Source organism: Neoarius graeffei, chromosome 4, assembly GCF_027579695.1.
Source record: "Neoarius graeffei isolate fNeoGra1 chromosome 4, fNeoGra1.pri, whole genome shotgun sequence".
NCBI lineage: Eukaryota > Metazoa > Chordata > Actinopteri > Siluriformes > Ariidae > Neoarius > Neoarius graeffei.
This window is the reverse complement of record NC_083572.1, coordinates 59,634,616-59,706,704: the sequence shown is the minus strand read 5'-3', so window position 1 is coordinate 59,706,704 and position 72,089 is coordinate 59,634,616. Positions and strand designations below refer to the sequence as shown.

Below are 72,089 nucleotides of genomic sequence, written 5' to 3'. Positions count from 1 at the left end.
TTGTCAGTTAGAATTAAAAGAATTGTTACCAACTGAAACATATTAATCCCTGCAGTAATTATCCAATCAAATGCCCTGAAATATTTGCTTATTTATGTCCAAATAGTGACTTTTTTTTTTGGCCAGGCAGTGTATATAGTATAAATTAGTCAAGTACGTGTCAAAGTAACGAAAATGACACAAACATAAAATGTGTGTATGTGTAGAGATATTACACAGTTGTGCTAAGATATGAAGATTATCTTTGAATGGTGAATATATTATTTTCAGCATAAGAAGATAAACTTCATATCTTCCTGCCACTGTATACTGTTCTTTATAGTATATAGACATAATTATCCACAAAAAAATGCAAGGTAAACAAAAGAATTTTAATTTTGAACCGGTTCGCCATTTTGACAACGGGTGTCTGGTCAGTGGGAAAACATTGGGAGTGACATCATTGGCGTGAAATATCACAAAATATGTCACTCAGATCCGCGATGTATTTCATATAAAAAATGTGAGTTTTTCAACAGGAGAAGATAAACTTCATATTTTCAAGCCAACGTGTCAAGTTCTTTTTATTATACAGACAATTTCACAAACAAAAAGTATCCAAACTTATCAAAACAATTCATCGATTTCCTTGCGAGAGACATATAGAAATTTATGTCATGGTTTTGGATCTCCATGTCCCGGATGTAGCTTGTATGAAAAATATGACTGGCATATTTCCCAGTAAAACACTCATGTCCATATTGTTTTTACTAACTATATTTCATTCACACACAGTCATAATACAGTATATCTTTTCACAACATGTGATAAGGACTTCTTTATAATATGTAGCATTTTGTGTGAATAGTGATTGTGTCTAAGTCAGCTGTAACAGAGTCAAGGAAATGCTGAGTAAATGGGTAAAGGGAAGAAGACACATCCTGGTTCAGCAAAAAATTTAGGTTATCCAGCAAAAAATAAACTGGACATGACCTATTAATATCTCCAGATTAGCTCTGAAATGGATCTTGGTATGGGACAGATGAATATGTTCAAATGCAAAAGTATTCAATATTTCACTGGTGTGTGGATGGCCAGTAGTACACATACTGAGACAATAGCTAGTGGTAATTCCTGACTCTGTCGAGAATTAAATTGTAATCTGTATTTTTACTACACTAGCCCTGAGCTTTATTATCAGGTCTTTAATGATTATACAAGTATCTGTCCATATGAATAGCTTTTCTTATAGTACAAGTCAGTGAAGTCCAGACCAATACAGAGCCTCTGTGAATCAACCATTTGTAGTTGTTTTTCTGCATTTGCACCCATGGTTCGGAGAGATTTTGTCCTCATGTCTCTTGTTTTCCTTGCAGTCTGGTGTGTTACATAGTTGAAGTTTGGGTGATACTCCTCTGGCTGCCAGTGTCCTTCATCACTGTTTCTGCTGATTTGCTATTAGGACTCTGCTGCCCCATACGGTTACAGCATAATGTCGTCAGACAGTCATGCATCAGGTCATGGAACAGGTGGCCAGCAAAGAACATGTAGATCCAGGGGTTACAGCAACTGTTCAGGCTAGCCAGCAGCATGGCAATAATGAATGCCATTTCTAGAAGACATAAAATTTTATTTTAGTATACACAGTATTTGCTACTGCTGACTGAGATCCAAATTAACACAAACTGCCATCTGAGATCCATAATCACATATTCATGAATAAAATTTATTGCCATGACCATTGCCACTGATCATTTTATAATGTATAAAATGAGATACCCGATATGATTTTATGATGTACCTGTTTCGAAAAATATAATCATTAAGATGGCAATCACTATACTGCAATGCAAATGTGTGGATGCGATCCCAACACTGCAATTATTTTAATAAAAGTTTCAACATTTGATAAATTGTCTTTGTACTATTTTCAGTGAAATATAAGGTGTCCATGATTTGCAAGTAAATGCATTCTATTTTTAGCTACATTTTACACAGCATCCTAACATTTTTGGACTTGGGGTAGTAAAATTATATTTTACTTGTTAGTGCCTTTAAGATGTAGTTTCAGTGTTCTTTTTCATGTCTCCAAAGGACTCTGGATGGATCAAACCAGTGTCCACTGGCCTGTGACTGACAAGGGAAAATACTGTTATCTATCTATCTATCTATCTATCTATCTATCTATCTATCTATCTATCTATCTATCTATCTATCGTGGCAGCGGGGGCGTGGCCAAGCATCGGTCTGTGAATGGAGGGCGGAATCAGGGAAGGTAAGTGGTGGAATCATTGCACCTGACGGGAATTAACCTGTGTTTGTGTGTCTTCCCCAGTGACTGCGCCCTTTAAAAGGAGAGGAGAGCAGAGAAAGGGAGCTCTCTCCCCAACCAGAACACTTTTGTTTGTGTGTGTGTGTGTGTGTGTGTGTGTGTGTGTGTGTCCCTTTCAACCAAGAAATACAATACAATCCTCACATTAGTCATGCATAGTTCTAGTTTTAGACAGCTCTAGTTTCCAGTCAGTCTGGAGGTAAAGGAAGTAAATCTACAAGCAATCTACAAGTTTGTTGGTGCAATGTTGTAATGAAACACTAGATGTCAGGAGAATACCATTTGAAAGTGACAGAACATCTGCCATCTGTACTCCAGCTACATCGGATCTGAGCAGCAGTGGATTCGACTCATCATTTTCCAACATGGAATCTAGTATATAGTGTCCTCCATGGTTATTGACACCCCTTGTAAATATTAGTAAAAAGGATAAGAAAAAAGTCTACCTTTTGATGAAGTATCTTCACTTCACACAACAAACAAACAAACAAACAAACAAACAAACAATCTTTAATTGAAATATGTATATATAAAAGTTTGTGAACCCTTTAGAATTTTCTATATTTCTGCATAAATATGAACCAAAACATCATCAGATTTTCACACAAGTCCTAAAAGTAGATAAAGAGAACCCAGTTAAACAAATGAGACAAAAATATGAAACTTGGTCATTTATTTATTGAAGAAAATGATCCAATATTACATATCTGTGAGTGGCAAAAGTATGTGAACCTTTGCTTTCAATAAATGGTGTGACCCCCTTGTTCAACAATAACTGCAACTAAATGTTTGCGGTAACTGTTGATCAGTCCTGCACACCGGCTTGGAGGCATTTTAGCCCATTCCTCCATACAGAACAGCTTCAACTCTGGGATGTTGGTGGGTTTCCTCACATGAACTGCTCGCTTCAGGTCCTTCCACAACATTTCAGTTGGATTAAGGTCAGGACTTTGACTTGGCCATTCCAAAACATTAACTTTATTCTTCTTTAACCGTTCTTTGGTAGAACGACTTGTGTGCTGAGGGTCGTTGTCTTGCTGCATGACCCACCTTCTCTTGAGATTTAGTTCATGGACAGATGTCCTGACATTTTCCTTTAGAATTCGCTGGTATAATTCAGAATTCATTGTTCCATCAATGATGGCAAGCCATCCTGGCCCAGATATAGCAAAAGAGGCCCAAACCATGATACTACCGCCTCCATGTTTCACAGATGGGATAAGGTTCTTATGCTGGAATGCAGTGTTTTCCTTTCTCCAAACATAACACTTCTCATTAAAACCAAAAAGTTCTATTTTGGTCTCATCTCTCCACAAAACATTTTTCCAATAGCCTTCTGGCTTGTGCATGTGATCTTTAGCAAACTGCAGACGAGCAGCAATGTTCTTTTTGGAGAGCAGTGGCTTTCTCCTTGCAACCCTGCCATACACACCATTGTTGTTCAGTGTTCTCCTGATGGTGGCCTCATGAACATTAACATTAGCCAATGTGAGAGAGGCCTTCAGTTGCTTAGAAGTTACCCTGGGGTCCTTTGTGACCTCGCCGACTATTACATGCCTTGCTCTTGGAGTGATCTTTGTTGGTCGACCACTCCTGGGGAGGGTAACAATGGTCTTGAATTTCCTCCATTTGTACACAATCTGTCTGACTGTGGATTGGTGGAGTCCAAACTCTTTACAGATGGTTTTGTAACCTTTTCCAGCCTGATGAGCATCAACAACACTTTTTCTGAGGTCCTCAGAAATCTCCTTTGTTCATGCCATGATACACTTCCACAAACATGTGTTGTGAAGATCAGACTTTGATAGATCCCTGTTCTTTAAATAAAACAGGGTGCCCACTCACACCTGATTGCCATCCCATTGATTGAAAACAGCTGACTCTAATTTCACCTTCAAATTAACTGCTAATCCCAGAGGTTCACATACTTTTGCCACTCACAGATATGCAACAGTGGATCATTTTCCTCAATAAACAAATGACCAAGGATAATATTTTTGTCTCATTTGTTTAACTGGGTTCTCTTTATCTACTTTTAGGACTTATGTGAAAATCTGATGATGTTTTAGGTCATATTTATGCAGAAATATAGAAAATTCTAAAGGGTTCACAAACTTTCAAGCACCACTGTGTTTATATATATATATATATATATATATATATATATATATATATATACACACACACACACACACACACACACACACACACGTGTTCAGAAGTTTACATACAGTGACATGAATGTCATCTTGGATATGAATGTCATGGCAATAGTTGGGCTTTCAGTAATTTCTTTGAACTGTTCTTTTTCTGTGGCAGAATGTAGAGCATACATCTTTAATTAAAAAAACACTAGAATTTGGTGCACAAGTTTTAATTTTCTTTGGGTTTTCTAAAATCAACACAGAGTCAAAATTATACATACATAGTTAAAAATATACACACAGCACACCTAATATTTGGGTAAAATGTCTCTTTGCAAGATTCACCTTGACCAAACATTTTTGTTTACCCTGAACAAGCTTCTGGCAGAATACTGGTTGGATATTTCACAACTCTTCTTGGTAGAATTGGTTGAGCTCAATTATATTTGGGGATTTTTCTCGGCATAGACTTGACTTTTAAGCACGGTCCATATATTTTCAATAGGGCTGATGTCAGGACTTGTTTTAAGTTAAATGCTAGCCTGCTTTACCCTCCACAACCAGCTCTGATGTGTGTTTGGGTGTCCTGTTGTAACTCCCAAGTCCAAAGTCATGTTTAAGTTTCTGATGGTTTATGCTGAAGTATTCTGAAGTAGTCCTCCTTCTTCATTATTCCATCCACTTTATGCAATGAACCAATTCCACTGGCAGCAAAACAGCCCCAGAGCATGATGATCCTACCACCACCAGCAGCTGGTATAGTGTTCTTCTGTACATGATAGTCATTGTGGTCAAACAACTCAATCTTTGTCTCATTTGACCATACAGCCATCCTCCAGAAGGCTTTTTTCTTTGTCCGTGTGATCAGCTTTAAACTGTAGTTAAGCTTGAAGGTGACAATTTTGGAGCAGGGGGTTATTTCTTGGATAGCAGCTTCTTAGTCCATGGTGAACTGAACTGTAGACAGTGATCCATCAGCTTCCAGTTCATGGCAGGGCTGTACCATGGTGGTTCCCAGGTTGTTCCTGACCATCCAAACCAATTTCCTTTCAGCTGAGGGTGACAGTTTGGGTTTTCTTGAAGCAAAGTGGCTTGGCAAAGTGACTACACTTCACAATAACTTGGATACAATAGTTTGAACCAATCTTGGAATTTCCACTTGTTTCAAAATGGCTCCAAGAGACATTGTGGAGTTGTGTATATCTACGATCCTCTTTCTCAGATCCGCACCGAGCATCTTGGACTTTCCCATTTTACTGTGTGTTGGTCAATCCAATGAGTGCTGTAAGCAAATCCTTTTTATGAAGGCACAGAAAAGCTATCAGCTGTAGTCATTCATGATCACTAACAGGAAGTTAAGAGACCTCTGCCTTGGCAAGATAAGAGACATTTTGAATGTTTCAGCAGCTATGAATGAATAATCTAAGTGAGCGTATGTAAATTTTTGACCCTTTATGTATAATTTTGACCTTCTGTTGATTTCAGAAAACCCAAAGAAAATGAAAACTTGTGCACCAAATTCGAGTGTTTTTTTAATTAAAGATGTACTGTATGCTGTACAATCATTCTGCCACAGAAAAAGAACAGTACAAAGAAATTACTGAAAGCCCAAGATGACATTCATGTCACTGTATGTAAACTTCTGACCATAACTGTATGTCTATATATGTACACAGTTACACACACACACACACAGACAATCTACAGGAGTGAGGTGAGCCGCTTGGCCATGTGGTGCAAGGACAACAATCTCCGCCTGAATGTGGAGAAGATGAAGGAGATTGTTGTGGACTTCAGGAGAGCGCACACCCAGCATGCTCCACTAACTATCGACGGTGCTGCAGTGGAGAGGGTGAGCAGCACCAAGTTTCTGGGTGTGCACATCTCTGAAGACATGTCCTGGAGCAACAGCACCGCATCACTGGCCAAAAAAGCCCAACAGCGTCTGTACTTCCTCCGCAAACTGAGGAGAGCAAGAGCCCCGGCCCCCATCATGCACACATTCTAAAGAGGCACCATCGAGAACATCCTGACCAGCTGCATCACTGTGTGGTATGACGCCTGCACCGTGTCCTGCTGCAAGACTCTGCAGCGCATCGTGAGAGCAGCTGAGAGGATCATTGGTGTCTCTCTCCCTTCTCTAATGGATATCTATAACTCCCGCCTCACCCACAAAGCCATCAGGATTGCAGGTGACCCCACCCACCCATCTCAGAGCCTCTTCAGCATGCTGCCATCGGGGAGGAGACTGCGGAGTCTCCGAGCCAAAACCAGCAGGCTCAAGGACAGTTTCTTCCACCAGGCAGTCAGGAGGCTCAACTCCCTCCTTGTTCTGCCCCTCCTTCCCCCTCTGCCCCGTGCAACAGATTCTGCCCGTACACCCCCCTGCCCCCCCTTCAGCATCTGACATCATGTCACCCTCACAGCCCCCCCAACACACACACACACACACACACACACTCTCAACATTCATTCGAATACTGAACTCAGGGACTGCACATTTCACTTTTACCTCGCTCATTTGCACTATTCCGCACTACCTCACCTTTAACAGCTATTAGTTTATTGTTTATACTGCTTATTTCATGTTTACCTGCTATACCTCAAGTGTATATATATATATATATATATATATATATATATATATATATATATATATATATGTACAGTGGTGCTTGAAAGTTTGTGAACCCTTTAGAATTTTCTATATTTCTGCATAAATATGACCTAAAACATCATCAGATTTTCACACAGGTCCTAAAAGTAGATAAAGAGAACCCAGTTAAACAAATGAGACAAAAAATATTATACTTGGTCATTTATTTATTGAGGAAAATGATCCAATATTACAAATCTGTGAGTGGCAAAAGTATGTGAACCTCTAGGATTAGCAGTTAATTTGAAGGTGAAATTAGAGTCAGGTGTTTTCAATCAATGGGATGACAATCAGGTGTGAGTGGGCACCCTGCTTTATTTAAAGAACAGGGATCTGTCAAAGTCTGATCTTCACAACACGTTTGTGGAAGTGCATCATGGCACGAACAAAGGGAGATTTCTGAAGACGTCAGAAAAAGTGTTGTTGATGCTCATCAGGCTGGAAAAGGTTACAAAACCATCTCTAAAGAGTTTGGACTCCACCAATCCACAGTCAGACAGATTGTGTACAAATGGAGGAAATTCAAGACCATTGTTACCCTCCTCAGGAGTAGTCGACCAACAAAGATCACTCCAAGAGCAAGGCGTGTAATAGTCGGCGAGGTCACAAAAGAACCCAGGGTAACTTCTAAGCAACTGAAGGCCTCTCTCACATTGGCTAATGTTAATGTTCATGAGTCCACCATCAGGAGAACACTGAACAACAATGCTGTGCATGGCAGGGTTGCAAGGAGAAAGCCACTGCTCTCCAAAAAGAACATTGCTGCTCGTCTGCTGTTTCCTAAAGATCACGTGGACAAGCCAGAAGGATACTGGAAAAAGGTTTTGTGGACAGATGAGACCAAAATAGAACTTTTTGGTTTAAATGAGAAGCATTATGTTTGGAGAAAGGAAAACACTGCATTCCAGCATAAGAACCTTATCCCATCTGTGAAACATGGTGGTGGTAGTATCATGGTTTGGGCCTGTTTTGCTGCATCTGGGCCAGGATGGCTTGCCATCATTGATGGAACAATGAAATTTGAATTATACCAGCGAATTCTAAAGGAAAATATCAGGACATCTGTCCATGAACTGAATCTCAAGAGAAGGTGGGTCATGCAGCAAGATAACGACCCTAAGCTCACAAGTCGTTCTACCAAAGAATGGTTAAAGAAGAATAAAGTTAATGTTTTGGAATGCCCAAGTCAAAGTCCTGACCTTAATCCAATCAAAATGTTGTGGAAGGACCTGAAGCGAGCAGTTCATGTGAGGAAACTCACCAACATCCCAGAGTTGAAGCTGTTCTGTACGGAGGAATGGGCTAAAATTCCTCCAAGCCGGTGTGCAGGACTGATCAACAGTTACTGGAAATGTTTAGTTGCAGTTATTGCTGCACAAGGGGGTCACACCAGATACTGAAAGCAAAGGTTCACATACTTTTGCCACTCACAGATATGTAATACTGGATCCTTTTCTTCAATAAATAAATGAACAAGTATAATATTTTTGTAATATTTTTGTCTCATTTGTTTAACTGGGTTCTCTTTATCTACTTCATCTCATTATCTCTAGCTGCTTTTATCCTTCTACAGGGTTGCAGGCAAGCTGGAGCCTATCCCAGCTGACTACGGGCGAAAGGTGGGGTACACCCTGGACAAGTCACCAGGTCATCACAGGGCTGACACATAGACACAGACAACCATTCACAATCACATTCACACCTACGGTCAATTTAGAGTCACCAGTTAACCTAACCTGCATGTCTTTGGACTGTGGGGGAAACCAGAGCACCCGGAGGAAACCCACGCGGACACGGGGAGAACATGCAAACTCCACACAGAAAGGCCCTCGCCAGCCACTGGGCTCGAACCCAGGACCTTCTTGCTGTGAGGCGACAGCGCTAACCACTACACCACCGTGCCGCCCTCTTTATCTACTTTTTATAGAAAATTCTAAAGGGTTCACAAACTTTCAAGCAGGGGCGCCGCTGGGGGGGAGTTAGGACGATTCTAAGGGCCTGGCACTGACAGGGGGGCCTGTGAGGGATATTAATATTATTTTAATAGTATTGCCTTGTGTAAGTTTTTGAAATAAAATATTTCATTTCATCTGTTAAAATATGCAAATTATACATGGTTATGATTTGCTATAACATTTTTCTTGAATTATTTATTATATTGTCATTTCACCCCTCCACCCTTTTTACTAATGGTACAGTCTGATTCTGGGAGCTGGACACGTGAAATGTGTAGCTCCGTGTATGCGCAGAGCTATTAGCGCAGCTTAGAGCAGCTGTCAGTTTTTCTATGTGCACAACAGAGGTGAACATTCTAGAAGTTGCTAAGCAGGAGCAGGTGTGATAAATTATGAAGTCCGGATATCACACTGTGTGTGAAAAAAAATCACCTTTTTTCATAGGTATCTTTATTGTATAATTAAGTCTAGATGTTTTGCCATTGTTCATGTGTGGATTTGTTGATAACATTGTTAAGTATTTAACTTTAATATTTTGCACATTAGCTGTGGTCAGAGATATCATTGCTATTGTTCATGTGTGGATTTATTGATACTGTTGCTAAGTATTTAACTTGAATATTTTTTAATAAATGTGTGATGCCTAAAAGAAACCAAAAACACTTAGTGGATTTCTTGCAGTGCACTATGTAATTGTATCAAAAAACTAGTGTAGTTATTCGTCAAGGCATACATTTGATCACATACAATAAGTCAATAAATGGAGGAAACAAAGGAATACATTTTGTAATCCTGATTATTGATGATGTTTGCTGGAGGGCTCTGGAGTATCCATAATGTGCATACAGAATGTTATAAATCCATACTGATACAGTGATGCATGCAATTTCTCTCAACACAAACATTTGGATTGAATGAACTCCATAGGCTACTGAGTGGCCTAATAATAGTTGCTCATAAAAGAAAAAAATATATCTTCCATATATATAGTGGAATTTTCATTTTAAGGCAACAGTCTATTCAGTCTAATTCTGACAGTTCTGCATTTAAAATGTTCATATACCAAATAATTGTATCACCTAAACTTGCTAGGTAGCTGATCACATGCATAGTAAAGTAGAAGTGCCAGCCAAAAACAGACTTTAAATTCAGTTGCTTGAGCTTGAAAATTTTACCGGGGGGGCCCTAAATTGTAATCTTTCATAGGGCCCAAGATTTCTAGCGGCGCCCCTGCTTTCAAGCACTACTGTATGTGTGTGTGTGTGTGTGTGTGTGTGTGTATGTATATGTATATGCATATCAGGGCTTTACATTAACTTTTTTGCTCACCGGCCACTGTGACTAGTGGTTTTCCCGAGTCACTAGCCATTCAGCCTTTTCACTAGCCACAATTTTGTTGCCAGGAAATCACAGTTTTTTCTTCACCATGATACGTTAAGTTCGGAAGATCTAGATTTAATTATGAATGGCAGCGTATAATGTATCTGTACAGTAGCACTCAAGTATTCAGTGCTGTTAAGGTATAGCTCCCTATATGAAAACATGCAACCAATTCAGACAAAAATATAAACAGAGTATTCTGTTTATTGAACTCAAATTCAAGCCCCTTATAATATGAAATATCGTGTAATATGAAAAATAACATTCAGTACAACTGAACTAATTCTAATATTAAAAGTCCAATTCAAAACATTTATCACTGAAAAACATTTGATGTTTTGATATGCAAGTATTATGTGTATTATCAAGTATTATGTATATTATGTATTATCTATTAATAGTGTGTGTGTGTGTGTGTGTATGTGTGTGTGTGAACATGTGTAGAGAGAGACATTAAGTGTCCTCATTACATTCATCACCAGATGAGTCTGAATGGTCCATGAAAAATGGTCTTCGTGACCTGAGGCTTCCAGCAGGCCATAAGTTGATAAGTTGAGTGGAAAGTTTCAACTTATGTTTGGCTTGGATAACTTTGCCTAAAACATGGTGGTGTGTACTGATTTTTTTCCCAGAATTTTTTTTTGTGTGTGTACGGTAGGTGTCACAGATGCCAGATTGTTAATGCATCTTAGTTCCATAGGCTACATGGTTAGGGTATCTTTTGTCCTCATTGCTTGGGCCAGATCAAACCATTAAACAAGCTTAAATTATTCTTACTCTTGTCACATACATGATTTTTTTTCCAGAACTGATGATATCCAGTTCAAACACCATTAAAAGTAATTTCAGGAATAGATCTCTTGTGTGGCGTGCAATTCACCCCGCTCATTTAAATATGGCGAAAATATTTCGGCACGCGCTTTGCGCATCACGGACCTCGGTGATTTTAAAATGCTGCTCCGGCCCTGATCATCTCTGCCCCTTTTTTTCTTGAGCAGCAGGGTTTGAAACTCCAGCAATATGCCGCCACATAGTGCGCTTGTCAGTCGTCAGCAATTTTGTTGCTTCGTTCATTAGCCGCAGGTTATACCATATCACTGATTTTGAGACGTTAACGAATGTTCTAAACAATTCTAACATGTTGGCAGAATGTTTATGCAGTATGCAATATATTGTCATACCACAGAATAAACCACCCGCCAAAGTGGCTAGTGGGACAAAAGTTATTACCTGCCAAAGCCGAATTTTACCCGCATTTGGCGGGTGGGTGGGTGCTAATGTAAAGCCCTGATATATATATATATATATATATATATATATATATATATATATATATATATATATATATATATATACCTGTGAGTGTTTAGTCTATGTCTATTTCTTATCTAGAGTGTTTATAATGTTTATATTGTTTATTTCAGTTATTCTATTTTTATTTATTGCATTGCCTGTTTGCACCGTGGGTCAGAGAGGACTGAAATTTCATCTGTGCTGTATGTCGAGCATGTATAGCATATTTGACAATAAAGTTGACTTGACTTGACTTTCATTGGATATGAACAATCACGTGCTCTGATGGGCTACTCTAGTACTTGGATTTCAGCTCATATACCATGAGTAGAGAAAAACAAAACGGCAGAGCGCATCAAGTCAGATATATCACTTTGTTATTGAGTATTTATTAGAAATAGATCAAAGAATGTAGTCATGCCCCCCCAATCTCCTGTTCCACACTCCAGCTCAGTCTGTGACATGAAACTGCCAAAAACCCTAAAGAAAAAGAAGAAGAAATGGCGGCCCATGTTACAGAACCAACTGAGGATGAAATAAAAACTCTGCTTGAAGACAACCCCCCCAAGACACACAAGAAAGCAACAAAATATGGAATAAAAATACTTGATGGTCAGAATGTATCTTTTTTAATTTTTCAATAATTATTGTTATCACATTGTTCACAAATTGCTACTGTCATTTCACCAGTTTCAGGGCGGCATGGTGGTGTAGTGGTTAGCGCTGCCGCCTCACAGCAAGAAGGTCCGGGTCCGAGCCCCGTGGCTGGCGAGGGCCTTTCTGTGTGGAGTTTCCTCCGGGTGCTCCGGTTTCCCCCACAGTCCAAAGACATGCAGGTTAGGTTAACTGGTGACTCTAAATTGACTGTAGGTGTGAATGTGAGTGTGAATGGTTGTCTGTGTCAGCCCTGTGATGACCTGGCGACTTGTCCAGGGTGTACCCCGCCTTTCACCCGTAGTCAGCTGGGATAGGCTCCAGCTTGCCTGCGACCCTGTAGAACAGGATAAAGCGGCTAGAGATAATGAGATGAGATGAGATTTCACTGGTTTCTTTACATTCTAAGCGGAAATTATTTTGTCAGATGTTTTGTATAAGGTTTTTATTTATCGCATTTGCAAAAAATACAAATAAAATGCTCTGTTTCTCAAAATCCAGTGAATGTGGATAGAATAAAACAGTTATTCCACTCAATCTCATTGTATCTGGCTTATATAGTCGCAGCGCATATCCAATTCCATGTGTATATGAGAGAGCGAGAGATAGCCATTATGTGATAGAAATGCCCAAATAGAGTTGAGAATTTAACAGAGCTGTAGTATAAAACTTTCTTAAATTCGAATGACATTCTCAGGGTGACATCTGCCAAATCTGTGCGATAAGTGAACTTTGGTTATAATCTTCATGAAGATCTTTCTCTATTCCTTCAAGGGGCTTTGTTATTACCCTTTAATCAGATTATTCATTATGTTATTCCACAGCACTGTCGAATTCTCATATCTGATTCGTCAAATTACTCTGTAACATAACAGCCCTAACAGTAATACCAGCTGAGACAAATTACCAGCTGAGAAACTAAAAGCTTTAGTTGTCTGAGATTTTAATATTCACTTTGATAACCCAGAAGACCCTTTGAAAACAGCATTTGTGTCCATTTTAGATTCAGTAGGGATTAATCAGAATGTCATAGGACTGACCCATAATGGTGGTTACACCCTCGATCTAATACTAACATTCGGGTTAAACGGAGAAAAAATAGTTACACTTCCACAGTCTGAAGTTATCTCAGATCATTATCTCATCTCATTCAAAATATGTCTGAGTAATAATATATGCACCTCACCACGCTACTGTATTAAACATACATTCATGTCAACTACTGCACAGAGCTTTATAAATGATCTCCCAGAGTTATCAACTTTGATTGGGTCACTGTCAGCCCCTGCAGAACTTGATCAGGCAACTGAATGCTTAGAGTCAACATTCCGCCATACTTTAGATAATGTAGCTCCTCTTAAAAGGAAAATGGTCAGAGACAAAAAATTAGCACCCTGGTATAATGATGACACTCGCACTTTAAAACAGACCACTCGAAAATTGGAATGTAAATGGTGTCAAACAAAATTGGTAGTGCTCAAATTAGCGTGGAAGGAGAGCTTCCTGAAGTATAGAAAAGCTCTTAGTGCTGCTAGATCAACATATCTCTCCTCCCTAATAGAAGATAACAAAAATAATCCTAGATTCCTATTTAATACTGTAGCAAAATTAACCAGGAATAAATCCACTATAGACACATGCACACCTGCAGTATGTAGTAGCAACGATTTCATGAAATTTTTTAATGACAAAATTGAGAATATCCGACAAAAAATTCAAACTACTAATTTAAGGTCAGACAATGTAAGTGACCCTGTAGTTAACAATATAACTGTATCAGATCATCAATTAGAATGTTTTACTCCCCTAAAAGAAACTGAATTACTTTCATTAATCTCGGCATCAAAAGCCTCAACTTGTGTACTAGATCCCTTACCTACACGTCTATTCAAACAGATAATACCTGAAGTAATTGAACCGCTTCTAAAAATAAAAAATTATTCTCTTACGATTGGCTATGTACCCAAATCCTTTAAACTAGCAGTTATCAAACCCCTGATTAAAAAAAACCTGACCTTGATCCCTGTCAGCTGTCCAATTATCAGCCAATATCAAACCTCCCCTTTATCTCCAAGATCCTTGAAAAAGCTGTGGCACAGAAGTTATGCTCATATTTACATAGGAATAACATCCATGAAATGTATCAGTCAGGATTTAGACCTCATCATAGCACAGAGACAGCTTTGGTTAAAGTAGTAAATGACCTACTGTTGGCATCTGATCAGGGCTGTGTCTTGCTGCTTGTGTTGCTTGACCTTAGTGCAGCATTTGATACCATTGATCATTCCATTCTTCTGGATAGACTAAAAAATGTTGTGGGAGTTAAGGGAACGGCCCTCTTCTGGCTCAGGTCTTATTTAACTGATCGCTATCAATATGTTGATACAAATGGTGATATTTCTAGATGTACTGAGGTAAAGTTTGGTGTTTCATGAGGTTCTGTCTTGGGTCCACTGCTTTTTTCTTGATATATGTTACCTCTGGGTGATATTATTCATAAACATTGTATTAGTTTCCACTGTTATGCTGATGACACACAGTTGTATGTTTCTGCAAAACCTGATGAGAGACACCAGCTTAATAGAATTGAAGAATGTATGAAGGACATTAGACACTGGATGCTTATTACCTTCCTTCTGCTTAACTCTGACAAGACTGAAGTACTTGTACTAGGACCACATGCAGCTAGAAGTAAGTTTTCTGATTACACAGTAACTCTGGATGGCCTTTCTGTTTCTTCACGTGCAGCAGTAAAAGACCTGGGAGTGATTATTGACCCCAGTCTTTCATTTGAAACTCGCATTGATAACATTACCCAGATAGCTTTCTTTCATCTCAGAAATACTGCTAAGATAAGAAATTTAATGTCACTACATGACGCGGAAAAATAGTTCATGCTTTTGTTACCTCCAGGTTGGATTATTGTAATGCCTTACTGTCTGGATGTTCCAATAAGTGCATAAACAAGCTCCAGTTAGTTCAAAATGCAGCAGCAAGAGTCCTTACTAGAAATAGAAAATATGACCACATCACCCCTGTCTTATCCACACTGCATTGGCTCCCAATCAAATTTCATATTGATTATAAAATACTACTATTGACCTTTAAAGCACTGAATGGTCTCGCACCACAGTACCTGAGTGAACTTCTGGTCCTCTATGACCCGCTACGCCTACTTAGATCAAAAGGTGCAGGCTATCTGGTACCTCGTATAGTGAAGGCTACATCAAGGGGCAGGACAGTGGTGTAGTGGTTAGCACTGTCGCCTCACAGCAAGAAGGTTCCAGGTTCGAACCTCACGGCTGACAGGGGCCTTTCTGTGTGGAGTTTGCATGTTCTCCCCATGTCCGTGTGGGTTTCCTCCGGGTGCTCCGGTTTCCCCCACAGTTTAAAAGACATGCAAATCTGGTACAATGGGGCCACTGTAATTGGTGCAAGCTGTTGTGGTTTCCCATGCCATGATGTATGTACATATATAGATCTTCCTATGGCGAAAGCTAAATAAATAAAAAGAGCCTTTTTTTTACAAAGCCCCACAGTTATGGAACAGCCTTCCAGGTAATGTTCGGGAATCAGACACAGTCTCAGCATTTAAGTCTAGGCTGAAAACATATCTGTTTAGTCAAGGCTTGTGTTAATGGTGTTTATGAGGTAAAGGTGTAGATCTGGAGGGTCCTCAGACATAGAGTGCTTTGGTAAACTGGGATGTATGGATGCTGTCAGTCCCCCACTCGCTTGCTCACTCGAGTTTGTTGACGGTGTAGTGGCTGGCTGCTTTATGTCCCTGGGCTCTCTCATGCCTTTGTTACCTTCTGGCTCTCCCCTTTTAGTTATGTTGTCATAGTTAGTTGCCGGAGTCCCTGCTTGTACTCAGTGCAATATATATACTGTTCCTACTTATTCAGGTGACATTGGGCATACCTAACAACCTGTGTTTTCTCTCTCTCTCTCTCTCTCTCCCTCCCCCCCCAAAAAAAATCTGTCCCTCTGAGTTACATGTCAATCCTGGGATTGAGATGCTGACCTCTTCTGCTCCTCGGACCTAACTGATCCATCCCGATGCCCTGTGTCTGGTTGGAGTCTCATCGCATCACTCCTGTGGAGGACGGCCCCATGTGGACAGTTGAAAGTCACACCTGGAGGACGCTCTGGACACTTACAGTAATGCTTTTATGGCTGAGGACTACAGTTGACTTGCTAACTTTAGGACTGCAGTTGTCATGAACAGTTTTGCACTCAAGTTTCCATCAATGAAGAGTTTATATCATCAACGATATCAAACGACTTCATGTTAAAACTGTTAATGTTATAGTCATGTTGTCTGTTGTTGCCCAAATGAGGATGGGTTCCCTTTTGAGTCTGGTTCCTCTCGAGGTTTCTTCCTCATGTCGTCTGAGGGAGTTTTCCTTGCCACCGTCGCCACAGGCTTGCTCATTGGGGATAGATTAGGGATAAAATTAGCTCATGTTTTAAGTCGTTCAAATTCTGTAAAGCTGCTTTGCGACAATGTTTATTGTTAAAAGCGCGATACAAATAAACTTGACTTAATTCAGATTATGGGTTTCTAATAATAATAATAATAATAATAATAATAATGAGCCTTTATCATTTATATTGTCACAGTTCATTCAAAGGGACGTGTATGGGAGATTATTTAAATATAAAAAGTTATAAAGGGATAAAAAGTTTTTATTTGTTTACTTTTTTAACAAAGAAAACTTTTATAATCATTAATCTGGTGAAGTTTTCAGTAAGGAGACATTTATTTAAGATTTATGGTGGGAGACTGCAGTGTCAGCACTTTGATTTAGCCAGTAAGTTTTTATTAAGTACAAAGGACACCCTCCAATTTCTCACATGCTGTGTTCTGTTGTTTTATTAACTTCAAAAGACAGACAAAAAGAGAGGCTGGTGAGGGAATGTCTCTGTCGCACTGTTGCAGTTTATGGGAAATGAGAGAATGGGAGACAGGCTTGTGACAACTCAAGGTGCGTTTTATTTGTCTCTTAGTTTCGCTTTTCAGCAACTTTTTTTCACTTTACGCATATACACGTGCACACACAGCACTGGGCTGTTCAGCGCTCTCTGGTTACCGGCTTCTCTCTGCAAACACACATAAAGGACACACAGAAATAAATCACTAGCAATATGACACAGGTGAAACTCATTATGTGTTACCTAATAGTCCAGTAGTATCAGAAACAGAGATTGATTTGAAATCCAACCAATGTTTTCATTAATAAAAGTACTGTAATATTAACCATGCACAAGACCAGAATAACAGTACTACAATTAATAAAGAGCTACAATTAATAAAATTTACTTGCTGATAACATTTTGAGGGTGCCACAGTGGTGCATTGGGTAGTATGGCTGTCTTACAGCTCCAGGATTACCAGGCGCCCTGCACAAAAGTTTGCAATGTCATCAGTTTACACACATTGCACAGAATCTGCAGCTACTTCAGTGTTTTGAGTATGTGGACAGTTGAAAGGTCTCCATCCACTGATATGTTTTAGAGGGTCCAAAGACATTCTATTTTAATAAATTGTCCATGACATATACAGGATGTTGGGGAGGGAGTGAAGAAAGGCCTGCTAACAATGCTGTCTGTCTGCTTATTAGCATTCACCCCTGTCTACCTGCAGATGTTTCAGAATGCAGCAGGTCATCTGAAATGTCTAGCTCTTTTACTTTAAGTTTATTTAATTTAATCATTAAATTTAAACAGTGATTCCTTGATGTCTTATTTGTTTGAAGTACTTTGGGGGATTAGGGTTACGGGGAAGGGTGGGGTGGATGGGAGATGATTAGTGATGATTTAAACCAAATTTCAGAATATACTGTAAGTTCAACAAAAAATCAATATCTAAATAATACAAAAAATCAAGATATGTAATTAGATAGATTTGTGTTCTTTCTGAATTCGAAAGCTAGTAGCTCCCAATCATCTCACATTTAGCTAATTTCTAGTGGCTAACATTATCTGTCCACTTAGCAAACCAAGCAATGAGCTTGAAATATCAATATTCACTTACGACTCAGAATGTAAATTGCTTGAACAGCAAGATAAATACAGTAAGAGCGATTCAGCAGTATTCTGTAACATTACACAATTGAAATCTCCAGACAGGCTTGCGTTAACATGGCAAGATGCTATCTATGTAACATATTATCAAGCTGTGTGTGGCAGAGGGGGCGTGGCTGAGCGGCAGTCTGTGAATGGAGGGCGGAGTCAGGGAAGGTGAGTGGTCGTGTTACTACACCTGTTGTCAATTAATGTGTGTTTGTGTGTTTCCTCCAGTGACCGCGCCCTATAAAAGGAGAGTGAGAAGGGGAGGTTGGCGCTGAGGGCTCGATAATAGCCTGTGTGTGTGTGTGTGTGTGTGTGTGTGTGTGTGTGTGTGTGTGTGTAAAAAACAGAATTTGAGTTGTGTGCTGTAAAGCAGCAATAAACAAAATAATTAAGAACGCAAATAACCACCTGCCTTGCTTCTGTGCTCCACCCACATCAGGGTCTCTCTACAGTGGTGCTGAAACCCGGAACGAGTGCAGAAGGGAACAGCCCCATGGAGTCCTCACCATTCAATGACCTGATCCATGCCCTCACCACAGCCCAGCAGAACCAGCACTAAGCACTGGTTGCCCTCTGAAAGGAGCAAGAACAACGGTTCGAAGCCTTGGTGCTGGCCCAACAGGAAGACCGCCAGGCGTTCCGGCACCTGCTCGCGTCGGCGGGGCCCACGACTGCCACCGGAGCGGACCCTCCCCACCTCATCCTAATGAAGATGGGTCCGCACAACGATCCGGAAGCTTTCCTCGCACTCTTAAAGCAAGCAGTGGAGGCGTGGGGTTGGCCGGTCGACCAGCGCGCGGCGCGCCTCCTCCCCCTGCTGATGGGCATGGCGCAGCTGGCCACACTGCAGCTCCCCGCCAACAGCCATCTCGTGTACGCGGACCTCCGACGAGTGCTTCCACTTGCTGCGCTTGGAGGAGGTCGGCCGACCGTTCGCGTTCGGGCAACAACTCCGGGACGCCTGCCGGTGGTGGCTGAGGGCAGACGACCACGATGCCGAGGGAGTGATCGACCTGGTGACACTGGAGCAATTCGTCGCTGACTTCCGGAAGGAATGGTTGAGTGGGTCCAGTGTCATCGCCCAGCATTGCTGGACCAAGCTATTGAGCTGGCAGAGGACCACATGGCGGCAGTTCCAATGGCAGGAAGGCATGTCTCCTCTTCTCCTCTCTCTCGTCCTCTCCCTCTGCTTCCCATCCTCGCCCCATTCCCCCACCACAGAGGCGGGGGCCGGCTCCCCCCCAGCCGGCCTGGTGCACCCGTGGTGTCCTCCGGTTTTCCCCTTCCTTGTCTGTGGCTCCTCCCCCCCAGGTGAGTGATGTCCATAACACTGGTGCAGAGGGAGAGCCTGGGCTGGTGTGCTGGCGCTGCAGGGAGCCGGGACATCTCCAACATCAGTGCTCCGCGATGGAGGTGGGCACGGTGGTCCGGGTCCCCGACGCGCCAGAAACCGCCTTCGATTGGGCCAGAGCGTATCGTATACCGGTAAGTGTCCAAGGGGATATGTACCAGGCTTTGGTGGATTCTGGCTGTAACCAGACCTCAATCCACCAAAGCCTGGTGCAAGGTGAGGCATTGGAGAGAGCATGAGTGGTGAAGATGTTGTGTGTGCATGGGGATGTTCACAACTACCCTTTGGTGTCCGTCCACATTCTATTTCGAGGGGAAAAGCATAGTGCAAAGGCTGCAGTTAACCCTCGTCTCACCCACTTGCTGATTTTGGGGACTGATTGGCCAGGTTTTAAGGAGTTAATGACGCACATAGTAAGGAGTGGGTCCTGCAGTAATCTGTCTGAGGAAAGCCCCAGAGTAGCATTGGCGGGAGAAGCTGTCACAGAGCCATCTACGTCAGCACCGCGTCAGGGCGATATGCGGAGTGAGGAGCGCCCCACCCCTCCTCCCTCTCTCGGGGATTCCCTTGGGGATTTACCATTAGAGCAGTCGCGAGATGGGACTCTGCAGCATGCATTTGACCAACTGAGAGTAATCGATGGTCAAATTCTCCAGCCAAATGCGACGCTGGCCTTCCCCTACTTTGCTATTATTAAGGATAGGTTATACCGAATGATGCAGGACACTCAAACTAGCAAAAAAATAACACAGTTATTAATTCCAAAGAGCCGCTGGGAACTCATATTCCAGGCGGCTCACTTTAATCCCATGGCTGGATACTTAGGGCAGGATAAAACACTAGCCCGAATAATGGCCCGGTTATATTGGCCAGGGATTTGTGGGGATGTCCATCGGTGGTGTGTGGCATGCCACGAATGCCAATTAGTAAATCCCGTGGCCACTCCAAAAGATCCTTTGTGCCCTCTCCCTTTAATCGAGACCCCTTTTGAAAGAATTGGGATGGATCTCGTTGGGCCATTAGATCGGTCAGCATGGGGATATCGCCTTATTTTAGTTCTCGTGGACTATGCAACACAATACCCAGAAGCAGTGCCTCTTCGCAATATATCAGCATGCAGTATTGCAGAGGCGCTCTTCTGCTTTATCTCCCGGGTCATGCACACTGCGCAAGCTGTATGGGCTACTGGGGATTAAACCTATCCGCACCAGCATCTATCACCCACAAACTGACGGCTTAGTAGAACGTTTTAATCGAATTCTCAAAAATATAATTCAGAAGTTCATAGGCGAAGATGCACGTAATTGGGATAAGTGGCTCGAGCCCCTGTTATTTGCAGTATGAGAGGTCCCACAAGCCTCCACAGGTTTTTCACCGTTTGAATTATTATATGGGCATAAGCCGCGTGGCATTTTGGACATGCTACGTGAAAATTGGGAGGAGGGACCTTCATCTAGTAAGAACGAAATTCAATACGTTCTCGACCTGCGCACCAAACTCCACACACTCACGCACTTAACCCAGGAGAATTTGCGGGAGGCACAAGAACGTCAAGTCCGACTGTACGACAGGGGCATGTGCCTTAGGGAGTTTACATCGGGAGACAAAGTACTTGTATTACTGCCCACATTGAGCTCCAAATTGGTCGCCAAGTGGCAAGGGCCCTTCGAGGTCACACGGGGAGATGGGGACATCAACTATGAGGTGAGGCGAATGGACAGGGGTGGGGCATTGCAAATTTACCACCTCAATCTATTAAAATGTTGGAATGAGGAGGTCCCCGTGGCGTTGGTGTCAGTAATCCCAGAGAAGGCGGAGATGGGGCCAGAGGTTCAAAAAAGAAAATTGACATCGCCCACCACTCCGGTCCCCTGTGGAGACCACCTCTCCCCGGCCCAACTCATGGAGGTAACCCAGTTGCAGAAAGAATTTTCTGATGTGTTTTCACCCCGCCCAGCTGCACCCACCTCATAGAACACCACATTGAAATGCCCCCGGGGGTGGTAGTGCTCAGCCACCCTTACCGCCTGCCCAAACACAAAAAAAAGGTGGTCCAGGATGAACTTGAAGCCATGCTCGAAATGGGCATAATTGAGGAGTCCCACAGTGACTGGAGCAGCCCAGTGGTCCTGGTCCCCAAGACCGATGGGTCGGTCCGGTTCTGTGTGGACTATAGGAAAGTCAACGTGGTGTCTAAATTTGATGCATACCCAATGCCTCGCATTGACGAGCTGCTCGATCGATTAGGCACTGCTCATTTTTATTCGACACTGGATTTAACGAAGGGCTATTGGCAGATCCCCTTGACTCCTCTGTCCCGAGAGAAAACGGCCTTTTCCACACCGTTTGGCTTACACCAGTTCGTCAGACTTCCTTTTTGGTTGTTTGGGGCGCCTGCTACATTCCAGCGGCTTATGGACAGGGTCCTCCGCCCCCACACCACCTACGCAGCCGAGTACCTTGACAATCATATACAGCAATGACTGGCCGCGGCACCTCGAACACCTTAGGGCCGTCTTGAAGTTGCTGAGGGAGGCGGGTCTCACAGCTAACCCAAAGAAGTGTGCAATTGGGTGGGTGGAAGTACGGTATCTGGGTTTCCACTTAGGCCATGGGCAGGTGCGTCCCCAAATTAATAAGACCGCAGCGATTGCGGCCTGCCCGAGGCCCAAGACCAAAAAGGGGGTGAGACAGTTCCTGGAGCTGGCTGGCTACTATCGTAAGTTCATACCTAATTATTCGGACATCACCAGCCCGCTGACTGATCTCACTAAAAAGTGAGCACGAGATCTGGTCCAGTGGATGGAGCAATGCCAACAGGCTTTCTCTAGGGTAAAGACTGTACTGTGTGGGGGGCCACTGTTACACTCCCCTGACTTTTCTCTCCCCTTTATTTTACAGACAGACGCATCAAACAGAGGGCTTGGGGCCATTCTGTCCCAGAAGGTGGAGGGGGAGGAGAATCCTGTGCTGTACCTTAGCCGGAAGCCATCAGTGCGGGAAGGCAGGTACAGCACGATAGAGAAAGCGTGCCTAGCCATCAAGTGGGTGGTCCTTGCCCTCTGGTACTACCTACTGGGATGCCCTTTCACTCTCCGTTCGGACCATGCGCCCCTCCAGTGGCTCCACCGCATGAAGGATGCCAACGTGCGGACCACCTGTTGGTATCTTGCCCTCCAGCCATTTAAATTCGGGGGTGCAGATGGTGGTGGCGGACTTCCTGTCCCATGGGGGGGGGGTCAGCTTCAGGCCGGACAGCTCCCCAGCCTGAGTCGGGCAGTGGGGGTATGTGGCAGCAGGGGCGTGGCCGAGCATCAGTCTGTGAATGGAGGGCGGAGTCAGGGAAGGTGAGTGGTCATGTTACTACACCTGTTGTCAATTAATGTGTGTTTGTGTGTTTCCTCCAGTGACCACGCCCTATAAAAGGAGAGCGAGAATGGGAGGTCAGCGCCGAGGGCTCGATAATAGCCTGTATGTGTGACAGAGTTTGAGTTGTGTGCTGTAAAGCAGCAATAAAGAAAATAATTAAGAACACAAATAACCACCTGCCATGCTTCTGTGCTCCACCCACATCAGGGTCTCTCTACACTGTGCTTTTGTTTTTAGTTCTTTTCTGGCAGCACACTGATCAGGGAACACATTAAACCTGTGGTAGATGTAATTGAGCCTTTATCTTTTGCTTCTTATCCTGGTTAATTAACAGCTACTCTGAGAAAACAAATAAAAACAGTTTCTCAGTTTGCTTGCTCCTTCTGTACCTTGGCTTCCTTTTGCACTTGCTCACTGCTACTTTGCTTTCAGTGCATAATCACGTTAAACCACAAACCCATTTAGACACAGGTCTTGGATCTTTAGTGTTGAACTGCCAAGCTTTTGAAGACACTGAAAATTACATGTCAAACGGGCAGTCACACACAAATAGGTGTATTGAGTGAGGGTTGTGTGCACCATAAACATTGTTTAATGGTTCCATAACAAAAATACCTCACCTTTGATGGAAACCTAAGTCTAGACCTGTCTTCTGAGAATTTAGTTCACCTGTGCGGTATGTCTGTGTTGTCAGTTAGAATTAAAAGAATTGTTACCAACTGAAACATATTAATCCCTGCAGTAATTATCCAATCAAATGCCCTGAAATATTTGCTTATTTATGTCCAAATAGTGACTTTTTTTTTTGGCCAGGCAGTGTATATAGTATAAATTAGTCAAGTACGTGTCAAAGTAACGAAAATGACACAAACATAAAATGTGTGTATGTGTAGAGATATTACACAGTTGTGCTAAGATATGAAGATTATCTTTGAATGGTGAATATATTATTTTCAGCATAAGAAGATAAACTTCATATCTTCCTGCCACTGTATACTGTTCTTTATAGTATATAGACATAATTATCCACAAAAAAATGCAAGGTAAACAAAAGAATTTTAATTTTGAACCGGTTCGCCATTTTGACAACGGGTGTCTGGTCAGTGGGAAAACATTGGGAGTGACATCATTGGCGTGAAATATCACAAAATATGTCACTCAGATCCGCGATGTATTTCATATAAAAAATGTGAGTTTTTCAACAGGAGAAGATAAACTTCATATTTTCAAGCCAACGTGTCAAGTTCTTTTTATTATACAGACAATTTCACAAACAAAAAGTATCCAAACTTATCAAAACAATTCATCGATTTCCTTGCGAGAGACATATAGAAATTTATGTCATGGTTTTGGATCTCCATGTCCCGGATGTAGCTTGTATGAAAAATATGACTGGCATATTTCCCAGTAAAACACTCATGTCCATATTGTTTTTACTAACTATATTTCATTCACACACAGTCATAATACAGTATATCTTTTCACAACATGTGATAAGGACTTCTTTATAATATGTAGCATTTTGTGTGAATAGTGATTGTGTCTAAGTCAGCTGTAACAGAGTCAAGGAAATGCTGAGTAAATGGGTAAAGGGAAGAAGACACATCCTGGTTCAGCAAAAAATTTAGGTTATCCAGCAAAAAATAAACTGGACATGACCTATTAATATCTCCAGATTAGCTCTGAAATGGATCTTGGTATGGGACAGATGAATATGTTCAAATGCAAAAGTATTCAATATTTCACTGGTGTGTGGATGGCCAGTAGTACACATACTGAGACAATAGCTAGTGGTAATTCCTGACTCTGTCGAGAATTAAATTGTAATCTGTATTTTTACTACACTAGCCCTGAGCTTTATTATCAGGTCTTTAATGATTATACAAGTATCTGTCCATATGAATAGCTTTTCTTATAGTACAAGTCAGTGAAGTCCAGACCAATACAGAGCCTCTGTGAATCAACCATTTGTAGTTGTTTTTCTGCATTTGCACCCATGGTTCGGAGAGATTTTGTCCTCATGTCTCTTGTTTTCCTTGCAGTCTGGTGTGTTACATAGTTGAAGTTTGGGTGATACTCCTCTGGCTGCCAGTGTCCTTCATCACTGTTTCTGCTGATTTGCTATTAGGACTCTGCTGCCCCATACGGTTACAGCATAATGTCGTCAGACAGTCATGCATCAGGTCATGGAACAGGTGGCCAGCAAAGAACATGTAGATCCAGGGGTTACAGCAACTGTTCAGGCTAGCCAGCAGCATGGCAATAATGAATGCCATTTCTAGAAGACATAAAATTTTATTTTAGTATACACAGTATTTGCTACTGCTGACTGAGATCCAAATTAACACAAACTGCCATCTGAGATCCATAATCACATATTCATGAATAAAATTTATTGCCATGACCATTGCCACTGATCATTTTATAATGTATAAAATGAGATACCCGATATGATTTTATGATGTACCTGTTTCGAAAAATATAATCATTAAGATGGCAATCACTATACTGCAATGCAAATGTGTGGATGCGATCCCAACACTGCAATTATTTTAATAAAAGTTTCAACATTTGATAAATTGTCTTTGTACTATTTTCAGTGAAATATAAGGTGTCCATGATTTGCAAGTAAATGCATTCTATTTTTAGCTACATTTTACACAGCATCCTAACATTTTTGGACTTGGGGTAGTAAAATTATATTTTACTTGTTAGTGCCTTTAAGATGTAGTTTCAGTGTTCTTTTTCATGTCTCCAAAGGACTCTGGATGGATCAAACCAGTGTCCACTGGCCTGTGACTGACAAGGGAAAATACTGTTATCTATCTATCTATCTATCTATCTATCTATCTATCTATCTATCTATCTATCTATCTATCTATCTATCTATCGTGGCAGCGGGGGCGTGGCCAAGCATCGGTCTGTGAATGGAGGGCGGAATCAGGGAAGGTAAGTGGTGGAATCATTGCACCTGACGGGAATTAACCTGTGTTTGTGTGTCTTCCCCAGTGACTGCGCCCTTTAAAAGGAGAGGAGAGCAGAGAAAGGGAGCTCTCTCCCCAACCAGAACACTTTTGTTTGTGTGTGTGTGTGTGTGTGTGCGCGCGCGTGCGCACACGGCTGGGAATTGGAGAAAGGCTGAAAAACTAAAAAAAATAAAAAGTTTGTTGAGAACTCAGTTCTGGCCTGCTGTGCTTCTGTGCTCCACCCACCTGGTCAAATACTACATTTATTTATTTATTTATTTATTATTTTAATGGACAAAAAGCACTTGAATATGAGCCATTCTATGTATACAGAATCCAAACTGAATTGATAAGTTGTTTACAGGTGTCATTTGTTTAGTACAGTTAATTTCTTGTTACAGTGGTATGCTGTAATTTTAACCTGTGATGCAGTTAAAGAGCTCACAACCTAAACCTAGTGCACCCACAATAAATACCAATATCATACAACCATCTTTCCCACTGTTATTCTTGTCAGACTACCTACCCATCATCTCTTAGGTTGTTCCTTGGTGTCTCCCAGGATCTATTCATGACTATACCGTATATTTTGGAGGGGCTGGATGACTTTAATAATGATATAATCACAAATAAAATTAAGTCAAGAGGCTATCATACTTGACTTATACTGGCTACTATCAAGTGAATTTTTAGATTAGCTCCCAAAATGGACAGTTGAGAGTCAAAAACATACAGTCATTGAGCAAAATGTGATCCAGCATACACTCTAGCAACTCGTTTTGAGTGGTTTGAAACATACCCATATCTACCCTCATCCCAGCAAACAGCACAAGTAATCTCTTTCTCAAATGCACATCCGTGGGAAATAAGTGAAAGTTCAAATATGAATGTTTGCTTGAATTATTTCAATTTAGGAACTATTGCTTTTCTTAATGGTCAAAATATCTTTGCAGTCTCCTCCCCATGCAGTCTGCTGTCTGAAATTGACAGATCACTTGTGTCTGTGGGTCTGGCCCCTTGGACTGAATTGCCATCTGAAGATTATAACTTAGCAGTCCAGGAAACACTCCTGTACGCAAGGGCTTCTAGTGGGATCTTGCAAGCTGTTTTAAAAATGGTGTTCACGTCATCATCTGGATGTGGTGGAGTGTATGGGGTGCGTCAGGAGGGATAGTACCTCTGGCTGGGTGGGCATGTCGCGTCCTTTCAGGATGGCTAGTCTGCCTTTGGTTCCCACTGTCACCCAGCTTCACCTGTTGCTCCAAGAAGCTGTTAGCATGCAACAGTGGCCACACACTGGCAAACGGCTTCGACAGGCTGGCAAAACCAGGTGAGGGTAGCTGATGGATCTGAAACCCTCGGTCAGTTAGGGCTTGCCGACTCTATCATGAGAAGCCTGGACTCGGTGGACTGTGCAGAGGAAACCAGCTATTGGTTCAATGGGCTGAAAGGCATTTACCAGCTAGGCACCGTGGGGTGCCCAGAGCACGTCAAGGCACGGAAGGCAATGTGGTCACTCACTGTATCCCGGTCTGTCTCCAGCTGTCTTGACTCTATCTTGCCACTGGACCCAGGCAGACAAGGGTGAGAGAGTGAGGCCAACAACATGGTGCACCTCCCCCTCATTTTAAACAAATTCTTGTGCCAGTCATGACTTCATCCTTCATCACTCATCACCATCATCCATCTCCCAAGTCCTGCAGTGATGGTGGCATGGCAAAGCGACAGGTGTGGATACACTGGCAGTTGTAGTCATTCCTCTACATGTAGGAGGCTCCAGCCATTAGGGTCACTTTCCACTGATGAAGCAGCGATGGAATTTGGCAGCCACCTGAGCAACAAAGCAGCCCTATTTAGGACCGCATTGCTTCCCCCTATAGTCTAGGGAAGGGGCTAGAAAAGGTGCCCTAAACATTGCCTGCTTCACCCATACCCTGGCCAGCTTATCGTGGCTGGCGGGGATCCCATACCACTGGTAAGAAGACAAGAAAACCAACAAAGGTGACACCGCTCACCGTAGGCACATGTAATGTGCACACACTTTTGGACTGTGCCGGGACAGACAGACCAGAGAGGAGGACTGCATTTGTTGCCAGAGAATTGGCCAGATACAAAGTGCAGACTGCTGCCCTCAGTGAGACTCATCTGGCTGAAGAAGGACAATTACAAGAATCACACACTGGCTACACATTCTTCTGGAGCAGATGGAAACAAGACGAATGTCACGAGGCAGGAGTTGGGTTTGCCATGAAGTCCACACCAGTCAGCAAACTTGCAGTGCCCCCCCAAGGGCATAAACGATCGTCTGTTGACACTCCATCTGCCCCTCCCAAGTCAGCGCTATGCCACTCTCATAAGCGCCTATGCCCCCACCATGACCAACCCTGACAAAGTCAAGGATCTTTCTGTGACAATCTCTGCCATACCAAGCGTGGATAAGCTCATCATTCTTGGTGACTTTAACGCCTGTGTAGGAACGGACCACACATCATGGAAGGGAGTGATTGGGAAAAACGGCATAGGCAACTGTAACACCAGTGGGCTCCTACTCCTAGAAACCTGCTCCACCCATAAGCTTCTAATCACAAACACGGTCTTTCACCTTCCCACCTGCAACAAGACGTCTTGGATGCACCCACATCCTAAGCAGTGGTATCTGCTGGACTATGTCATCATCAGGCAAAGGGACAGGCAGGATGTCAGAGTCACAAAAGTTATGTGTGGGGCAGAGTGCTGGACAGACCATCGCCTTGTGATCACAAAGCTCAACATGAAGATTCAACCCCCAAGAAGACCACAAGGGAAAAAGGTCCCCAAGCGATTGGAAGTCACCAGTGAATGAACAAGTCCAACAGGCTTTCACTGAAGAAATGAACAGTAGACTTGAGTCCCTCCACTTCAACTTGCAAGACATCGAGTCGGACTGGGCAGCTCTCAGGGACACTATGTATGCTGCTGCCTCAAAGACTGTTGGCCCAACAACACATAAGCATCAGGACTGGTTTGATGTGAACAATGACTAAATTGAAGCGCTGCTGGATGAAAAACACTGCATCAATAGGGCCTACAGCAACGACCCCCACATCTGCATCCAAGAAAGCTGCTTACAGCAACATCAAGAGAACAGTGCAGCTAGAATGCTGTCATATGAAGGACAAATGGCTCAGTGAGAAAGCAGACGAATTACAGTTGTATGCCGACCGTAACGGCATGAAGAACTTTCACAGTGCACTGAAGGCCGTCTATGGCCCCACTCCATCAGGACCATCCCCCCTTCTTAGTGCTGATGGTAAAACCCTGATCTCAGACAAGGAAAAAACACTGGAGCGCTGGGCAGAGCACTTGAGAGTGTACTAAATCGCCTTTCTACCATCAATGAGGAAGCAATCGCAAGACTACTGCAAGTGCCAACCGACCACTCACTTGATGAGCTTTCCACTGAAGAAGTACTGAAAGTTGTGAAACACCTTTCAAATGGAAAAGCACCTGGTGCAGATTTAATTCCAGCAGAAATATATGCCGCTGGCGGCCCACAGCTGATCACAAAGCTAACTACTCTCTTCCAATCCATGTGGAACCAAGAGCAGCTGCCGCAAAAATTCAAAGATGCCTCCACTGTCCACCTCTACAAGAAGAAAGGCAATGGGCAAGCATGCGACAACCACTGTGGCATCTCTTTACTGTCCGTTGCGGGAAAGATCCTGGCAAAAATCCTCCTGAACCTTCTAAACGCTCACCTCGAATGAGGTCTACTCCCCGAAAGCCAGTGTGGATTTAGGCAGGGTCGCAGTACTGTGGATATGATCTTTGCAGCACATCAGCCCCAAAAGAAGTGTCAGGAGCAGAATATCAGCCTTTACACCACCTTCGTGGACTTGACCAAAGCATTTGACACTGTCTCTTGTGAAGGACTGTGGAAGATTATGGCAAAGTTTGGCTGCCCGGCCAAGTTCATCTCACTGGTCAAACAATTCCACAAGGGAATGCAGGCCAGCGTGCAGGATGATGGCGAGTTCTCCAAACCGTTTCCAGTCTCAAATGGTGTGAAACAAGGGTGTGTGTTGGCCCCCATCCTCTTGAGCAGGATGTTCTCAGCCATGCTGTCTGACGCATTCTGAGATGGCGACACTGGTGTCAGTTTCAGGTTTAGAACTGACGGCAAGCTGTTCAACCTCAGGAGGCTGCAGCCAAAGATCAAAGTGCAGAAGGACATTGCCTGTGACTCCTTATTTGCTGACTGTGCACTGAATGCTGGCACTCAGTCTGAAGTGCAGAGAAGCATGGACTTGTTCTCCAAACCACACAACGACTTTGGCCTGACAATCAACACCAAGAAGACCGAGGTGATGTACAAACCAGCTCCATCTACCCCCTATATAGAGCCATCAATTACAGTCATTGGCCAAAAACTCTCAGCAGTGGACAAGTTTGTCTACCTTGGTAGCACATGAAATGATCCTGCAACATTGACAGTGAAGTGTCTTACTGCCTTCTGCAGACTTCAGGACAGGGTATGGGACAGGAGAGGTGTCAGCTTGGAGACCAAAATAAAAGTCTACCAGGCGGTGGTCCTCCCATCCCTTCTACATGCTTGTGAGACGTGAACAGTGTACAGCCGTCACACCAAGCAGCTCAATACTTTCCACATGAGGTGCCTCAGGAAACTGCTGAAGATCAAATGGCAGGACAAAGTGCCAGACACTGAGGTGCTCAAAATCACAAACCTGGAGAGCATTCATGCAATCGTCATGTGCTCCCAACTGAGATGGGCTGGTCATGTCTGCCGCATGGACAACACTCGCCTATCAAAAAGACTGTTGTATGGTGAGTTGACCACAGGAAAACGCTCCTGCGGAGGCCAGAAAAATGATTCAAAGACACTCTAAAAGCCTTCCTGAAAGCCTGCAACATAAACATAGACACCTGGGAGGAAGAGGCTCAAATCCACAGCAGTTGGCGCTCCTTAGTACGCTCGGGCATCTTTGCCTATGAAACAAGACACACAGAGAAGCGAGAGCACAAATGCCAGCAGCAAAAAAGCAGATCTAGCTCCAGCTTTCAGACCGGCTCACCTTCAGCCACATTTCCCTGTCCCCACTGTAACAGACATTTCAAAGCGAGGATCAGTCTCTTCAGCCATCTTCGCACCCAGACTGGCTAGCGATACCCGATGTCATGACCCTCTTCGCCACTGAAGGACGAACACCATCATCATCATCATCATGGATATGGTGAATTGTTCTCAAGACCAATTGAAAAACTGCATTGCAGGTTAAATTGCATTGCAAAATTAATATTTTTGAATTTACTCCATCCGGTATGTTTTCACACACATAGAAATGCCTCAAATTACATATTTATCAAGGAAAATATAAAAATCTGGACACTGTTATTTTTGCTCATGTAAAAGACACAATCGTCTCTAAACCCTGCATGTTTTTCATGCCTGTTTTATATATATGGGTGAGAGGCGGGGTACACCCTGGACAAGTCACCAGATCAACATGTCCCCCAAATTCCACATAAAAATATTGTCATTGACAGCATTTAATTGCAGAAAATGACAACTGGTCAAAATAACAAAAAAGATGTTGTGGTTTCAGACCTTGAATAATGCATAAAAATCAAGATCGTATTAAATTTTAAACAACACAATACTAATGTTTGAACTTAGCATGAGTTCAGAAATCAATATTTGGTGGAATCAAATCAAAATCAAATCAAGTTTATTTGTATATCGCTTTTAACAATAAACATTGTCGCAAAGCAGCTTTACAGAATTTGAACGACTTAAAACATGAGCTAATTTTATCCCTAATCTATCCCCAATGAGCAAGTCTGTGGCGACAGTGGAATAACCCTGATATTTAATCACAGCTTTCATGCATCTTGGCATGCTCTCCATCAGTCTTTCATGTTGCTTTTGGTCTTGATCTTGGGGTCCTCCATCCACACCTTGATTGACCTGGCTGTGTGGCATGGAGCATTGCCCTGCTGGACAACCCAATCCTCAGAGTTTGGGAACATTGTCAGAGCATAAGGAAGCAAGTTTTCATCCTACAGTGGTGCTTGAAAGTTTGTGAACCCTTTAGAATTTTCTATATTTCTGCATAAATATGACCTAAAACATCATCAGATTTTCACACAAGTCCTAAAAATAGATAAAGAGAACCCAGTTAAACAAATGAGACAAAAATGTTATACTTGGTCATTTATTTATTGAGGAAAATGATCCAGTTTTACATATCTGTGAGTGGCAAAAGTATGTGAACCTCTAGGATTAGCAGTTAATTTGAAGGTGAAATTAGAGTCAGGTGTTTTCAATCAGTGGGATGACAATCAGGTGAGTGGGCACCCTGTTTTATTTAAAGAACAGGGATCTATCAAAGTCTGATCTTCACAACACATGTTTGTGGAAGTGTATCAGGGCACGAACAAGGGAGATTTCTGAGGATCTCAGAAAAAGCGCTGTTGATGCTCATCAGGCTGGAAAAGGTTACAAAACCATCTGTAAAGAGTTTGGACTCCACCAATCCACAGTCAGACAGATTGTGTACAAATGGAGGAAATTCAAGACCATTGTTACCTTCTTCAGGAGTGGTCGACCATCAAAGATCACTCCAAGAACAAGGCATGTAATAGTCGGCGAGGTCACAAAAGAACCCAGGGTAACTTCTAAGCAACTGAAGGCCTCTCTCACATTGGCTAATGTTAATGTTCATGAGTCTGCCATCAGGAGAACACTGAACAACAATGGTGTGCATGGCAGGGTTGCAAGGAGAAAGCCACTGCTCGCCAAAAAGAACATTGCTGCTCATCTGCAGTTTGCTAAAGATAATGTGGACAAGCCAGAAGGCTATTGGAAAAATGTTTTGTGGAGGGATGAGACCAAAATAGAACTTTTTGGTTTAAATGAGAGGTGTTAAGTTTGGAGAAAGGAAAACACTGCATTCCAGCATAAGAACCTTATCCCATCTGTGAAACATGCTAGTGGTAGTATCATGGTTTGGGCTTGTTTTGCTGCATCTGGGCCAGGATGGCTTGCCATCATTGATGGAACAATGAATTCTGAATTATACCAGTGAATTCTAAAGGAAAATGTCAGGACATCTGTCCATGAACTGAATCTCAAGAGAAAGCGTGTCATGCGGTAAGACAACAACCCTAAGCACACAAGTTGTTCCACCAAAGAATGGTTAAAGAAGAATAAAGTTAATGTTTTGGAATGGCCAAAAGGACTAACCTTAATCCAATTGAAATGTTGTGGAAGGACCTGAAGTAAGCAGTTCATGTGAGGAAACCCACCAACATCCCAGAGTTGAAGCTGTTCTGTATGGAGAAATGTTCCTCCAAGCCGGTGTGCAGGACTGATCAACAGTTTCCGGAAACATTTAGTTACAGTTATTGCTGCACAAGGGGGTCACACCAGATACTGAAAGCAAAGGTTCACATACGTACTTTTGCCACTCACAGATATGTAATATTGGATCCTTTTCTTCAATAAATTAACAAGTATAACATTTTTGTCTCATTTGTTTAACTGGGTTCTCTTTATCTACTTTTAGGACTTGTGTGAAAATCTGATGATGTTTTAGATCATATTTATGCAGAAATATAGAAAATTCTAAAGGTTTCACAAACTTTCAAGCACCACTGTAGATAACCTTTTACCTGGCTTGATTCCTGTGTCCTTCACAAACAATAATCTGCCCCATTCCAGCCTTGCTGAAGCACCCCCAGATCATCACTAATCCTCCACCAAATTTCACGTTGGGTGCAAGACACTGTGGCTTGTAGACCTCTCCAGGTCTCCATCTAACCAGCAGATGACCAAATGATGGGAAAAGCTGAAAACTGGACTCATAAGAGAAGATGACCTTACTCCAGTCCTCTACGGTCCAATTCTTATGGTCTTTAGCAAATCTCAGCCTGGCTCTTCTTTGCTTCTCATTGATGAAGGGCTTTCTTCTAGCTTTGCATGACTTCAACCCTACCTGGAGGAGCCTGTTTTGAACTGTCCTTGCTGTGCACTTAACCCCAGCTGCATGATCCATCCTGGTGCCCTGTGTCTGGTTGGAGCCTCATCGCATCACTCCTGTGGAGGACAGCCCCATGTGGACAGTTGAAAGTCACACCTGGAGGATGCTCTGGACACTTACAGTAATGCTTTTATGGCTGAGGACTACAGTTGACTTGCTAACTTTAGGACTGCAGTTGTCATGAACAGTTTTGCACTCAAGTTTCCATCAATGAAGAGTTTATAACATCAGTGAAACTGATTTTATGTTAAAACTGTTAATGTTATAGTCATGTTGTCTGTTGTTGCCCAAATGAGGATGGGTTCCCTTTTGAGTCTGGTTCCTCTCAAGGTTTCTTCCTCATGTCATCTGAGGGAGTTTTTCCTTGGCACCGTCGCCACAGGCTTGGTCATTGGGGATAGATTAGGGATAAAATTTGCTCATGTTTTAAGTCATTCGAATTCTGTAAAGCTGCTTTGCAATAATGTTTATTGTTAAAAGTGCTATACAAATAAACTTGACTTGCCATTTTTTTGTAGCTCACTTAATCTCATTCTACAGTTGTTGAGTGACATTAGAAGGAGTTGACAATCATCCCAGTCAGTGGAGAGCCATTTTCACCCTCTGTCAGTCTGTAACTTTGTTGTCCCCAATGTCTGTTGCTTGACCTTGTTCTTATGAAGTGCCATCTTTGAAATTTTGGGGATGGAAGCAACCTGACACTCACTGTATCTCTCTGCCAGTAAAGTCAGAATCAAACCCTTCTTTTTCTCCTCAAAACTTTTCTTCTGGAATGATAAATAGGTATTTTTGTATTCCAATTAAGTTTAACGTATTACTAGAACCGATTTTGCCATCCAAACTGGTCCTATTGCAAGAGACTAGTGATGACCACAGCAGTGTTTTTTTAATACTTTTCATTAAATAAGATTTGGCTCAGGTGATCACCTAATCAGTACCTCATTAAGTAAAATGAGGCATTTATGTTGGAATTCTAGCACAGGCACTGGAATGAACTGGCTGATTTAGGAAAAAAAATTGAAGTGATGTCAGAAGTGGCAAGCTGAGGTGAAGTGAGGACCCAAGAGCAGACTCAAAACAGGCAGTGTACAGAGAAAAACTTCTTTAATGAAGTAGAGGGCAGAGGTACAATAGGGCTCAGGCAAAAATCAGTGGTCAAAGAATGGGCCAAGAGGTCAAAAACACAGATGAGCAGGCAGGCATGGTCAGGGACAAAAACAGAACAGAAAAATCTTCACAAAAACCGAAGAACACAGGGACAAAGGAAATCCAGGCAGAGGAAGCGAAAACACAATCCAAAAGAACAGGCAGGTACAACGGGGCAAAAAACTGGACAGAAAACTAAGAACAATTCAGGTACGTAGGGGGAATTCACAGGCGCAGATAGAGGGTGGGACGGGTGGGATTTGTCCCACCCAGATTTAAATTCACCTCGTTCGGTCCCCCCCACTTATAGGGAGGAAAAAACGTCTATGCTGTCTTTCTTTGCATAAGGCAAACCTCATGGAAAAATCAAAAGACTAATTACCATTCGGTTCATTGAGCTGCACAGCAGTACATACATAGTTGCAACAACTCACATAAAACAAAACAAAGACTGATATTCGGTTGGTTGAGCTGCGCAGACTGCACAGGTTGTGAGCTCGAGCTTGGTTGCTATGGTTACCCACAACAAGTTTGACAGGCATATCGGGGACAGCTCCTAGTTCAGGACCCCAACACGGCATGATGAAGGGTGCCAAACCGAAAAGGCAGAAAACGATTGCATCGTTTTTTCAAAAAACAACGACTGTAAGTAAACTGTGCCTTACTTTATCATATCACCTTGCAATTTTTTGATAGTCTGTTCAAAGTAATGTCGTAGTGAAAGTAAAATCGTATGGAGTAGAGATGCCTTTCTGGCAGCCTCCTTCTTTCGGTGGTAGCCTGTAGATACAGTGCTCAGAAGGCAGTTTTAAGGGCATCAGAGTATATTCCTCACACAACACATGTTGGGGGTGGGGTTGGGGTTGGTTTGCTGGCAGCGTTGTCCCCCCCAGTTCAAAAAAATGTATCTGCGCCCCTGGGGGAATCAAGAAAACACAATATCAAAGGGCTGTAGCAAGGCGAGGAAAGTCTATAGGAGACAGTTTGGCAACTGGAGTAGCTTTAAACACTTCTTAAAAAGGCCCTGGCTGATGGGAGAGGAGTGGTAGCAGGTGTGGGAGTGCCGCTTCAGGGAAAATGGCCTTCAGCAAGGCAGGACTGAATTCCTGTCCCAGATCCAGCTTGGAGCTGGCGTGGGAGTCCCACAAACTCAGGCATGGATGGACTGGACCAGACTATGACAGTACCCCCCCCTTCAACGGGCACCTCCAGGCACCTTAGGAAGTGCCTCAGGGTGTTGTTGGTGGAAGTCCGTGATGAGGGTGGGATCCATGATGAACCTGGCAGGAACCCATTTCCTCTCCTCTGGGCCATACCCCTCCCAATCAACCAGGTACTGGAGTCCTCTGCCTCGGCATCGTACCTTCAGCAACCTCCTGACTGTGAAGACCTCACCACCATCTATGAACCTGGGAGGAGGAAGGGTTTGGAGGGTGGGGACAGGGAACTGGAGACAAGGGGTTTGACTTGGGAGACATGGAAAGTTGGGTGAATATGGCACATGGTTATGGGCAGAGACAGTCTTACAGAGCAGGGATTAATTACCTTGGAGACAGGGAAAAGCCCAATGAACCTGGGAGCCAATTTGCGGGAGACCGTCTTGAGGGGCAGGTGGAGAGCATCACCCACTGCCCCACCCGATAGATGGGAGCTGCCGAGTGTTTTTTGTTGGCTTGCTCTTTAAACATCTTGACAAAACGTAGGAGCTTTTCCCTGGTCAATGCCCATGTTCTCCTGCAGCGGCACACAAACACCTGGGCAGAGGGCATGGCGACTTCTTCTTCTTGGACGAGGAAGAGTGGTGCCTGGTAACCCAGAGAGCACTGGAAGGGGGAAAGACCTGTAGCAGAGGTGGGTAAAGGGTTGTGAGTGTACTCTATCCAAGGAAGGGTCTTGCTCCAGGAGGCCGCATCCTTGGACACCATGCACCAGAGGGCCACTTCCAGCTCCTGGTTGACCCGTTCCATCTGTCCATTGGTCTGAGGGTGGAAACCTGAAGACAGACTGTGAGAAGCACCGATGAGTTTACAAAAAGCTTTCCAGAATTGGGCAGAGAACTGAGGTCCGCGGTCGGATATGATGTCTGAGGGGAGTCCGTGTAGACGGGAAACATGGAGTATCAGCAATTCAGTGGTCTCCTTGGCGGTGGGAAGCTTGGGCAGAGGGATAAAATGAACAGCTTTAGAAAAACAGTCGACAACAGTGAGGATACAAGTATTGCCACCTGAATTAGGGAGTCCTGTGACGAAATCCAGAGCTATGTGTGACCAGGGCTGGTGGGGAACAGGAAGGGGTCTCAGCAGGCTGGCAGGGGGTCTGTTGCCAGTCTTCTTCCTGGGGCAGATGTCACAAGCTGCCACGAACCTCTGGACATCCTCCTTGATGGATGGCCACCAAAAACATTGTTGGATGAGTGCCAGAGTCCAGGCTGCTCCTGGGTGGCATACCATTCTGGAACCATGACCCCACTGCAACACCTGTGCCCGCACAGAAACAGGAACAAAAAGATGGTTAGGAGGTGCATTACTGGGCCCTGGGTCCTGCTCATGGGCCTTCTGGACCAGGGTTTCCACCTCTAGCAGAGTGGCCCCCACCAGGCACCGTGGAGGAAGGATGGTCTCAGGGGAGGTCAATTCCTCCTGGAGGGGAGAAAACATTCTGGACAAGGCCTCGGGCTTACAATTCTTAGAGCCTGGGTGGAAGGAAAGTGTGAACTTGAAGCGAGAAAAGAAGAGACCATCGGGCCTGATGAGAATTGAGGCGCTTGGCAGTCCTGAGGTATTCAAGATTCTTGTGATCTGTCCATACAATGAAGGGAAGGTCTGACCCCTCCAACCAATGTCTCCATTCTTACAAGGCCAGTTTAACGGCCAACAGTTCCCTATTGCCAACATCATAGTTTCTCTCAGAGGGGGAAAGCCAACAAGAGAAGAAGGAGCAAGGACGAAGCTTGTTGTCACTAGCCGATCTTTGGGACAATATGGCCCTGACCCCTGACTCCGAAGCATCGACCTCAACCACAAACTGCCAGGATGGATCTGGAATGGTGAGTATAGGTGCTGACGTCAACCTTCGTTTGAACTTGGAGAACCCCTTCTCGGTCCCTTCCCCTCAGCTGAAAGGGACCTTGGTGGAAGTTAGAGCTGTGAGGGGCCCAGCCCAGGAACTAAAGTTCCTGATGAATAGCCTGTAGAAATTCACAAACCCAAGAAAGTGCTGAAGTTCTCGCCGAGAGGACGGGGTGGGCCAGTCAGCAACTGCCTTGAGTTTCAGGGGATCCATCTGAATCTGTGCAGGGGAGATAATGAAACCCAGAAAGGAGACAGAACTTCTATGGAATTCACATTTCTCTGCCTTAACAAAGAGTTTATTTTCCAGGAGTCATTGAAGGACCTGCCTGACGTGGATGTGGATGCGTGGATGTTCATCAAGGGAGCAGGAAAAAAATCAATATATCGTCCAGATAAACAAAACCAAAAAGGTTAAGGTAGTCCCTCAGGACATCGTTAACGAGGGCCTGGAAAACTGTGGGAGCGTTAGTCAGGCCGAACAGAACCACAAGATATTCGTAGTGGCCTGTCTTCCATTCGTCCCCTTCCCTGATCCTCATGAGGTGGTAAGCATTATGCAGGTCTAGCTTGGTGAAAATCTGGGCTCCCTGGAGTAACTCAAACACCGTGGACATGAGAGGTAGAGGGTAACGGTTCTTGATGGTGATGTCATTTAGCCCCTGGTAATCAATGCAAGGGCGCAAGGATTTGTCCTCCACAAAAAAGAATTCTGCCCCTGCAGGAGAAGAAGAGGGACAAATAATTCCAGCTGCTAAGGACTTGGTGATGTATTTATCCATGGCTTGCCTTTCAGAAGGAGAGAGAGAATAAAGTCTCTCTCTCTTAGGCAGTGCAGTCCCAGGGAGAAGGTCAATTCCACAGTCATACGGCCTATGGGGAGGAAGGGAAACAGCTTGAGACTTGCTGAACACAGGTTTTAAGTCATTATATTCGGGAGGCACGTTAGAGAGGTCAGGATATTCACCAATGGTGGGCTGGAGCAGCTCGGTGTGAGGGAGGACAGATCTCAGGCATGACAATAAACAGAATTGACTCCATCCTAAAATGGTGTTGTTAGTCCAGTTGACATGGGGGTTATGTAGAGTTAGCCAGGGCAGACCAAGAACTATGGCGCATGGGGACTGCTCATGACAAAAAAATGGATGGATTCAGAGTGGCTGCCAGAAATTTGTAAGGTGACTGGGGCTGTTTTATGGGTGATAGTAGTCAGACCAGTACCGTTAAGAGTCAGGACAGTGAGGGAGGGGTTCAGAGCCAGTAGTGGAATCCCCAGGCGCTTGGCGGTGGTTGAGCAGTTCAGGTTTCTGTCAGGCCCTGAATCAATGAGTGCCTGGAGGTCATGGGGCTGATTGCCATGGATAATGACCATTGGGAGTAGTGGTTGACCAGTAGGGGGATGATTCTGGACATTGCCCACCAGGGCCCCTAAACTCACTGGTGGGCTCTTCCTTTTAGAGGGCAAGATTGGCAGAAGTGCCCCAGCTGTCCGCAATAAAAACATGCCCTCATATCCCGACGGCGCTGTTGTTCCTTAGGTGAGATGTGGGCTCGGTCTACCTGCATTGGCTCAGTGGAAGGAATGGGAGGCTGAGGGGGAGCAAGACTAGTCCGAGTTCTCTCTTTCACCCGTCGTCTGATCCGGGAGTCAATATGACTGGCAAGGTCCATGAGACCGGGGAGATCAGGTAGCAGTTCTCATGAGACCAGCTCATCCTTGATTGAGTCTGACAGCCCGTTCAAAAATGCATCAAACAAGGCACTCATTCCAGCCACAAGATGCCGCCAAGGTGCAAAACTCAATTGCATAGTTGAAAGTGGACCGGGCACCCTGCCGCAGCCCCATGATTTCTCTAGCTGCCTCTCTGCCAGACAGAGAGCGATCAAAGGTTCACCTCATCTCCTCTGTGAAATTCTTGAAGCTGGTGCAGCATGGTGCATTGGCATCCCACATAGCTGTTTCCCACTCCCTAGCTTTGCCAGTGAGGAGAGTGATGGTGTAGGCCACTCGGGAACGCTCTGTAGGGAAGGCCAGCGGTTGAAGCTCAAGGGTTAGCGAGCATTGAGATAAAAATGATCGGCAGGTACCTGGTTCTCTATTGTAGGGCTGTGGGGCGGGAAGTCTCGGCTCTCTGAAGAGGGCTGGAGCAGGAGCTGGAGGAGCGGTAGGCGGAAGAGGTTGTGTAGGAGCAGGTGTTACTTGAAGCTGTTGTAGCAGAGTGGCAAGAAGATTGAGAGTGTTAGAGATGGTGACAAGGCTTTGGTTCACCTGTTGGATGTCCCGTTGGTGGGTCCCAAGGAGAGCTCCCTGTTTTTGCACCGCTGCTCTTAGCTGGGTGAAATCTGCTGGGTCCATGTTGGCCAGACTGTGCTGTCAGAAGTGGTGAGCTGAGGTGAAGTGAGGACCCAAGAGCAGACTCAAAACAGGCAGTGTACAGAGAAAAACTTCTTTAATGAAGTAGAGGGCACAGGTACAATAGGGCTCAGGCAAAAATCAGTGGTCAAAGAATGGGCCAAGAGGTCAAAACACAGAGGAGCAGGCAGGCATGGTTAGGGACAAAAACAGGACAGAAAAATCTTCACAAAAACCAAAGAACACAGGGACAAGGGAAATCCAGGCAGAGGAAGCAAAAACACAGTCCAAAAGAACAGGCAGATACAACAGGGGCAAAAAAACTGAACAGAAAACTAGACAAAAAAAAACAAGGAACAATTCAGGCAGGGAGAATCAAGAAGACACAATATCAAAGGGCTGTAGCGAAGCGAGGAAAGTTTACAGGAGACAGTCTGGCAACTGGAGTATCTCCAAACCGATCTTAAAAAGGCCCTGGCTGATGGGAGAGGAGTGGTAGCAGGTGTGGGAGTGCCGCTTCAGGGAAAATGGCCTTCAGCAAGGCAGGACTGAATTCTTGTCCCGGATCCAGCCTGGAGCTGGCGTGGGAGTCCCACAAACTCCGGCATGGATGGACTGGACCGGACTGTGACAAGTGATCTCTTAATTTTTTTTCCCAGAGCTGTATGTTTTCATGCATATTCATCTGCCTTCTTAGCTAGCTGTCATGTCCATAAAGACAGAGCACAAATGAGAGAAATCAGTCAGGTAACAACTGTAAATAACATTGTGACAGTGTTCATCTACCAAATTATTTACTTACTTACTTTTCTTGTTTGCATGCATCATAGACAGCCAGACCATCCAGTTCGATGAGCTAACCATCTACACACACACACACACACACACACACACACAAAAAACCTAACTTCTTGTTAATTAGCCTCCTGAGAAAATGCCCCAGTGTTCTGCTAACCAATGGAAATGACATTCATTTGAAACCTACAGAATAGTTACTATACCCTTGGGGAAAGTTCCTAAAGGAATCCTAAAATATTTTAGAGTATTTCCAACATTATTTAAAGTGACTCAATCGGCCCTCTTTGTATTTTGCCACTCTTTGAGATTAATGCTTGCCTTTTTTTATATTATACTGTGGCAGCGGGGGCATGGTCAAGCATCGGTCTGTGAATGGAGGGCGGAGTCAGGGAAGGTGAGTGGCAGAATCACTGCACCTGATGTAAGTTAACCTGTGTTTGTGTGTCTTCCCCAGTGACTGCACCCTATAAAAGGAGAGAGAGCAGAGAAAGGGAGCTCTCTCCCGACCAGAACACTTGTGTGTGTGTGTGTGTGTGTGTGTGTGTGTGTGTGTGTGTGTGTGGCTGGGAGAGTGTGAAAAGCTGAAAAACTACAAATAAAAAGAGTTTTGAGAACTCAGTTCTGGCCTGCCGTGCTTCTGTGCTCCACCCACCCGCTCTGATTCCTACAGTGGTGCCGAAACCTGGAACTGGAGCACAGAAGAGAACAGCCCCATGGAGTCCTCCCCCTTCAAGGACCTGATCCATGCCCTCGCCACAGCCCAACAGAGCCAGCACCAGGTGCTGGTCGCCCTCCGGAAGGAGCAGGAGCAAAGGTTCGAAGCCCTGGTGCTGGCGCAGCAGGAAGATCGCCAGGCATTCCGGCACCTACTTGCGTCGGCGGGGTCCACCTCCTCCACCACCGTGGGCCCTCCCCACCTCACCCGAACAAAGAGGCCTTCCTCACGGTCTTTGAGCAGGCAGCAGAGGCCTGGGGCTGGTCGGTAGAACAGCGCGTGGCGCACCTCCTCCCCCTGCTAACGGGCAAGGTGCAGCTGGCTGCACTACAGCTCCCTGCTGACAGCCAGCTGGTCTACGTCGACCTCCGCCAGGCCATCCTCCAGCTGGTGGGGCGCACCCTGGAACAACAACGGCAGTGCTTCCGTGCTCTGCGCCTGGAGGAGGTCGGCCGGCCGTTCGCATTTGGCCAGCAACTCTGGGACGCCTGCCGGCGGTGGCTGAGGGCCGACAACCGTGACACTGAGGGAATCGTCGATCTGGTGGCGCTGGAACAATTCATCGCCCGACTTCCTGAAGGAACAGCGGAGTGGGTCCAGTGCCATTGCCTGGCGTCGCTGGATCAGGCCATCGAGCTGGCGGAGGACCATTTGGCGGCTGTTCCGACGGCAGGACAGCATGTCTCCTCTTCTCCCCTCTCCTCTCTCTCTCTCTCTCTCTCCCCCTCCCCTTCTGTTCCTTGTCCTCGCCCCGTTCCCCCACCGCGGAGGCGGGAGCCGGCTCCACCCCAGTCGACCCGCCACACCCGCAGTGCCCTACCATTTCCCACTTCCGTGTCTGTCTCTCCCCCCCTCAGGTGAGTGAGCTCCGGAACACCGGTGCAGAGAGAGAGCCTGGGCCGGTTTGCTGGTGCTGCGGGGAGCCGGGGCACCTCCAGCATCAGTGCTCGGTGATGGAGGTGGGCACAGTGGTCCGGATCCCCGACGTGCCTGGGACCGCCCTCGATCGAGCCAGAGCATATCGCATACCGGTGAGTATCCAAGGGGATACGTATCAGGCTTTGGTGGACTCCGGCTGTAATCAGACCTCAATCCACCAAAGCCTGGTGCAAGACGAGGCATTGGGGAGAGCACAGTTGGTGAAGGTGTTGTGTGTGCATGGGAATGTTCACAACTACCCTTTAGTGTCGGTCCACGTTCTATTTTGAGGGGAGAAATTTAAAGTAAAGGCGGCGGTTAATCCTCACCTTACCCACTCGATAATTTTGGGGACTGATTGGCCGGGATTTCGGGAATTAATGACTCATTTAGTGAAGAGTGGGGCCTGCCATAGTTCAGCAGGGGGAGGTCCCGGTGTGGCATTGGCGGGAGCAGCTGTCACAGAGCCGTCTACGTCATCACCGCATCAGAGTGAGGAGCAGCAGGCTCCTCCTCCCTCTCTCGGGGAATCCCTCGCGGATTTCCTGTTAGAGCAGTCGTGAGACGAGACTCTGCGGCATGCGTTTGACCAAGTGAGAGTAATCGATGGTCAAACGCTTCAGCCAAACACCACCCCGTCCTTCCCCTATTTTTCCATTATTAAGGATAGATTATACTGAGTGACGCAGGACACTCAGACTAAGGAGCCAATCACACAGCTTTTGATCCCAAAGAGCCGCCGGAAATTTATATTCCAGGCGGCTCACTTTAATCCCATGGCTGGACATTTGGGGCAGGATAAGACACTAGCCCGAATAATGGCCCGGTTCTATTGGCCAGGGATTCGCGGCGATGTCCGTAGGTGGTGTACGGCGTGCTGCGAATGCCAGTTAGTAAATCCAGTGGCCATTCCAAAAGCGCCTTTGCGCCCTCTGCCATTAATCGAGACCCCGTTCGAAAGAATTGGGATGGATCTTGTTGGGCCATTAGATCGGTCAACATAAGGATATCGCTTTATTTTAGTTCTGGTGGACTATGCAATGCGATATCTGGAAGCAGTGCCTCTTCGCAATATCTCAGCACATAGTATTGCGGAAGCACTCTTCCGGGTCATCTCCCGAGTTGGAATCCCCAAAGAGATTCTGACTGATCAAGGCACTACGTTTATGTCATGCACACTGCACGAACTGTATGGGTTACTGGGAATTAAGCTGATCTGCACCAGCGTTTATCACCCACAAACGGATGGCTTAGTTGAACAGTTTAATTGCACCCTCAAAAACATAATTAAAATATTTGTAAGCGAGGACGCACACAACTGGGATAAATGGCTTGAGCCCCTATTATTTGCAGTGCAAGAGGTCCCACAAGCCTCCACGGGGTTCTCCCATTTGAATTATTATATGGGCATAAGCCACGGGGCATTCTAGATGTACTGCAGGAAAATTAGGAGGAGGGACCTTCAACCAGCAAAAACGAAATTCAATACATTATCGACCTGCGCGCAAACCTCCACACACTCACACACCTAACCCAGGAGAATTTGCGGCAGGCCCAAGAATGGCAAATCCGCCTGTACAACAGGGGCACACGCCTTAGGGAGTTCGCACCGGGAGATAAAGTACTCGTGCTGTTGCCCACGTCAAGCTCCAAATTGATTGCCAAGTGGCAAGGACCCTTTGAGGTCACACGGCGAGTTGGGGACATCGACTATGAGGTGAGGCGAATGGACAGGGGTGGGGCGTTACAGATTTACCATCTCAATCTGCTAAAACTTTGGAACGAGGAGTTCCCCACGGCGTTGGCGTCATTGGTTCCAGAAAAGGTGGAGCTGGAGCTGGAGGTTCAAAAGGGAACATTGACTACCACTCCGGTCCCCTGTGGAGACCACCACTCCCCGACCCAACTCATGGAGGTTGCCCAGTTGCAAACAGAATTTTCTGACGTGTTCTTGCCCCTGCCTGGCCGCACCCACCTCATAGAACACCACATTGAGACGCCCCCAGGGGTGGTAGTGCACAGCCGCCCTTACAGGCTGCCCAAACACAAAAAAAAGGTGGTTCGGGAAGAACTCAAGGCCATGCTCGACATGGGCATCGTCGAGGAGTCCCACAGTGACTGGAGCAGCCCGGTGGTCTTGGTTCCCAAGGCCGACGGGTTGGTCCAGTTCTGTGTGGACTATTGAAAAGTCATGTCTAAATTCGATGCGTACCCAATGCCTCGTATTGACAAGTTGCTTGATCGACTAGGCACAGCTCGTTTTTATTCGACACTGGATTTGACAAAGGGATATTGGCAGATCCCCTTGACTCCATTATCCCAAGAGAAAATGGCCTTTTCCACACCATTTGGCTTACACCAGTTTGTCACACTTCCTTTTGGGCTGTTTGGGGTGCCCGCGACATTCCAGCGGCTTATGGATAGGGTCCTCTGCCCCCATGCCACCTATGCGGCCGCATACCTGGATGATATCATAATCTATAGTAATGACTGGCCACGGCATTTAGAACACCTACGGGCCATACTTAGGTCGCTGAGGCGAGCGGTTCTCACAGCCAACCCGAAGAAGTGTGCGATTGGGTGGGTGGAAGTACGGTATCTGGGCTTCCACTTGGGCAATGGGCAGGTGCATCCCCAAATTAATAAGACAGCAGCGATTGCGGCCTGCCCGAGGCCCAAGACCAAAAAGGGGGTGAGACAGTTCCTGGGGCTGGCTGGCTACTATCGTAGGTTCATACCTAATTATTCAGACGTCACCAGCCCACTGACTGATCTCACTAAAAAGGGGGTACCAGATCCAGTCCAGTGGATGGAGCAGTGCCAGCGGGTTTTCTCTGCGGTAAAGGCTGCACTGTGTGGGGGGGCCACTGTTACACTCCCCTGACTTTTCTCTCCCCTTTATTTTGCAGACGGACGCGTCAGACAGAGGGCTGGGGGCTGTTCTGTCCCAGGAGGTGGAGGGGGAGGATCATCCAGTGCTGTACATCAGCAGGAAGCTGTCGGTGTGTGAGGGCCGTTACAGCACCATAGAAAAGGAGTGCCTTGCCATCAAGTGGGCCCTCCACTACTACCTACTGGGATGCCCTTTCACCCTCTGTTTGGACCATGTGCCCCTCCAGTGGCGCCACCGCATGAAGGATGCCAATGCCGGATCACCCGTTGGTATCTGGCACTCCAGCCATTTAAGTTCAATGTGGTCCACAGGCCGGGGGCGCAGATGGTCGTGGCGGATTTCCTCTCCCGTCAAGGGGGGGGTAGTCGGCTGCAGGCCGGACAGCTCCCCAGCCTGAGTCGGTCGGTGGGGGTATGTGGCAGCGGGGGCATGGTCAAGCATTGGTCTGTGAATGGAGGGTGGAGTCAGGGAAGGTGGCAGAATCGAGTGGCAGAATCACTGCACCTGATGTAAGTTAACCTGTGTTTGTGTGTCTTCCCCAGTGACCGCGCCCTATAAAAGGAGAGAGAGCAGAGAAAGGGAGCTCTCTCCGAACCAGAACACTTGTGTGTGTGTGTGTGTGTGTGTGTGTGTGTGTGGCTGGGAGAGTGTGAAAAGCTGAAAAGCTACAAATAAAAAGAGTTTTGAGAACTCAGTTCTGGCCTGCCATGCTTCTGTGCTTCACCCACCCGCTCTGATTCCTACATGTTCATTGCTCATATTTCATTTGTTTCATGGTATTTTCAATGGAATATTGAGTAAAGTGAATGCACCTAGAGCTTTCCCAAATAATATCAATTTGATTTCGATCAGGGCGGCACGGTGGTGTAGTCGTTAGCGCTGTAGCCTCACAGTAAGAAGGTCTGGGTTCGAGCCCCATGGCTGGCGAGGGCCTTTCTGTGCGGAGTTTGCATGTTGTTAGCGTGGGTTTCCTCCGGGCCATCCTTAAAAAAAATCCGTTTCCTGTCCACCGGGTGAGCAAAAAAATTTTCGGGAGGGAGGGATTTTTTTTTTTTAATTATATAAGGATGGATAAGAAATCGCAATGCTGTGTTTGCTTTTTCTTTCAGTACTTTTTTAAAAGTAAAGCTACAAATAAAAAGAGTTTTGAGAACTCAGTTCTGGCCTGCCGTGCTTCTGTGCTTCACCCACCCGCTCTGATTCCTACATGTTCATTGCTCATATTTCATTTGTTTCATGGTATTTTCAATGGAATATTGAGTAAAGTGAATGCACCTAGAGCTTTCCCAAATAATATCAATTTGATTTCGATCAGGGCGGCACGGTGGTGTAGTCGTTAGCGCTGTCGCCTCACAGTAAGAAGGTCTGGGTTCGAGCCCCATGGCTGGCGAGGGCCTTTCTGTGCGGAGTTTGCATGTTGTTAGCGTGGGTTTCCTCCGGGCCATCCTTAAAAAAAATCCGTTTCCTGTCCACTGGGTGAGCAAAAAAATTTTCGGGAGGGAGGGATTTTTTTTTTTTTTTAATTATATAAGGATGGATAAGAAATCGCAATGCTGTGTTTGCTTTTTCTTTCAGTACTTTTTTATTACAAAAGCAGACACATTTAATAAAATATGGCAGTTAAATCAACTGAAACTTGTACAAAAACTTTAAGTTAGGATTTTAAATGCTGACTGCAACATTTGCAAAACTTTTACAAAGGTACTTAAAATGTCCGACACACGGACTTTTTATAATTCTAAATCGACCGTTAGGCCTAGTTCGGATGAAATTACACTATTAAAATGATCACTGAATGATTTGTTTTTCTGAATCTTTACTATTTTGTTGTTCGCTACAATACCATTTTGCAATTTCACGCTTAAGAAAATGTTTGAAAACTCCGGATCTCCTTCCTTCATGGTGGCTGCCATTTTTTTGTGCCGCATGGCGCATGCGCAGAGCTGATTCGACAGGGCTTTCCACAAGCGCCAGCTGCCGGCCACACAATTAAGTCCAGCCGGCTACTTTAATGAATATTGTTTTTGTAGCCCACAGGCTCTAAATATTAATTTTCGATTTTAATAAAATTAAATGTTTATCTAACGGACTGACAATAATGTCAAACTGAACCATTGATCAGGGGAGAGTAACTCATCCGCGGCCCCAACATGCGGTGTGCGCGAGCACTCGGCGGAGCAAGGCCGGATTAACTATATGGGCCTGCGGCACAGTGCCCAGGGGCACCAACCACTCAGCCAGTGGGGGGGCACCACATGACAGAAACTTTAAAAATATTTTTCGTGAATGTTTGTACACTTAAAATGGTTATACACTTGACATTGTTAAATAGTCATATATAATTAATTATGAACACTAATTTCATAAGAACAACAACAATAATCATAATTCTGAGCAAGAGTGGCCTATGTGACCATTAACCCCCCTTTCCTCAACCTGTCAGTTGAGCCAGTCCACCTACGGTGAAATGTATCATTTTTTTAAAACCGCGGTAGAAATGAAAAATGGACAGACATCAGTGGTTGTGCGAAGAGAAGATTAAAAAAAGAGAGACTCCAGGCGTGTAGCTGCAATTAAAAATGTTCCAGTGTTAAATCGTTTTTTTATAAAAACATTGACAACTGCTGTCACTACCAGCGCTGAAGCCGAAGCTAGTGAAATCAGCGATGCTAGTGAGGGAGATGGCCCTGCTAGCACTAGCCGGGGAGATGCTACAACCACAGCCAGTGTTAGCCAAGGGGTCGGCGACGACAAGGATCCCCTTGAGACAAACTGTGGCAGCGGGGGCGTGGTCAAGCGCCGGTCTGTGACAGGAGGGCGGAGCCAGGGAAGGTGAGTGGCAGAATCGCTACACCTGACGGTAATTAACCTGTGTTTTGTGTGTTTTCCCAGTAACCGCTCCCTATTTAAGGAGGCAGAGGGAGAGCAGAGGGGAGCACATCCCGGGACAAGAACACAGAGTGTGTGTGTTACGCCGCATGTTCGGAATTGGCGATTTAGACTGAAAAGTTGGGAAATAAAAAGCCGTTGTTTTGCATCCAAAGCGTTGTCCTGCCGTCCTCTGTGCTCCACCCACACTTTGAAAGCGCTACACATACAAATATATGCTGCTCATTTTTGAATAAGACATTTCAATATGCCTACATGCATATCGTTGGTTGTTTTCAGTGAATTTGATGGGCTGATGTAGCCTACTTAATAAATTTTCAATGAGGAAGAATGACCTTGTTTATGTGTACTATTGTTTATGTATATGCTACTATTTTTGACAGCAAAGGGCAAGGTTCGTGAGTGTGTGCAGGAGGTTACTGAACGCGTGTGCGCAGGGTGGTGGTGGTGGTGGGGGGCACTTGAGGTATAGTGCCCAGGGGCACGCATTGGCTTAATACGGCACTGGGCGGAGGCAGTAGTGTGTCGGGGCTGTCGGAGGGAACAGAAGCACAGATGACGCTTATTTTGTCTCCGGTAAACCAGTCTTCTCTCGTTCAATTACGTGCTGGCATCAAAAGACACCGTTGGTTGTAAATGAAACCAAACTGAGTCGTTGGAGTGTATTTTCATACACAAATGGAGAAATGTTCGCTGAGTGTTTAATTGTGTAGCCCCACTGCAGACCGTTGTCGTTGTTAATTCATAGCATGCTCAGCTGCGTGAATGTGTCATGCACCGAAAATAAGAGATTTACAAGCCAGGAACGCCTCATGATGCAATATGCAAGAAAAGAAAGAAGATTTACTGCCATTTTACTTTGTATTTGAGTAAAGTGAATAAATAAATGGTCTGTGGAAAATACATTTAACCCTGGGAACTGCGTGCACAGGAGTTTATTTTGTGTTTACTCCCCCCCGGCTGGCTACTTATTTATCATGGCTGGCTAGTATGAGCCTTAGTGGAAAGCCCTGGGAATGCATAAATGTCAAGTTCGATTTTAGATTTACGAACCCGAAAAAAATGTCGAAAAACCGGCGTTAAAAAAAAAATTTCACCCGCACAAACGGCACTCACCCGGCCGGTGGACCGTAAACAGAACATTTTTTAATAATGGCCCCGGGTGCTCCGGTTTCCCCCACAGTCCAAAGACATGCAGGTTAGGTTAACTGGTGACTCTAAATTGACCGTAGGTGTGAATGTGAGTGTGAATGGTTGTCTGTGTCTATGTGTCAGCCCTGTGATGACCTGGTGACTTGTCTAGGGTGTACCCTGCCTTTCGCCCGTAGTCAGCTGGGATAGGCTCCAGCTTGCCTGTGCCCCTATAGAACAGGATAAAGCGGCTAGAGATAATGAAATGAGATGAGATAAGATGATTTCGATCAGTTTGCTAAAGGTTTTCAGTAGCCTCTTATGAAATTGCATCTCCCAACAAATGAAAAAAAACCCCATAAAACTTGTCTCATTTGAGTAATGTAAAGAAAGAAAGAAAGAAAGAAAAAAAAAAAAAATATATATATATATATATATATATATATATATGAGGGTGACAAGGTGGTGTAGTGGTTAGCGCTGTCACCTCACAGCAAGAAGGTCCTGGGTTCGCGGCCAGCGAGGGCCTTTCTGTGTGGAGTTTGCATGTTCTCCCCGTGTCTGCATGGGTGTGCTCCGGTTTCCCCCAAAGACATGCAGGTTAGGTTAACTGGTGGCTCTAAATTGACTGTAGGTGTGAATGGTTGTCTCTGTGTCAGCGCCTGGGATGACCTGGTGACTTGTCCAGGGTGTACCCTGCCTCTCGCCCATAGTCAGCTGGGATAGGCTCCAGCTTGCCCGCGACCCTGTAGAACAGGATAAGTGGCTACAGATAATGGATGAATGGGATATATATATATTTTTTTTCCATGACTCAAATGAGACAAAAAGTTGTTTTTTTTCATTTGTTGGGAGATGCAATTTCATAAGAAGAGGCTACTGATAACCTTTAACAAACTGATCTAAATCAAATTGATATTATTTGGGAGAGCTCTAGGTGCATTCAATTTACTCAGTATTCCATTGTAAATATGATGAAACAAATGAAATATGAGCAAAGTGATAAAGATATGCTGGAGAAATACATTGCAATTTCCTCTTTACTGTTTATTGTGCTCTGTATTTTCTGACTGTATTGGAGAACCATTGGGAAGAAAGGACATCATGTTCTCTGACAGCATATGGATTCCACCAGTTTAGATCTATACAAGAACCCCTTTGATGTCATGTGGCATTTAATGGCTCTCCACAGGGCTCAGACTCAGAGTCGTTGAAGTCCTTAACTTTTCTAACATCATTCATCTTTCTTCATTCTTAAACCTGTGCAGTAACATGAGTTAATATAACGTGTTCATGTCAAAGGCAGATTTAAATACAGACCCACTGAGAAATCATATAGACTGTGCTTTGGTTTCAGTGAGTTTGTTACTCAAATATAGTAGCCAGAACTGTTGTGCAAACTTTTCTTGACTGATGTCCGGTTGAGCCTTTGTGTAAACATGTATGCACATATACCCTCACCAGCCACTTTATTAGGAACACCCACACGCCTGCTGTTTTATGCGGTTGTCTGATCAGCCAATCCCTTGACAGCAGCACAATGCATAAAATCATGCAGATACAAATCAAGAGCTTCACTGGGGTTTTCACACACAACAGTTTGTAGAGTTTACACAGAATTGTGCAAAAATAAATAAATAAATTTTAAAAATTGAGTGAGCAACAGTTCTGTGGGCAGAAACGCCTTTTTGATGAGAGGTTAGAGGAAAATGGCAAGATTGCTTCAAGCTGCCAGGAAGGATATAGCAACTCATAGGAGCTCATTACAACCATGGCGAGCAGAAAAGCATTTTAGCATGCAACAGCAAAACACCATATTGGGTTACACTCCTGCCAGCCAAGAACAAGGATCTTAGAATCAAGAACAACTTCCTATTAAAATGGCCGGTGTGTGTGTGTGTGTGTGTGTGTGTGTGTGTGTGTGTGTGTGTGTGTGTGTGAGAATGTATGTGTTTGTGTGGATGTGGGTGAGGCAGAAAGAGAGAAGTTTGAACCATGTAACTTAATTCTTCTCTATTTCATGCTATTCATATGGCAGGCAATTTGCAGACATTTGACTAACACCACAGAATAAAAGATAAAGAGCATTAAATTCTTTCATAATATTTTCACTATATAATTCAAGTCTCCATTATTTAAATTTATACATAAAATATTTTTATTTATTTCTTTTTTTTTATTTTGTATTGATGTTTGTTTTACTTCAAACATGTTTGTTTTACCAGGTTAACTAGGATTTTGTATTACCAAATTTCTGTAAAGGCCAACATGAATCGCCAGTAAATATTCAGGAATGCTTGTCATAATTTCTCTGCTATAATAATAATAATTCAGCTCTTATAGTTTCCCTACTCAAGCACATTTTCTCAACCTAGTAACTATGTGATGACCTGGTTCTACTGTGTAAGAACTGCAAAACCACAACCCTATGACTCAAGCTAACATTATAACCCCAAATCTGAACACACAACATTTCTTTTCAAATCTCACAGTAATAAATTACCCTCTCTTGGTGCCATAGGATCCCAAGCTGACCACATCTGCACGAAGAAGAATGGTGTCCAGCACACAACGTAGGCCAAGACGACAACAAATGTCATTTTCACCGTCCTGATTTTGGCCTCAGAGATGAGTTTCACACTGCTGACATGTGAAAGTGCTGCTCCATCGCCCATCTCCCGAGACAGTCTTAGAGGCTGATCCCTTCTGCTCTTCAGCTTGAAGTTTTGCCATATCTTAAAACTTGTGAGGCCATAACAGACACTCAGTATGGTAACAGGTATAATGTAGATGGCAAGGCTTATCCATGTAATGTAGGCTTTTGCTCCCCATGGCTGCACAAAGTCTCCCCAGCAGTCATAGACTCCCTGGGCTACTTCTTTGAGAGAGAAAATGTATGTCTGTGGTAGGCTGAACAGCAGGCTCAGGAGCCACGACCCAAGAATGTACTCACGGTCCTTTCTGCACTGCAGTGAGCGAAGAGGCTGGCACACTGCAAGGCACCTGTCCACAGACATCAGCACAAGCAGGTAGGTGGAGGCAAACATTCCCACCACCTGCAAATACTTCACCAAGCGGCACAAGAAGTCTGGCCCATAGAAGCGGAACGTGATGTCCCAGATGAGCTGGGGGAGCACCTGGAAGATGGCCACCACCAGATCTGCGATGCTCAGGTGCTTCATGAAGAAATGCATGCGCGAGCGCGCGCTTTTGCTCACATGAAGCGCCGCCAGGACGCACGAGTTACCAGCCAGTGCGAGCAGCAGCACCACAAACAACACTGCCACTTCCACCTTGGCCACCTCCTCGTTGCGCTTCAGAGGGTTCACGGTTCGGTTTGCACCTATACTTTCGTTTCCGCTACTCGACCACGATCTGTTCAGTGGCCAGAAAGTCTCCTCTTTCGGAAAGTTCTCCATTGCGCGTTAGATGCGTCGCAGCGCGCAGTTGCGCAACCACTTTGCTCTGTGTGCGCACACGATAAACTCCAATCCACCATCAGAGGAGATCGATGCGCTTTTTGATTGCAAGCTTTGCCGAGTTCTTCAGGGGAATGAACAGTAGCCTACGTGCATTTTGGTAAACACATCTGCAAGGAAATAATAAGCAGCATTTGAGACGCATTCAAAACAGCACATCGAAATAAACGAAATTCTCATCCCTCTGCTTTTCTACAAACGCATCTGTGTGAGCAGTTATAAACATCGAATGGGTTGTTTATATTTAAGTTGTATCCAGAACACTGCTTAATAAAACTGTGTGTCTTATAAAGGTTGCATTGTTTTTAGAATAAAGTGTAATCGTTATGAATCATTAAACAGATATTAGCTAATTTAATTCTTAATTCAGGCTATATAATAGTAGCCTATACATACATGCATACACACACACACACACACACACACACATATATATATATATATATATATATATATATATATATATATATATATATATATATATATATATATGCATAGCCTACATACACACAATATTCTCCATAAATAAATGATAAAACATATTAATAGAAGGAAACCCACCTAAAGCTATACGGGGCCACTGTGAAAAGCTCGCGTGCTCTATTGTGTATGAAGCCTCCTCAGTGACCCGCAGTTTTATGTTGGCTGCACGGATTTTGCATTTTGGCTGCATGTTCACGTTTCGACAACTAGATGGCGCTAACATGACGTTGCGTAGACCTAATAGATTTGTAATAACATGCAACACACGAGATCATCCAGGGGCCATGTCCTTTGCATGCATTGCATTCGTTTTTCGTGTCGGAATGAAAAAGAAAATGCAAGCGCAGATATTCAAAACAGTTTTTAGCTTTACAACTATCAACATGACAAAAAGGTCATCTCATCTCATCTCATCTCATCTCATCTCATCTCATCTCATCTCATCTCATCTCATCTCATCTCATCTCATCTCATTATCTCTAGCCGCTTTATCCTGTTCTACAGGGTTGCAGGCAAGCTGGAGCCTATCCCAGCTGACTACGGGCGAAAGGCAAAAAGGTCTTGTATCTTGTATTTCATCCTGATTGTTTTTCATCATGGCAGCACGGTGGTGTAGTGGTTAGTGCCGTCGCCTCACAGCAAGAAGGTCCTGGGTTTGAGCCCAGCAGCCGGCGAGGACCTTTGTGTGTGGAGTTTGCATGCTCTCCCCGTGTCTGCGTGGGTTTCCTCCGGGTGCTCCGGTTTCCCCTACAGTCCAAAGACATGCAGGTTAGGCTAATTGGTGGCTCTAAATTGACCGTAGGTGTGAATGTGAGTGTCAGCCCTGTGATGACCTGGCGACTTGTCCAGGGTGTACCCCGCCTCTCGCCCATAGTCAGCTGCAGGGCCGTGCAAAGACCTTTGGAGGGGCAGGGGCTCAACATTCAAAAAAGGGCACTTGGAACAAATTTTTCACACAAGTTAACTTTATTCAAAACTAAATTTCAATTGCAACTGAACATTCTGTGTGTCTTGATAGAATATGTTGTGGACGTCGTCATTCAGCCTTAAGTTTTCGAAGCTGCTAGAATATGTTATTAACGCCGTCCACTGGCGGCTCGTTAATAGGGGCGATTTGGGTGACGCACTCCCAAACAGGGAGGGAGATTTTTTTTTTTTAATCTACTCCTACTACCACGGCAACAGTAATGTCATTGTCCAATCAGGCTAAGGTCGCGCCTGGTGTAGCCACGCCCTTTTGGGGCGATTTCTGTCAGGTTCAGATTTGCCCCAAAATCTCCCATTGTCAGTAATGGTACATACGTTTTTTTCGAAAATCATGCTCCCAATGCATTTTCTATTAGGTTTTATGTGCTCGCACAAGCAGCGTGCTTACGTCATACGCCTGTTGCGCCGCGCAAGTGTTGCCAGATTGGACGGTTTTAAGTGCATTTTGGCGGGTTTTGAACATAATTTTGGGCTGGAAAACGCAACTTGCGCGGGAAATGTGTGAACATTCTATGAAGATAGCGGTGAGTGTTAAGTGCAACAATACGATAGCATCTCTGAAAGAAGTTCCCTTTAGTCGTCGTACCAATGAGGATAAAACGGCAATCAAACAGCTAGGACCTCCTAGACCGAATTTAAACATCAAGCAAGTGTCTACGAAGGGGGAGAAGACCTACTCAAGAGGTTTTAACAAGAACTGGTACCACCGGAAAACTTGGCTAGCTGGCTGTGATGTAGTCAATGCTCGTTTTTGCTACCCTTGCGTTCTCTTCCACCCTGGAAGTAGCACAGCAGACGGTACAGTGATATCTGATATTTGAATTTACTAGGCAAAAGTTGTTTTTGTGTGTGTGTGTGTGTGTGTGTGTGTGTGTGTGTGTGTGTGTGTTTTACCAATGGCAGTTTAACATTGCCATGTTTTTGTTTTACCAATGGCAGTTTAACATTGCCATGCTTGGAATATTTCAGTAGCCTTAAGTTCTCTCTGACTTGGTGTAAATTAAGCATATTTTCAGTTTTTATATATTGTACAGTATGTGTTCATTGGAGCCAGCAGCACCTTACCTTTTTTCCAACTTGTTAAGCCAAGTTGCACTGACTACAAAACCTTGTGTAACCTTGTGTGTATATAGCTAAATAACTAAAGCCTTTTGTGTTCATTGACATGCTTGTAATACTTTAAATTTCCTTTTAAGGCATGGCTTTCTGGAGGAATTCTTGGGAAAAAAAACTGCAGAATTTATTTAGAATTATTTGTTGTTAAAATGGTGCAATTCCATATAAAAAAAACACATAATTAAGCTGCACATGTTTGTTTGATGGTTATGCTTTCCTTCATCTTTTTCAAAACTTAAATAAACACTTGTTTTGGATTTATATCCTGCCACTTTAATTGCATTCTTTAGAATTGAAGAAATTAGAATATGTTTATAATTAAGAATTTGTGTCTACTTATTATAGAATAGTGGAATAATATGAGAAAATAAATGAGTAATGTAATATTAATTGATTGTGATGCCAAATGTTTTGCTTTGAAGGCTTCACAATGAATCTTCCTTAGTTTTAGCCTGGCAAGCCAGACTAAATGTGAATATTTGCCACTCGTAGGCAAAAATATTTTTGGCCGCTAGGCGGGTGGGTCTAGTTTACTAGGCTACCTTAGTTTGCCACCTTTAACTTGTTCAATGTTGCCACCTAGTGGAGAGAAGAGATATTGTCTATATTGATATCTGAATTTACCAGGCAAAAACAAGTTCGGCCAATTGATTTGCTACCTAGGTCAATTTACTTCAGTCCTGTGGACATTTCTGGTCCGTGTAGACATAACGGGGGAAAATTGCCCCCCCTGAAAAAAAATTCAGGAGCCGCCACTGACGCCGTCGTTCAAACTAAAGTTTCAGAATCTGCCACGTTAATGAAATGGATGGAGCAAACGGTTTAAATAAAGCCTAGGCGGCTTCTTTAAATGATAAACAACCCTACGCATTTACTGTTGTGTTCTAAGCTGCACAATATTGCATGTTCAGATAAGAAATGAAAGGAGACTTTCAGTGTGACCTTACCATGCCGTTCCTCGCACTGTCTCCCACTGTCAACCGCCTGCATGCGCTTTCTGCACGGAGGTTCACTGAATGCATGACGTCACGAATTGATGCCCGCATTTACATAGAAAAACATTATTTTATAAATCTATAATTTCATATATTATTGTCAAATTGTAGAGAATACTGATGTTGGAGCTAACTTATCTTTTACAAATATTTAAAAAAAAACAACAACAAAACAGTCCCTATGAAAAGGGCACTTTGGACAGCAAACAGAAAAGGGGCAGGGGCTAGAGCACCTGTAGCACCGGTTCATTGCACGTGAGTGGTCAGCTGGGATAGGCTCCAGCTTGCCTGCGACCCTGTAGGACAGGATAAGTGGCTACAGATAATGGATGGATGTTTTTCATCATTTCAGATTCTTTGTCAGGCTAAAATTACTGAACAATCTTGATCTTGATGCCTGGATGTGTATCAGCAGTTACTGGGTTGTTAGAAGAGCTTAAAAGATTGTAGTTAATTAATTATCTGATGTACAACTCATATAGATCACTGCTGCAAGAGCAAGAGGATTTTGATACAGGAGTGCAATACATGCAACTAAAAATATCAGAAGGATTTTCCAGGTTTAAGAATTTTAGATTTATTTTGAGGCAGATGTTATTTGCACCCGGCATGTCAGTAGTCAACAAAGCTATTTGTACCCAGGGTACATAACCAATGTGGTTAGTTATAGGTACATAAAGCACCACCCATACCCTTTTCTGACTAACTGGGAATGGGTTCCGTTCTTGTTTGGGCACCAAACTTTGAACCGTTCAGAGAATTTCAACCAAAAATAAATTGGTTTGGAACCTGAAAAGTTGGTTCCCAGCTGAAACCAAAACATAGCTGGCTCTTCCAGCCTGAACTGTGATGACATCAGTGGACATGTCATGAGTTTGGAGAGGAAGCAGAGCACAGCAATAGAGAACACAACAGAAAAGGATACATCTTCAGAAAAAAATGGACCAAAAACAAATATCTGCAATAATAGAACAAAAGCTCACAGGTAATCAATGCACACCACTATCTTGCAACTGCTGTTTACTCCCATTGTTCATTGTGCAACACCCTCCATTAATGATGCATCCTTAATTACAATGGTTCTGCTCAAAACTTGAGAAAACATGGGCCAGTTTGCTAGCTGGCACCAAGGTTCAAAGAATCCTTAACACAACCGATTCAAAAACCCTTTCCTTGTTGTTCAAAAAGGGGTACCAAAGACAAGACAAGCACTTAGGTGTCTACAGCCAACAATGGTATTTACACCCTAACCATAACCATAATCCTAATCAATATAAATAGCCAAATAGCTAACTGATGTATAAATAGCAGAATAGCTGCCATATGATTATTCTCACTCTCACTGCAAATAGATGCGCCCATATTTTTAAATCATCCAAAATGCAATTCTGCATACACTATATGCAAAAAGCTTTGTGGACACCTGACCATCACATCTAGATTGTCTTCCCCAAATTGTAGCCACAAAGTTGCAAGTAAATAATGGTATAGGATGTCTTTGAATGCTGTACCATTACACTTTCCCTTCATTACGATTCATCAGCCTAACCCGAATATATTTCAGCATGACTGTGTCCCTTTGCACAAAGCAAGGTCCATAAAGACATGGTTTGCTAAGGTTGAAGTGACCTGCATAGAGCCCTGACCTCAACCCCACTGAATGTCTTTGTGATGAATAAAAACACCAACTGCTCTGCAGATCTTCTTGCCCAACATCAGTGCCTGACCTCACTAATGCTCCATTGGCTGAATGGACAAATCCCCATAGCCACATTCCAAAATCTAGTGGAAAGCCTTTCCAGAAGAGTGGGGGTTATTGTAATTGCAAAGGGGACTAGATCTGCAATGGGATGTTCAACAAACACATACGGATGTGATGGCCAGGTGTCTGCAAACATTTGGCCATGTAGTGTATGGCCATAAACAAAATAAGCATGAATAGTTGCAGAATAGACTACTTCCAGGTTGACTCTGTTCATCCATCCATTCATTAACTAAACTGCTTAACCGGTATAAATCGGGTCATGGGTGAGCTGGAGCCAATCCTAGCTGACTTCATGAGAGGCGGGGTACACCCTGGGCAGGTCACCAATCTATTGCAGGGCTAACACAGAGACAAGCAATCATTCACACTCACATTCACACCTACAGGCAATTTAGAGTAGCCAGTTGATGTAATCCACATGTCTTTGGATTGGGGGAGGAAACCAGAGCACCTGGAGGATATCCATGCAGGCACTAGAAGAACATGCAAACTCCACACAGAAAGGCCTCAGTCAGCTGCCAGGTTCAAACTCAGAACGCTTTTGCTGTGAGGTGACAGTGCTAACCACTGGATCACCATGCCACCCTTGATATTTGCCATTATACTTTCAATTGATACATTGCATTAGCTACTTATACATTACTTTGATTAACATGAGTGATTAGCCAGTGTTAGCTGGGTAGTAAATGGTATCTCTGTCGGTCATGACTCAAGACTCCAAAATCTTTTCCTGACAATGGTTGTGCAGCACTTACACAAATTAATAGAATACAATTTCGCATTTTACATGTTAACACTGTACTTACCACTTTTAGATAGTGTTTGACATGTCATCTTAATTTGCACTTCAGGTAATAGCTCTCAGTGTACATGCTACTGGCATGATTTACTGGGCATTCTCTTGCTCCAATTTTGACCTACTACAAACTCAGTCAAGATGAGACCTTTCAATTTGACAAGGAAAAATAGGCCTCAAAAACACACAACAGGATTAAAATGGTGCCATGTTGTCCACTCATATATACAGTCTTGGTTCTTAGAACCTTTTCTAAGAGTGTATACTACACCCTTTACCCTTTGCCTTTATATGACATAGTTTGTCTTTTTGAACCAAAAATAATATAGTAAACCATTAATTAAAACAGAGAGCATTTTATTCATCCATCCATCCATTATCTGTAGCCGCTTATCCTGTGCAGGGTCGCAGGCAAGCTGGAGTCTAACCCAGCTGACTATGGGTGAGAGGTGGGGTACACCCTGGACAAGTCGCCAGGTTATCGCAGGGCTGACACATAGAGATAAACAACCATTCACACTCACATTCACATCTACGGTCAATTTAGAGCCACCAATTAGCCTAACCTGCATGTCTTTGGACTGTAGGGGAAACCGGAGCACCTGGAGGAAACCCATGCAGACATGGGGAGAACATGCAAACTCCATCCACAGGGCTCAAATCCAGAACCTTCTTGCTGTGAGGCAACAGTGCTAACCACTACACTACCGTGCTGCCAGAGCATTTTACAATTGTAAAATAAATAGATTAAAACACTTCCTGTCATTCCACTCCCATTTCTTGCCATCTCAGCTATGGCCTAAAGGTTAGAGAAGCAGCCTTGCGGCCCAAAGGGTCACTGGTTTGATTCTCTGGACCAGCAGGAAAATCCATGGTTGAAGTGTCCTTGAGCAAGGCACCTCCCTATATATTGGGTATGTGTGTGTGCTCATTGTACAACTCTCTGGAAAAGAGCGTCTGCTAAATGCCTGTAATGTAATAATGTAATGTCATTTCTTATTTGTACTCATAACTCATTACACACACACACACACACACACACACACCTGAACAGTATGATGAATAATTAATGAATGCACTGAAAGACTGTTACTGACTACTAAAAATCCACATTTTAAAATTTGAAAACATTGTTTTCTTATTTTGGGGTTAGTGGAAACCGGGGTGGGGATGTGGGGACCTTTCTGTCTAGTTTCTGTGTTTCTCAACAGTTTAGTAGAAATAAATCCATGTGTATATTATTATTATTATTATTATTATTATTATTATTATTTAGCTGTTTATTTATTTTTTACAGTGTGAAAATTGTAATTTACATCTTAGTTTAATTACCAATGCCATACTTGTGTTATATGCCACTCTGCTGATTTATGGTTAAGTATAAGCTGCTGTACCACTATGATGTTTGTTAATTGGCCACCTATTCAGTTGTGAGCCACTGTGCAAGTTGTTTTCATCTTTCTTTTTTTTGTTTTTAACTGAAGGTTAGTTTTACATGAAAGTGTACCAGTTCAAATGTTACTCTGAATTGGAACTACACTTGGTTTATGTTATCATACTTCTAGGTTGTACATGTATAATCTATGCTTTTAGCCCACATATTTAAGCCTCACAGTAGAAACTAAAACATCTACTGATGAATATGTGTACACAGGGTTATGTTGTAGGTATGTTTTGTAAACTGTAAGCTAAATTTCACCTCATAGTTTGCCTACATTTTTTACTTTTAAATAGTGATATAAATTGTACGAGATAGAACCTGGCTTCCATATAGAAACAATTTTTCTAAAACATCAATTTTTTTTTTAAATGCTTAATAGTCATTAGAGCCACTTCTTTTTTTTATTATATGCAAAAATTTTTAATGGTACAACTTTGTCCTAACTCTTCAGCTATTCTTCAGGTTTTACCTACAATATTGCCTTTATAGCATTGTTAGAAATGTTGGTCCACATTGTATTACTTTGTGTAATATTCCCAGTATGTCCAAGTATGGTCAAATTGAATGGTCTTATACTCCAGTTACACAGTCCTCATATTCAGCTGCAAATATAATAAGAAAGGACTAGGGCAGACATGTATGACCATGTTGCATTTACTCTAAGTGACATAATGTCTCCCTTTGAGCTGCTGATTTTTGTCTCAATCCAAAAATAATTGTCTGGGAAATGTACAACCATGAGCTGAATCAAGTTAATGAGGAGCAGTCTAAATATATTGATTTCACAGATTTCAATATGCTTGTTTGGGCATACTGACTTGCTAACCTAAGCAAGTCTACAAATCTAACAGTCATTGAGATGCAGAGACTTACTAGAATATAAAATCAACATGATAATAGATGGCACTAACATGAACAAGGTGTAATTAGCAAGAAGGATTCATTCATTCATCCATCTTCAGTAAACACTTTCTTTTAATTTGGGTCATGGACAAGATGGAACCAATCCCAGTAATACTGGGAACAAAGTGGGAGAATACACTCCAGACACCAGACCATCATAGGACAACATTCACAGATTCCCTCAAACCTAGGGGAAATTTAGAGTGGCCAATTCACCAATCTGTATGTTATGTTTGTGGACAGTGAGAGAAAACAGTGTGACCTGTTGAAAACCCACGCAAATGCATGATGAACATGTCCAACTCTGCATAGACATTAACCTGAGCTCAGGAATGAACCCAGTACCCTGAGGCTATGAGGTAGCAACAACATGAAAGATTAAATTCATTTAATTGTCCCACTGAAATATTGTAGTTACACTGACATTTATGGCATTTGGTAGATGCCCTTATCCAGGGCGATTTACAGACATACTTTCAAGTGTCTATCAATAAATACATCCTGATACGAATTCACTAACTCACATACTAAGAGTATTTTCAGTCCAAAAATTCTAGTTGGATAGTATAAAAATGTGTCTTTTTTAAAGTCCTACTTTAAGTACTCCATGAAAAGGTAGTGTAGTGTTTTTCTGATGTGGGTGGAATACTGAAGCGCGGCAGGCGGGGACTGATGTTAACAAAGACTTTATTTCTGGATATTGTGCTTGCTTTTCAGCTTACTATTCTCATTTGTTCTCACACACACACACACACACACACACACACACACACACACACACACACACACACACACACACAGGTCAGGAGAGATCCTCCTTCTTCACTCTCCCTCCTTTTCTATCCTCCACCATCACTGCAAAACACACACACCACATTGATCGACAACAGGTGTACTGACTTTGACACTCATCTTCCCTGGCCATGCCCTCCATTCACAAACCGACGCTTGGCCATGCCCCTGCTGCCACAGGTAGGTCTTTAGTCATCGTTTGAAGATGACTGTTTAGACAACTTGGGGGAGATCACCACCACCTAGGTGCCAGAACAAAGGAAAACCTTGCTGCATGCCTTCCTTGTACCCATGTGTCTCATGAATTTACAAATATTTACATAGATTAGATTGCATCCCTTTCGAAAACATTTTTTAATGTTATGTATCTACAAACACTGAATATATATTCAGCAAAATTCCAGTGATTGCCTTTTGAATTACGTATTTTCCATAGCTTTTATAAAAACCCATTTCCTTATGCCAATCCTCCTTTGCGTTCATCTTTCCATTTTATTTCTGTATAGTGCTCTCTATCTTCACTCTTGCCAAAGCTCTTCCTTCCCATTCCCCTAATTAATTACTGAAATCAGTACTGCGGTTGCTCAAGTCTCTAGTTTCTATGTTCCTTATGTGAATATTAATGAGCTGCTGTAAACATCTGGTTGTTGAAAGTTCTCTGCTTGCGCTGGACACTGTTTTAACAGGCTTCATTGTCATAATTAGAAAGACTATATTTCTCAGTATATCTTGCATAACCTGCTTGTGTATGTTTATTAGTTTCAGTGGCACTGCTTTACAGTGTAAGAAACATTGCAACTTTGATGTGTGAGCTTATAGAGTACTTACAATGCACAGGAAGTTACTGTGATTGAAAACAATTGAAATCACACCTCAGTACCATAGCTCTTTCAACCGTAGCAGAAAGTGATAGGAATTCAAACTGGTCAAGGCACCTAACCCCCAACTGCTCCCCGGGCGCTGTAGTATAGCTGCCCACTGCTCTGTGTATGGGTGTGCTCATTTCTCACTTGTGTACATGTGTGTCTTCACCGCTTCAGATGGATTAAATGCAGAGGAGGAATTTTGCTGTGTTTGAGTGTGCATGTGACAAATAAAGACCTCTTCTTTTTCTTCTTAATGGATGGATGGATGGATGGATGGATGTCAGGTCAGATATGTTAAAAATCAGGAATTTTAAAAAGTCTTCATACATAGTGACTGCACCATTTAATAAGAGCCTATATTTTAGCTAGCTAGCTTATTTTAGTTTGTGTAGCTGTAACAGCTGCAACTATCACAGCAAGGTGGGATGTAGAGCTGTGAGAAGTGAAAAAACATATGCATATAGCATGTTTTTTTTTTCCTAGTTGGATTCCTAAAATAAGGAAATAAGCTGTTCTTCAAAAAAAAAAAACCCCCACCACCTCCAGCAGCTAGAGAAAAGAGTTTATACACTAAGTACTTGTTTTGTGCCACCTAGTTTCCACTACTCATCTCATCCAGTAGAGAAAGAACCTATTATGCAAATAAAATACAGATTGGCTTTCTGTCAATACCCAAATGATCTGTGCTGTATTGTGCACCTGGAATAATTACTGTAATGAATTATGTGTGGTGTAGCTTTGCGTGTGGTTGAGTCTGTCTGGTAAAAAGCAAAGAAAGAGAAACAGGGATCCACTACTCACCATCCAATCACTTCAAATCAAAAGAAAAGTAGCTATGCCTAATTACATTATTATGTGTGTTATTGTGCATTGTTATAGTCTTAGCAGTTACAGCACACACAGTGTAAAAACTTCCATCTGGAAGACTTGAGTGCAGTTATTTAGATAAAAAATGTAGAACAATAGAAGTAAGAGTGCTGAAATTGGAATAATGTCTATGAAACCTATGGAAAAGCTTGGCTAATAACAAATATGACAGTTTATTATTAGTAGGCAATAGCAGAAAAGCAAATTTAAAAACACAAAGGCAATGAAGTTCGTGTTTTCAGTGTCTTGGAGTATATCGTCTTGAAAAAAGTCATCCATGCACATTTAGCAGAGCAATTTCACTTCATAAATTAAAGCAGTATTTGTAAAACAGAACTACTGCATTGTAAGAGTCACAAATAATGTTTCCTAATTTCAGTTCATCTGGATCACAAATTATAACCTACAATGGTGTTGCAGACAATTTTCAATGTCATCTCTCCACTTCAGGGCGGCACGGTGGTGTAGTGGTTAGCGCTGTCGCCTCACAGCAAGAAGGTCCGGGTTCGAGCCCTGTGGCCGGCGAGGGCCTTTCTGTGTAGAGTTTGCATGTTCTCCCTGTGCCTGCTTGGGTTTCCTCTGGGTGCTCCGGTTTCCCCTACAGTCCAAAGACATGCAGGTTAGGTTAACTGGCGACTCTAAATTGACCGTAGGTGTGAGTGTGAATGGTTGTCTGTGTCTATGTGTCAGCCCTGTGATGACCTGACGACTTGTCCAGGGTGTACCCCGCCTTTCGCCCGTAGTCAGCTGGGATAGGCTCCAGCTTGCCTGCGACCCTGTAGAAGATAAAGCGGCTACAGATAATGAGATGAGATAAGATCTCTCCACTTCAGCTTTTTTGACTATGCTTTATGCTCCCAACCCAATGCTTTGCATTGAGAAATGTAATCTCATCTAGTGAAACAGAAAATGGCAAAGGGAAGTAATTTTGGTTTTTCAGTTTGGGCTCCATTACTGCAAGCATATAAACGCAAAACTGGTGCCACTAAGCTTTAGAAATGAAGAGATGCCATTTTCTGTGCTTGTTCATGGGTTTTAAAAGGAGCACTGGAACTAAGAGCATTCCAGCACCACTGGAGTGACTGCTAATCAGCTAGAGCACTCCTAGCCATTCCCCATCCCTTTTACACTGATTAAAAACAGATGACCATAACCAAACCCCAAAAACAAAGTGCAGGGTTTTGTGTGTGTGTGTGTGTGTGTGTGTGTGTGTGTGTGTGCCTACGCATGCGCATTGTGGGGGAAGTGTTTTTGTGGAGAAGAACATCAATGTAATTTTATTTTTTTATTATTTTTTTAAGAGAGCACACAGAAGTGCTACAGAGGATAAAATTGTGCATGGCTTATGCTGAGACATAAGAGAAAAAGCTGTGAGGCCACTGTTTTTCTCTGTGCTTAAAAAAGTGCTCTGTTCAAATGTCATCTCTAAAAAGTCTCATTAAATAAGCCTTTTGAAAGTCAATAGAAATACTGTGTCATAATAAGGGCTGTCAAACAACATGCTATTAAGATTTGTGATGGTGACCTGAAAAAAAAAGAACAAAATTGTCATTACAGAGTAAATTTAATTCCGTAGCAAAATTGATGGACAATGGAAATCTTTCCAGTCTCTGTTTATTTGTGAATAAAGGTTTACCCCCCCCCCCCCCCAGACTTCCATTTGTAACTTTTTCTTTTTATCATATCTGATGGAATAGAGTGGCTAAAACATGGTGGGGTGAGCAGAAATGCTGCTTGTGTAATTAAATAAACTGACATGCTTGGGTCGTTCAGAAGGCTACGCTACTTAGGCAAGTACAGTTGTCCAAGCCACTGCAGTTACAGTTGTACAACCCCGATTCCAAAAAAGTTGGGACAAAGTACAAATTGTAAATAAAAACGGAATGCAATGATGTGGAAGTTTCAAAATTCCATATTTTATTCAGAATAGAACATAGATTACATATCAAATGTTTAAACTGAGAAAATGGATCATTTAAAGAGAAAAATTAGCTGATTTTAAATTTCATGACAATAATACATCTCAAAAAAGTTGGGACAAGGCCATGTTTACCACCGTGAGACATCCCCTTTTCTCTTTACAACAGTCTGTAAACGTCTGGGGACTGAGAAGACAAGTTGCTCAAGTTTAGGGATAGGAATGTTAACCCATTCTTGTCTAATGTAGGATTCTAGTTGCTCAACTGTCTTAGGTCTTTTTTGTCGTATCTTCCATTTTATGATGCGCCAAATGTTTTCTATGGGTGAAAGATCTGGACTGCAGGCTGGTCAGTTCAGTACCCGGACCCTTCTTCTACGCAGCCATGATGCTGTAATTGATGCAGTATGTGGTTTGGCATTGTCATGTTGGAAAATGCAAGGTCTTCCCTGAAAGAGACGTCATCTGGATGGGAGCATATGTTGCTCTAGAACCTGGATATACCTTTCAGCATTGATGGTGTCTTTCCAGATGTGTAAGCTGCCCATGCCACATGCACTAATGCAACTCCATACCATCAGAGATGCAGGCTTCTGAACTGAGCGCTGATAACAACTTGGGTCGTCCTTCTCCTCTTTAGTCCAAATGACACGGCGTCCCTGATTTCCATAAAGAACTTCAAATTTTGATTCGTCTGACCACAGAACAGTTTTCTACTTTGCCACAGTCCATTTTAAATGAGCCTTGGCCCAGAGAAGACGTCTGCGCTTCTGGATCATGTTTAGATACGGCGGCTTCTTTGAACTATAGAGTTTTAGCTGGCAACGGCAGATGGCATGGTGAATTGTGTTCACAGATAATGTTCTCTGGAAATATTCCTGAGCCTATTTTGTGATTTCCAATACAGAAGCATGCCTGTATGTGATGCAGTGCTGTCTAAGGGCCCGAAGATCACGGGCACCCAGTATGGTTTTCCGGCCTTGACCCTTACGCACAGATTCTTCCAGATTCTCTTAATCTTTTGATGATATTATGCACTGTAGATGATGATATGTTCAAACTCTTTGCAATTTTACACTGTCGAACTCCTTTCTGATATTGCTCCACTTTTTGTCGGCGCAGAATTAGGGGGATTGGTGATCCTCTTTCCATCTTTACTTCTGAGAGCTGCTGTCACTCCAAGATGCTCTTTTCATACCCAGTCATGTTAATGACCTATTGCCAATTGACCTAATGAGTTGCAATTTGGTCCTCCAGCTGTTCCTTTTTTGTACCTTTAACTTTTCCAGCCTCTTTTTGACCCTGTCCCAACTTTTTTGAGATGTGTTGCTGTCATGAAATTTCAAATGAGCCAATATTTGGCATGAAATTTCAAAATGTCTCACTTTCGACATTTGATATGTTGTCTGTGTTCTATTGTGAATATAATATCAGTTTTTGAGATTTATAAATTATTGCATTCTGTTTTTATTTACAATTTGTACTTTGTCCCAACTTTTTTGGAATCGGGGTTGTACATTTACTACAGTTGCCTTCTCAAATCTCATATTCCTGAGCAAAGTGTTTCACTTGATTTTCATTTTTCAAATTAATTATGTAATAAGCAATAATTTAAATAATTTTTCTCAACACTACAATGATTTTGAAAAAAAATTATCATTAGGCTCTATTTTATTGCTCTCAGCAAACAATACAGATCTATGGTAAGTGTAAGGTGTGTCCGAATTCACATTTGCTAGTTAAATGGTGGAAAAAATGGTCACAGCATTGGGTGCATAGTTCATCAGGGTTGTACTTCGTCTCTTAATTAATCATTGATGTGTTTGGGGTGTAATATGCAATAAATCAATCCGAATGTTGTCTGCACGTGAGCAGACCATCTATGGCATCAGCAGGATTCCGTCGAAGCTCCCTGAGGTGAAGCAGGTGTGGGAGGAGGTAGCAGCAGGTTATCGCCTAATAAATATTATAACTATCAATTATGATATCCATCCATGCATCCATTTTCTATACATTTACTCAACTCTAAATCAAAGCGAAATTAGGGAGTAATTAAAAACACATTTTTAATATGGGCCAAAGTTGCCTGAGGTTGGGCTGAAGTGCCCTTGAGCAAGGCACCCAACCCCCAACTGCTCTCCAGGTGCTGTAGCATAGCTGCCCACTGCTCTGGGTATGGTATGTGTGTGTACTCATTGCTCACTTGTATGTGCATGTGTGTGTTCACTGCTCCAGATGGGTTAAAGGCAGAGGCTGAATTGTGTGCTTAGCCCATGTTTACATTAGACCGTATCAGCGGATCATCAGATTAACGTTTTTAAAACGATTAGTGTGCACACAGCAACACCAATACACGATTTGCGTGCACACAGCAATACCAATACACGGATACCCTCGGCTCGGCAGGCATCCTGCGCTCCAAATCACTCCGCCCTGAACAGCGAGTGCCATCTGGAGGGTGCGCACTCCGGCCTTGCGCAGCTCACAGAGCACGCGAGTGAAGTGAACAAACTGTGATTCGGGACTGAGCCGCTGTGTGTGTGATCCCAGCGCATATCACTTACCACTTGCAAGTGGAAGGATGGCAAGCCTAAAGACAATCATAACTACACAATGGGCAGTATTTGCATCAGTATTTGCAGTATTTTCATACTTTTATACTCTTTAATGAAAGGTGATACAAGGCGGAAGTCCGCGCCGTTTTTCAGCAGTCGCGTCACATGACCAACGCCAGCGAATCAGGAAGGTGGATGTCACAGTGACGTTGTCCAATGATGACGCCAACTAGAGCTCAGCACAGCGTATCCGCGTATTCTGAATGTTTACACAGCACCGGAGCTGACACGATCTGGATTGAATACGTGGACGCTGGCGGATTCCCGTTTCCCGGCGTTTCCAGGCGGTTTAATGTAAACGGACAGTGCATCCGCGAAGAAAACGAGACAGATACGGTCTAATGTAAACGTAGCCTTAGTCTGTGCTTGAGTGTATGTGTGACAAATAAAGGCTGCTGCTTGCTTCAAAGTTCTAGACTGTCTGACTAATTTTTTCTTTTTTCTTTGTGTTTGTTTAGAACAAACACATTTACTTTTAGACCCCCCCCCCTTTTAAACTTCTGTTTGGGTTATGAATGAACTTATTGGCAGACAAATATACAAAAGTGATGCTTGGCTTGTTTTTTGTTGCAAGTGTGAGCATGGATTACAGAGGTTTCAAGTACTACAGTAGCTGATGTAATGTGACACATATTTATTGTCTGCAATTACTGTAGCATGTAACAAGGAACAGACAGAGCAGAGGCTGATTGAATATATGCGCCACCTTCGTCCAGCAGTAATGTTCATAATGAAATCCACCAATCAAATTTTGTGCTGTCGAGCAGACAGATCTTGTTACATACAGATTCTTAGTATGTAGGAGGAAAATTTTTTATCCCCCTCATTTGGTAGAAAACAAACACACTTTTCTCATGTTCTAATACTTTTTCAGTGTTTTGTAATAAGTATTAACCACCACAAATACATCTGCAGAATTTAAACAACCATAGTGTAAAACAGACTAGTCTGAAAAAGTGTATGTCAGAAAATACTGGAATTATCTACTGATGACACATGTACAGTACTCTGCAAAAGTCTTAGTGACTCTATTTAGTACAATTTTTTTTATAGATTTTTATTTTATGATTTCTACATTGTGGAATCAGTATAAAAATATTTTGGATTTCCAAACATTAGTTTTGCACAAAATGAAATGTTCCAGAAATAAATTGTATGTCAGTGAAGAAAGCAGCATATACAAGATTACTTTTCAGACAAAAACATAATAAAGGCTGCTGGGTTTTGCTGCAAAAATAGGAAGCAAGTGTGACAGTCAAAGTCTGCAGAAGTATTGTGGCTGGTTCTGCAAGATGCTCACTAATATTTATCAGTTCATTTCCTCATAAAACTGCACAAATTGTACCTGAAACTGCAATTTTTTTCAGCAAAGGTTCATCATACCAAATATTGACTTTGTGTTCAATTATTACTGTTTACTGCTCTTTGTAGTATTTTTAAAATGTATAAACATTTAATTTAATTATTATTGAAGGCATATTTGCTCTACAGCATTTTTTCTTTTGCATGTGACTAAGACTTTTGCACAGTACTGTACATCATCAGACTTCTTATCTGACATCAGAGTCCCTTTCTCAAGAAGATAGATTAGAAAAATCAGTCACCTTGTCCTAAAATAGATATAATCAGTAACTTTCATCCATAAATTATCTACCGTAAAATACCAAATAATAGCCGAGTTCCAATTAACCGCCGAGTTCCCTTTAACGGCCGGGTGTATGCGTGTGTTGTGACAAATAAAGGCCGGTTCCGAATACTCGCCGGGGTCTAAAAAAAAAAAAAAAGCGTCCGAACGTTCTATCTAGAATCTTGAGGCCCAGCACTTTTCTGGTTTTCTGGTGTTTAAACGATTTTGCATTGCATAGTTTTCTACCGAAACAATATGAATGAATGAAATTATTTCTATAATACTGTTTACAACATTTTGTTACGTGATAATAAACATGCCATTTCAATGTTATAATCTTGGTCTACCGTAATATTTCTTGAGGAATGCAACTCCGTAACTTTTGACAGATGTCTTAGCCACCCCTTTGGGTATACCCAACGAAAGCCAGCGTGTGTGGTGACATTGAGGACTGCGGGTTTCCAAGGTTGGACTGCTGCTTCTGTTAAACGACCTAAATTGCCGAATGCATGCGTCAAAGCACACACTGAGTTTTATTAAAGACCTTATACCATTTCACTTGCCCTTACCCATTCGGATCTGGAAGACGCTTTACAAAAAAGGTGAGAGCGTTCTAACATGCATTTCAGTCTGCTCGCGGCCAATCTAATCCAAGGGGCCTTTTCAACAAGTAATCTGTCGTGCAAGTTGGGCAGAAGCACGCGTCAGGCAGGCAACATGTAGGCCTACAAGTCAGTAACCTATTCAACTAACTTTCATCCGAACTTTAAGTTTTCTACGGGGTCGAGCCACCGTACCAACTCACTCGGGGAATAGGCTCATATCGGCCAAATAGGGAGACGTCTTGGAGAGAAACGTGAGAATGCAAGATGACAATGTAGCCACTGCAGGTCACTTATTTTTTCAGCATAAGAAAAAACCCTTTGGTTTGACACTTCGCACCCTAATTATGTTGCTTCAACGTCGCGCCCTCCATGCAATTTCAGATTGACAGACATCGCGAAGCGCAAAGGGTGGAGGGAGGCTGCATGGGTGAGGGTGATAGCAAGTGACCATAACTTTGCAGAGTAATTAAATCACAGTGCTGCGCACAGACAATGGTGTGGTTTCTTGATTATTTTGTAAAGCATGCGCTTAACTAGTCATTAACAGGAAAAGGTGTGTGATTTATCCTTTATCCACCCCGACTGTGCCATGCGAAGATGCATTCTGCGTCTTCAAAATTCCCCGAAGTCGGCACCGTGCTATCTGTAATCTAACTCTAAACAAACTGTAAGTTATACTGGTTAAAAGTAGGCCTATCTGAGAATGATTTTTTCCCCGTTTTGAGGTAGA

At 43.3% G+C, this 72,089-nt stretch overlaps 1 protein-coding gene across 1 annotated transcript; it reads right to left on the bottom strand.

The window, feature by feature from the left end:
- Positions 1-24,771: 24,771 nt before the first annotated feature.
- Positions 24,772-53,523, bottom strand: oxtrb (oxytocin receptor b). The gene is made up of 2 exons (XM_060918267.1): positions 52,608-53,523; positions 24,772-25,466 (listed from the first exon to the last, which is right to left on the bottom strand). The coding sequence occupies exons 1-2, from the start codon at positions 53,521-53,523 to the stop codon at positions 25,240-25,242; spliced, it is 1,143 nt and encodes a 380-aa protein (XP_060774250.1). The 3' UTR covers positions 24,772-25,239.
- Positions 53,524-72,089: the final 18,566 nt, after the last annotated feature.

Bases quoted from the DNA above. Each gene is read 5' to 3' on its own strand.
- oxtrb (XM_060918267.1), bottom strand. From the start codon at position 53,523: ATGGAGAACTTTCCGAAAGAGGAGACTTTCTGGCCACTGAACAGATCG. The intron at 25,467-52,607 runs GTAATTTATTAC...TATGTCTTCTAG, and splicing joins TCCTATGGCACCAAGAGAGG to AAATGGCATTCATTATTGCC.